The sequence below is a fragment of the Hordeum vulgare genome, chromosome 7H (assembly GCF_904849725.1).
Source record: "Hordeum vulgare subsp. vulgare chromosome 7H, MorexV3_pseudomolecules_assembly, whole genome shotgun sequence".
Taxonomy (NCBI): domain Eukaryota; kingdom Viridiplantae; phylum Streptophyta; class Magnoliopsida; order Poales; family Poaceae; genus Hordeum; species Hordeum vulgare.
This window is the reverse complement of record NC_058524.1, coordinates 127,003,418-127,074,572: the sequence shown is the minus strand read 5'-3', so window position 1 is coordinate 127,074,572 and position 71,155 is coordinate 127,003,418. Positions and strand designations below refer to the sequence as shown.

Genomic DNA, 71,155 nt, shown 5'->3' with positions numbered 1-71,155 from the left:
GCTCCCAGATCTCCTCGACCCTTCCATAAAATCTCTTAGTTGCGTCGTTGTCTCTGTCGGTCATGCATTCCATTGTCACCCCTAAGTTCTGATCATCATTGTCCATATCTTTGGCCTCCGTGTAGAACGTGTATCCATTGATACCGTATGCATCATAGGTGAGGAGGTTGGGTGAGGGGCCATGTGCTAAGGCGTATATGAGCAATCCGTCCTTAGAGCCCTCTTCCAGGGGATTAGCAATAATATGCTCTTTGAACCAATGTAGGAAAGTGGAGTTGTGCTCTCTAGTAACTTCGGCGTTCGTCCTGCATACCACCCGCTCACGATACTTCTTTGCGACAGTTTCTTTGTGCAGTGTCGCGAAAGGATCTACTTGGTGTAGGTGTTGTAACACTACCAAGTTTGCTCTGTCAAAGTCGTTGCATCGATCTGAGTAGGCCACATGCAGTTCCCTGGGACCGTTGGAGTGACCTTCTCCTTCGAGCCTCCCATCGTGCTTGTTAACGGGCAAACCAACACCAGGCATCCGGTCTGCGCCATATAGAAAATTCACGCAGAAAGAGATGCACTCTTGTGTTAGATAGCCCTGGATGATGCTTCCATCCGGACGGGGCATGTTACGAACGAATCCTTTGATGATCCCATTCATCCTCTCAAACGGCATCATGTTGTGCAGGAATGACGGCCCCAGGTCTATTATGTCGTCCACAATATGGACACACAGATGCACCATGACCTCAAAGAACGCGGGCGGGAAGTACATCCCAAGCTCATTTAGTATGACAATGATCTCTTCCTGTAGCCTTCGGAGCTGCTTCACACTGATCGACTTTCGAGAGATGACATCGAAAACATTGTAGAGACCAGTAAGCGTGTCACGGATGTGCTTGTCCATTATCCCTCTAAGGGCAAGAGGTAGTATCTGTGTCATCATCACATGACAGTCATGGGACTTCATCCCGCTGAACCTTTTCTTCTTCGTGTCCAGATATCTGCTTATCTTGCCACAGTAACCGGAACTAACTTTGATTCTAGTAAGGCACTTGAAGAATCGATCGAGCTTATCCAGACTTAAGGTGAAGCAAGAAGGGGGACAATAATCCTCTTCCTTTACTTTTTTACCCTTCTTCTCCCGCGCCTTTGTCTCTGTCTCTGTCTCCTTTGACTTTTTACGGGGCGGCATGTGCAGATCTGCCCTGATCTCCAAATCTTGCACGTATTTTCTTGCCTTCGGCCCATCCTTGGTCTTATCCGACATGTTCATCAGTGACGCAAGCAAGCTCTCAAGTACATTCTTACAGATATGCATTTGATCAAGGCAATGAGTCATGTCAAGTTTGTGCGAGTACTCCAATTCCCAGAAAATAGACCTCGTCTTCCATACCTTCAGCAGTGGCTCCGGCGCCTTTTTCATCGTCTTTCCCGGCGTGGGGCACTGTTCCAATTTTTCAACAGCTCATCGATTTCGGCACCGCTCTGCTTACTTGGAGGTCCTCGATGCTCAGCCTCACCATTGAATAGATCTCCACGGTTTCTCCACGGGTCGTCCTTCTCGAGCCATCTTCGATGCCCCATGTACACGATTTTCCCAGACCCGCCATATTTCCTTGACGTTAGCTGCTGAGACGTCGTATCATCCATGCAGCGCGTGCATCCGCAATATCCATGGCACACCTGTCATGCGACATATCTGTAACTGAGATAGTCGTGCACCGTCGTGATCAACGCGGCTCTCATATAGAAATACTCGCCTTTGCTAGCGTCCCATGTCTTGGCCGGTGTTTTCCATAACGTGTCTAACTCCTCTTGAAGTAGCCCTAGAAACAGATTAATATCATTTCTCGGTTGTTTCGGCCCTTGAATCAGCATGCTCATGTGTATGTACTTCGACTTCATGCACAACCAGAGGGATGGTTGTACATCCATACAAACACGGGCCACGTGCTATGGTTGGTGTTCTGGTTGCCAAACAGATTCGTGCCATTGGTACACGCGCCGAGCACGATGTTCCTTGCATCACATGTGAAATACCGATAGGGCTGGGCGTTCGGTTTATATGGTTAATACGGTTCAGTTTATTCGGTTCTATATAATTTTGGTTTTGAAAAAATAGAAACCGAAATAATCATTCAGAATTTAGAAACAGAACCATATTAACCATAATATATCGGTTCGGTTAACCGAAAAAACAAAATTCATGCACTTTTCATTATAAGTGAAATGACTCGAGAGCATTGATATGGTTTGTATAATATGCAAAAAGATAATCACAAGTTCTTGCAACCTTAATATCATTCTATGGTTTATTCGGCCAAGCAAACTAGTAAACATAATTAAGTAGAAAAAGCACATGGAACATGAAATGTATTATGTGCGGAGAAATATGTGATGCCTTCATACTGTTGCACTTTCGGAAACAAGGTATTACATGGGGTATCCCACATATCGGTCTGTTCGGTCTATTCGGTCTCTCGGCACCAAAACCGAACAAAAACAAAACATAGAACAACCCTAAAATTTCCCACCGAACCAAACATCAAACCACCAAATAAACCGAGAAATCGATTAATATGGTTCGGTTCGGTTTGGTTTTTCGGTTTTCGGTTTTATAGTGCCTACCCCTATATTCGTCGTTGAACGCTCTCCACTAGCTTCCATCCACGACGTGTCTCAGCTTCGGATCATCTCCATCATCGGGCTTCTTCCTCTCCGCGTGCCAGCGCATGAGCTTTGCTTCCTTGGGATCTATGAAATACCGCTGGAGACGGGGAGTGATCGGTAAGTACCGTACAACTTTCTCGGGAGATTTCTTCCCGGCCTTCTTGTATCAAGAAGCATTGCACACAGGACAACTTGTCTTTTCCACGTGCTCCTTCCGATAAATTATGCAATCGTTGATGCATGCATGGTATCTAACGTGCAGCAAATCAAGAGGGCACACGATCTTCTTGGCCTCATCCACACTAGTAGGACATAGATTCCCCGCGAGAAGAACATCCTTTAGGTACATGAGAAGCTCATCGAGACTAGTGTCAGTCCATTTGTTTTTAGCCTTCGTCTTCAGGAGTTCGAGCGTGAAACTAAAGCAGGTCACTTAGGGATTGCAACCATGATACAATGGAGTGTTCGAGTCTACCACCAATTGCTGCAGCTTGGCCTCCTCTCTAGAAGCATCTCTCTCAATACTTGTCTCCTTACGAAGCACTGCTTGAACATGAGGGTCCCGCACGATTGAACTTAGTACCGATGAATTCTGCGGCGTGGAGATAATGTTTTCTCTGCCGCCATGTCCGGCCCCTTCTCCTCCACCATGTCCGGCGCCCACTTCCCCGCCGCCATGTCCGACCCCTTCTCCGCCGCCATGTCCGGCCTCTTCCCCGCCGCCATGCCCGACCTCTTCTCCGTCGCCATTATCGATCATCTCTTCATCTTGCCCCTGTCGTCATTGCCTACCCCATCGGCGTCCTCAACATCATCATCCTCATCTTCAATTATCCACCGAGTATAGCCATCCATGAAACCAGTCATGAGCAGGTGCGCCATCACACGACCATCGTCGTATGGGTCGAGCCAAGCTCGTCCTTTGCATCTTCGACACGAACATAAAACCTCTGTCAGGTTATTTTCTTTCATGTCCTGCACCGCCGACCGCAACCACTTGTCCACCACCGTTCCACTGACCATCATGAATGCCTTAACGGTATTAATAAACAAATTGATTATAAAAATGCATGCATGCATCAAAGTCATACAAAAATTCAGCATGACCTTCCCTAAAAATAGGACATGTAGAGTTTGCCCGGAATTCGCCGAAATGGAAATAAATCGACATTTCAGCAAAACATAGGCAACTCACAAGCACAGTTCGGTGGCAACTCATGCCACACACACAATTTCCATCACATCGCCCGATTATGTCATATCGCACACATACACATATTTCCATTCTTGCAAAAGCATAAATTTTTAATCACCTATCTCGAGATCGAGCACGGTGATGATGATGTCGATAGGTGTTGCCACACACACCTATGGAATGATCAAAAGTGGACAAAGCTCTTCTTGACAAGGCTATAGATCTAGTTAGGGAGGTACATAGGTCACTTCACTAAATGCTAGCTAGATCTACCTAGCTTGCTGGTTTGAGAGGAAACAAGTTCAACTAGTGGAGGGGGAAGGAAAACGAGAAAGGAGATGCATTAATGGAGGTTGGTGTAGTTAGCTAGGAGTAATAAAGAGAGAGAAAGATAGGTAGAAGAAGGAGAGTAATGGGGGAGAAGTAGTGAGGAAGAAGTAAAGTGAGGGAGAGAGGAGGTGGGAGCTAGGAGAAAGTGAGTGATAGAGGAGGGGAGGGGAGAGGGGAGGAAAAAGGTGGTATGGTTGCGGCTTAGCAGTAGCGCGGGTAGAAAACCGCACTGCTACTAATAATGTAGCAGCAGTGCGTCTTTGTCAAACGCGCTACTGCTAAGTGGGGCCCGCCGTGTGGCCAGTTTCAAAATTAGCAGTAGCGACATGAAAAAAAAGATCACTACTACTATCACGTTAGCAGCAGCGCGGTTATTCTAAGCGTGCTACTGCTAAACATAGCGTGGCGGGAACTGTCGGTCAATTTTAATAGCAGCGCGGTTCTACAAAGCCGCGCCTTTGTTTATGACGCGCTGCTGCTAAGTAATAGTAGCGCTCCATCCTATCCCGCGCTGCTGCTAAGATTCTGTGTATAAGGTTTTCCCTAGTAGTGAATAATATTAGTTGAACTCATGGTTAGAGCCACCGGTCATTGGCCGATGGAAAAGGAGTTCCATCATTTGCCCAAAGGAATTGCTCATGCCTTCGTGGTGTTGAGCTACTGCCATACGGAGCAAAAGATCCATCCGCGTTGCAGAAGAAGGGATACAGACGTAGCCTGGATCAAGCGGCTCGTTTGCTTGAGAGAGAAACATTTTTTTAGAAATGGAGAGACAACGGTTCAGATGGATTGGGGGATCGAGTGGTTGTTGCTACATCGTGGTGGTGCATGGTGCGTGCAGCCCAGAGACCAACCTCAATTTCTTTGGAGCAGCCTACACCCTACAGGGCCAACTAAATTGTATGCCTGCAAGTGAGCCTGCTACTTCGTAGTTTTGTAAATCAGGCACCCCTAGGAAGTGAAGGCCACGTGCGGGCACACAGGTTGCACTCCCATCCGCCCGGGCGTGTGTGACAAAGTGTGACGTTGCTAGGTATAGAGCCAAATAGCCTCTAGTGGAGTGTTTGGTTGCATGCATCGTATTTTTCCCATTTGCATACTTGTCCCAGTTGGGCCTCGTTGAGCATATGCAGGCAAAAAACCAACACCTGCATGTTGATTGGTTGCCTGCATGTCCTCTCTCCGCGTCGTAGCGACATCACTACGCACCGCTTTTGGTTGCTTGCATTGTATGTGGTCACACGAGTGCATGTTGTTTGGTTACATACGAGCATAGACTTTTGCTCACCTTGTACCCTAATTAGTGAGCTTACCAATACCACTACACCTTACACACATTCACATTGAGCACACCAACGCCACAACACAACTATGATGATTAACTGGACGAAGATGATGAAGTTCTTCAGCCCTAATGGTCGATAGGTTAGCCTAAGAAGAAACAGGACACACACATTAATTAGTATGGCAATGGTTCACATGCTTGAACTGTTGGTCTGTTAGAATGGCATGGTTTGTGAGCTAACAACAACGTGGCCTCGGTAATCCTCTGTCTCCAGAAGGATCGAGCAGGTGTCCTCATCCCATGAAGCACCGCCGAGGTCTCTGAGCTTGGATGCGGTGATCCACCTAGCTCTCCATTTCCTTAGGTAGTTATACACCTGGGTCGAGGTGACCTCTTGTCCACAGAAGTCGAACACCTGCTTTGCAACAAGGTTCAAGTGCACCTCCTTGAAGCCCTTGTCAGACCTCACCCCACTAGATATGATCTCACTCATCTTGTTAAGCACAAAAGTGGAGAGGAACGACTGCCATTTCATGTTGTTTCCCCTGCCATCCTTCTTCTCCCTTGTTGCTACCTTTTAAGCAGCAACATGACCAACAACATTGGGTTGAGCCAGCACGAATGGAGGAACCATAAGCAGCACCTCAAAAACTTCTGAATCAAGAGGCATCTGTTCCATGGGAGGCTGGGAGTCCTCGACGTAGGACGGTGGAAACTGGCTCTCGGACAGCATGAGGGCATGCCTAATCTCTCGCATTTGTGTGGTCATGTCCTACAAACGTAACCGTCATGATCTACCAAATCCATCAAAGCATACCACACAGCAACACAGCAGAACAGAGCACTAATCTTGGACACATATGGATGATCTTGTTCAACACTTGCACACTACGAGCAAACCATCCATGACCACTAGCTACGAACACTTTCCCACATTGAAACAACCCCCAACATGCTCCAAATCCATCACATCTAGCTACTACAACATCACAGTCAAACAGATCGAACGACCTAACCCTACCACATGGACGGATCTAGCTAGAACTAGTAGAGAGGAGGTGATCATTGAACTTACAGACGCCATCGGAATAGCCGGGGAGGAGGCGACTGGTACATCGGAGAGGAGGAGGAGGACCCACTAATACGTCTCCGTCGTATCTACTTTTCCGAACTCTTTTGCCCTTATTTTGGACTCTAATTTGCATGATTTGAATGGAACTAACCCGGACTGACATTGTTTTCAGCAGAATTGCCATGGTGTTGTTTTTGCGCAGAAATAGAAGTTCTCGGAATGGCCTGGAAATCTACGAGCAATTTTTGTGGAATATATAAAAAATACTGGCGCAAGAATCAACTGGAGGGACGGAGCCAGGAGCCCACAAGCCCACCAGCCCCCCCCCCCCCCCCGGCCGGGGCTAGCAGGCTTGTGAGCCCCTCGGAGCTCCGCCTCCCCCAATTCCAGTTCTATATAAGCTCTTTCGTGTGGAAAAAATCAGAGAGAAGAGTTCATCGCGTTTTACAATACAGAGGCGCCGTCACCTCCTGTTCTTCCTTTGGAGGGCAGATCTGGACTCCGTTCTGGGCTCCGGAGAGGAGAGATCGTCGCCATCGTCATCATCAACCTTCCTTCATCGCCAATTCCATGATGCTCTTCACCGTTCGTGAGTAATCTCATCGTAGGCTTGCTGGATGGTGATGGGTTGGATGAGATCTATCATGTAATCGAGTTAGTTTTTACGGGGATTGATCCATAGTATCCACTATGTTCTGAGATTGATGTTGCTACTACTTTGCCATGCTTAATGCTTGTCACTAGGGCCCGAGTGCCATGATTTCAGATCTGAACCTATTATGTTGTCGCCAATATATGTGTGTTTTAGATCCTATCTTGCAAGTTGTAGTCACCTACTATGTGTTATGACCCGGCAACCCTGGAGTGACAATAGCCGAAACCACTCCCGGAGATGACCATAGTATGAGGAGTTCATGTATTCACCGGGTGTTAATGCGTTGGTCCGGTTCTTTATTAAAAGGAGAACCTTAATATCCCTTAGTTTCCATTAGGACCCCGCTGCCACGGGAGGGATGGACAATAAATGTCATGCAAGTTCTTTTCCCTAAGCACGTATGACTACATACGGAATACATGCCTACATTAGATTGACGAACGGGAGCTAGTTACATATCTCTCCGTGTTATAGCTGTTACATGATGAATCACATCCGGCATAATCATCCATCACCGATCCAATGCCTATGAGTTTTTCCTACTGGTCCTTGCTATGTTACTTTGCCGCTACTGCTATCATTGCTACTGCTGTTACTCTGTTCCTACAGCTGTTATTTGCTGCTACTGGTTACTGTTGCTATTGCTGCTATCATATTACCTTGCTACTGATACTTTGCTGCACACACTAAATCTTTCAGGTGTGGTTGAATTGACAACTCAACTGCTAATACTTGAGAATATTCTTTCGCTTCCCCTTTAGTCGAATCAATAAATTTGGGTTGAATACTCTACCCTCGAAAACTGTTGCGATCCCCTATACTTGTGGGTTATCAAGACCTTTTTCTGGCGCCGTTGCCGGGGAAGCACATCTATATTCTCTGAGTCACTTGGGATTTACGTCTGCTGGTCACTGTGAAGAATCCGATAGATCCAAGAACTAAATCTTGCCCTCCACTACGAGGACAGGTAAGGAGCTGCCATCTAGCTCTGCACTTGATTCACCTTCAGTTATGAGTAAGTTTGCGACATCACCTCCTGCTAGAAATCTTGATATATCGCATGTGCTTGATGATGCTACTTCTGCTGCCCATGATGCTTATGATAATGCTATGCTTGATACCGCTTTGCCTGATGATGTTATGCCTGATACTGCTTTGCCTGAAGATGCTATGCCTGATACTACTTTGCCACTAGGTGCATTACTTGATGCAAAAATCGCTAGAGTTGCTGCTAGATGTGATGATACTTCTGAAACTGCTGATAGTATTGAAGTAGAACCTGCTATTTTGCCTGCTAGAACTAGCTCTCCTATGCCTGAATTGACTGTATGCCTGAACGTTATGTTATGGAGGGAGAGATAGCTGAGGACTTTCTTGCATGTAAGGATAGCTATGATGTTAAGAAACTACTGCTCAAGTGGAAAGAAAAATCTTTGAACTCTAGGATGAAATATGACCCGAAATTTGCTACTTCGCCTATCTTTGTGACCGATAAGGATTATGAATTCTCTGTCGACCCTGAGTTAATCACTCTGGTCGAATCTGATCCTTTTCACGGTTATGAGTCTGAAACGTTTGTAGCCCATCTTACCAAACTGCACGATATAGCCACCCTATTCACTAGTGAGGAAAAGATTCGCCACTACTATATCCTCAAGTTGTTTCCTTTCTCGCTAAAGGATGATGCTAAGACCTGGTTCACTTCTCTTGCTCCTGGTTGTGTGCGTAGCCCCCAGGACATGGTCTACTACTTCTTTGAAAAATATTTCCCTACCCATAAGAAGCAAGTTGCCTTGCAGGAAATATACAACTTTGCTCAAGCTGAAGAAGAGAGTCTCCCACAAGCTTGGGGGAGGCTCGTCCAGCTACTGAATGCTTTGCCTGATCACCCTCTTGAGAAGAATGAAATACTTGATATCTTCTATAATGGACTTACCGATGCTTCTAGAGACCACCTAGATAGTTGTGCTGGTTGTGTTTTTAGGGAACGAACTGTAGAACAAGCTGAGATCCTATTGAATAACATCTTGTGCAATGAGAATGCTTGGACTATTCCTGAACCACCTCTAAGCCAACTCCGAAGAAAAGAGGTATTCTATTCCTCAGTCCTGAAGATATGCAAGAAGCAAAGAAATCTATGCGAGAGAAAGGCATTAAATCTGAAGATGTCAAAAATCTACCACCTATCGAAGAGATCCATGGTCTCGATAACCCGATACAGGTAGTGGAAGTAAATTCTCTACGTAGGTTTGATGAGAGTGATATTCCTTTTGATAAACCTGCTAGCATATGCCTAGATGAATTTGATAACTTTGTTGCCAAACAACAAAGTTTCAATGATTATGTTAGCAGACAATTGGAACAGAATGCTTGTATGCTTAGTCATTTCAGTGCTTGTGTGGACAGAAACGTCAATGATCTTAAGCTTCTGAGTAAACATGCCTCTATGGTTACTACTCAGGTAGAACAAGTACTTAAAGCTCAGAATGACTTGCTCAATGAGTTGAATGACAATTCTGTCAGAGTCGTCACTAGAGGCGGTAGAATGACCCAGGAACCTTTGTATCATGAGGGTCATTCAAAGAGAATTGAACAAGATCCTCAAGGAGTTAGCACTGATGTGCCTAGTCATCCTAGAAAGAAGAAGAAAGATGATAGCAACCTGCATGCTAGCAACCCTAATGCTGATACACCTGAGAGTCCAAACGATGTTTCTGATGCTGAGACACAAACTGGTGATGAACATGAGCCTAATGATGATATCAATAGTGATGTTCATGTTCATGTTAATGCTCAACCTAGCAGTGATAAGGATGTGGAGATTGAACCTGTTGATCTTGATAACCCACAGCCTAAGAATAGAAGATACGATAAGAATGACTTCACTGCTAGGAATCACGGTAAAGAAAGGGAACCATGGGTTCAAAAACCTATGCCCTTTCCTCCCAAACCATCCAAGAAAAAGGATGATGAGGATTTTGAGCGATTTGTTGAAATGATTAGACCTGTCTTTCTGCAAATGCGTTTGACAGATATGCTCAAAATGTCTCCGTATGCTAAGTACATGAAGGATATTGTGACTAATAAGAGGAGGAGACCCGAGGTTGAGATTTCCACCATGCTTGCTAATTATACCTTCAAGGGTGGAACTCCCAAGAAACTACGTGATCCCGGTGTGCCCACTATACCTTGCTCCATTAAAGGCAACTACGTTAGAACTGCTTTGTGCGACCTTGGAGCCGGTATTAGTGTTATGCCTCTCTCTCTTTATCATAGACTTGAACTAGATAAGTTGACACCCACTGAAATCTCTCTGCAAATGGCTGACAAATCAACTACTTTCCCTATCGGCATTTGCGAGGATGTGTCTGTTGTGGTTGCTAACGTTACTATCTTAACGGACTTTGTTATCTTGGATATTCCCGAGGACCATGCCATGGAGGTCATCCTTGGAAGACCCTTTTTAAAAACTGCAGGGGCTGTTACAGATTTTAACAAAGGCAATGTCACTTTCCATGTCAACGGTAATGAGCATACGATGCACTTTCCGAAGAAACAACATCGAGTACATTGCATCAATGCTATAGAAAAAACTTCATCGATTCTTATTGGGAGCTTTGAATGCCCTATACCTCCTGTAAAGATGAAGTATGATTTGTTGGTTGGGGAGATACACATCCCTATTGAGGTTACCTAGTGACCATTCAAATATTCTCCGTTCTCTCTTGCGATTCGAAAAGGTTTGTCGAGGAGACTTGATCAACCTAATTGACGGATTTATTTCGATGACCATGAGATGGATGAATCGAGGAGTCACAAACCTCTGTTCCGAGCTTTCACCTTCGGTTGCTTAGAAGAAAAATGATAGATTTAGTTTAGTTTTCCCTGTTTTCTGTTTTAGCGTCCCGTAGAAAAGTACCCCGAAAATAAAAGTTCTCCGAACGTCCTGAAAATCAAGTATGATTTTTTCTTCAATTTTTGAAAAATACTGAGACGAATAGTTAGTCAGGGGGATGCGCCAGTGGGCCACAAGCCCAGGAGGCCTGGCCACCCCCCCTTGCCGGGGCTGGCAGGCTTGTGGGGCCCACATGCACCCCTCCACTCATTCTAGCTCTCATCCACTTCTCCTACCTCCAGAAAATTCATTTCATAGCTCAAACCCGTGTTCTTGCTCCTCTTGCTGGTATTTTCGATCTCCTTGCTCAAAGCACCATTCTCCAAACTGTTTTGGGGAAATTACTCCTTGGTAAGTGACTCCTCCATTGGTCCAATTAGTTTTTGCTCTAGTGCCTTATACTCCGCGTATTTTTGCTGCATTGGTGACCATGTTCTTGAGCTTTGCATGCCAATTTTAGCTGGTCCCAAGTAGTTTTGGTGCATAATATGGCCTCTAGGCACTTGTGGGAGTAGTTGATATGAGTTTTGTTGAGCCTTGTTCACTTTTCCTTAGAGTCACTAAAAATTTCAGAAAATTCCAGAGATAGAAAAGGGAAAGGTTAGGAGGTTCTTAAGAGGCTCTTCAAGCCGTGACCCCAAGGATGATGGAAGTGAGAAGAAGCCCAAGTATCCGGTCCCTCGAGTTGCAGAAGTTCGAGCCTGCGAGTGGCCAAGCGATGTGTTCTTACGCGCCGCCGGACATTATGAGGACTTTTACTACTTGGTGGAGAACGCAGGCCTTACCGCCTTCGTTGAAGATAAGTGTCTGCAATACCTCCTCCTCACTAATATCTTCGTACAAAACTTTAATTTCTATCCGAGGAAGAATCCTCCTATGGTTGAGTTCAAATTATATGATATCCCCCAGCGCATGTCACTCCAGGATTTTTGTAATGTTTGCAAATTGCCTTTTGTTGGGGATATTCATGAACCTCGTCCACGGGACTTGGAAGCTTTCATCGATACAATTGTTGTAGGAGAGGAGAGAGGAGTGTCTTGTGCTAGAGCTGCTAGCATACATTTTCCCGTGCTTCGGTACTTCTCACTATTTGTGGGAAAATGTTTGATTGGCCGTGGGAAAGCTGGGCCACTTAGTTCCCCAGATCTTGCGGTCTTGCACGAAGCCCTTTATAATGGTAAAACTTATAGCTTGGGCGCTATGGTAGCTCAACGGTTGAACACGAACCGTTTTAAAGGCGTTGTCTATGGAGGTATCTACGCTACTCGTCTTGCTAGACACTTTGAGATACCTATTAGACTGGACGAGGAAGAAGAGATTCTTCTTCCTGGGAAATATCGATAGCATGGTTCGCCATGACTTTCTTGATAGAGATATAAATAGAAGGATGATTTATAACCTGGTATTTAGTCAGGGTACTCGTGAGACTATTACTTTCCTGCTCCTTCTTTGTTCAATTTTCATGCAGGCAGGTACATTACCATGCCCTCGGACATCTACGCATATTCGGGCCTAGCCCAACCACACGTGCCCGTGCCCGAGCCACCAGTCGAGTACCAGACGTCGGTTTATCAGTGGGAGCCAGAGGAGCTCACACAGCAGTGGCATCCTCGGTCCACTCCGGAGTACCCCGGAGCTGCTTATATCCTTCCTTGAGAGTAGACCAACTTAGGCCAAAAGCCTAAGCTTGGGGGAGTACGTGTTCCTCACCGACTTTACATTCTTGCTTATGCTTTCACTTTGTTCGTCGGTGTTCACACTTTGCCACTGTATCATCCATGCTAGTTTATTTCCTTTTCTCATTTTCTTTTCGTGTGTCTGTCTAGTTTGATAAAACCCAAAAAGATTTTCTTTTTCTTCTTTTGCTTGTTGGGAGCTTTCCCGTGTAAATAGTTTTCTTTTTCTTTGGGTCAAGGTAGAAGACCATGGTTACAATGTTTAGTGGCTCTCGCATGCATATCTGCTTATTTGTTAAAGAGCCATATTACTTTGTCTTCTCCTTTGTGTTTTCCTGTAGATTCCAGCTTTAGTCCAATGCACGAGCACTCTTATTATTGTTCACATCGTTCGGTCGTGCAAGTGAAAGGCAATAATGACGATATATGATGAAGTGACTGAGCCTGGAAAAGCTGGTATGAACTCGATCTATTTTGTTTTTGTAAATATGACTAGCTCTTTATGCCTGATTCAGCTTTGTTGTGAGAGAAACATGTTTGCAATGACAACTTAGAGATCATAGTTGTTGATGCCATGCTTAATTAGCTAGGAGCTTATAATGGTTTGTCTTGGATGCCCACATGAATGCTGAGATGACTATGATGTAGTATGATAGGATGGTGCCCTCCTTTGAATGATTCAAGTGGCTTGACTTGGCGCATGTTCACGCATGTAGTTCAAACAAAATCAATATAGCCTCTATGATATTCATGTTCATGGTGATTTATGTCCTACTCATGCTTGCACTCAATGTTGGTTAATCTCAATGCATTTTGATGACTGTTGTCGCTCTCTAGTTGGTCGCTTCCCAATCTTTTGCTAGCCTTCACTTGTACTAAGCGGGAATACTGCTTGTGCATCCACTTCCATAAACCCAAAGTTGTTCCATATGAGTCCACCATACCTACCTATATGCGGTATCTACGTGCCGTTCCAAGTAAATTTGCATGTGCCACTCTCTAAACCTTCAAGAAATGATTTGTTTTGCATGCCCGAACCGCTCATGTGGTGACAGGGGCTATCAGTGTCTTCGATGCTAGGCGTGTTATCCTCGATATGTGTCTATTCACTATCATTCACGAGAAAGGGGCCGGTAATTGGAATGCCCAGTTGCATGCTCAAATCAAAAAGATAATTGCAAACAGAACTCCCCTGGGATTGATGTTGGTATGGACGGCACCCGAGTATTCGGCTAGTCGTGGAGTGTGATTGATTGGTTGTGGGGGAGTCAAAACTTTACTTTTTTGTTTGGGAACCGCCTATAGCATGTGTAGCATGGAAGATGGTGAGAACTCTTAGTCATTGCATTGACAATGAAAGCATGCCACCCAAAATTATTATCTCTGTTTTCAAAGCTAGAGCTCTGGCACCTCTGCAAATCAATGCTTCCCTCTGCGAAGGGCCTGTCTATTTATTTTCCTGTTGAGTCATCCTCCTCTTATAAAAGCACCAATTAGAGAGCACCTCTGTCATTTTTATGCTTTGATTTTAACTGTGTTGAGTATGACTGTGACTGGATCTTCATTGCCATGAATTACAATGTTTAGTCAGCCTTGGTCTTTGAAGGTGCTCTGCATTTATGTTTTGCGGTCTCAGAAAGAGCTAGTGAGATACCATCTATTCGTGCTGCTTCATGATTGTTTTGATTGAAGTATTGAAGTTTGAGACTTATTATTATTTGCTCGCTAGTTGATTATGCCATTGATATGAGTTTACAGTGAGACCTAGATGTCATTTGCTTATGTGCTTAGCTTGTGATCTTGCTGAAATTCTGGATATGAGTTAGACATAGTTGCAACAACAAGATCAAACAGAGTTCGTCAAAGTTTTTCTTTTGTCTCTTTCAGTTTGTCAACTGAATTTCTTAAGGACAAGCAAGGCTTTAAGCTTGGGGGAGTTGATACGTCTCCATCGTATCTACTTTTCCGAACTCTTTTGCCCTTGTTTTGGACTCTAATTTGCATGATTTGAATGGAACTACCTGGACTGACGCTGTTTTCAGCAGAATTGCCATGGTGTTGTTTTTGCGCAGAAATAAAAGTTCTCGGAATGACCTAGAAATCTACGAGGAATTTTTGTGGAATATATAAAAAATACTGGCGCAAGAATCAACTGGAGGGACGGAGCCAGGAGCCCACAAGCCCACCAGGCCCCCCCCTGGCCGGGGCTGGCAGGCTTGTGAGCCCCTCGGAGCTCCGCCGTCCCCAATTCCAGCTCTATATAACCTCTTTCGTCCGGAAAAAAATCAGAGAGAAGAGTTCATCGTGTTTTACGATACGGAGGCGCCGCCACCTCTTGTTCTTCCTTTGGAGGGCAGATCTGGACTCCGTTCTGGGCTCCGGAGAGGGGAGATCGTCGCCATCGTCATCATCAACCTTCCTTCATCGCCAATTCCATGATGCTCTTCACCGTTCATGAGTAATCTCATCGTAGGCTTGCTGGACGGTGATGGGTTGGATGAGATCTATCATGTAATCGAGTTAGTTTTGATGGGGATTGATCCCTAGTATCCACTATGTTCTCACATTGATGTTGCTACTACTTTGCCATGCTTAACGCTTGTCACTAGGGCCTGAGTGCCATGGTTTAAGATCTGAACCTATTATGTTGTCGCCAATATATGTGTGTTTTAGATCCTATCTTGCAAGTTGTAGTCACATACTATGTGTTATGACCCGGCAACCCCGGAGTGACAATAGCCCGAACCACTCCCGGAGATGACCACAGTATGATGAGTTCATGTATTCAGCAAGTGTTAATGTGTTGGTCCGGTTCTTTATTAAAAGGAGAACCTTAATATCCCTTAGTTTCCATTAGGACCCCGCTGCCACGGGAGGGATGGAAAATAGATGTCATGCAAGTTCTTTTCCCTAAGCACGTATGACTACATACGGAATACATGCCTACATTAGATTGACGAACGGGAGCTAGTTACATATCTCTCCGTGTTATAGCTGTTACATGATGAATCACATCCGGCATAATCATCCATCACCGATCCAATGCCTACGAGTTTTTCCTACTCGTCCTTGCTACGTTACTTTGTGGCTACTGCTGTGACAGCCCGAGACCGACGTTCCAGAAGATTCCCCTTCTATTTCGTTTTCGTCGTGTGTCTATTTTCTTTTGTCGCATCATCATCGCATCATGCGCATCATCTGCATTGCATCGGCATCTCAGGTGAATTCTGTGTGTTGATTTGTGTTTCCGGTTTTCTTCGTCTCAATAGAGTTCCGCAAGCGTGCCGGATTGTGAGGACCCGTTCGACTACGTCGGTTCGTCTGCTTCACGGAGGCATTTTTATTCCAAACGGGATCTGAGGCAAGATGACCATTTCCCCAGATACCATTACTATCATTGCCATGCTAGTTTTACCGCTTCTATCGTCTATGTCTCGTTGCCTACCACATGTTAAATATCAGCCTCTCAACAATGCCATGAAAACCTTCAACCTGTTCAACCTAGCAAACCACTGATTGGCTACGTTACTGCTTGCTTAACCCTGTGTTAGCGTTGCTAGTTGCAGGTGCAGTTGCTTCCATGTGAAAACATGGGTTCCTTGTTATATCACCATATTAAATGCTATTTAATTTTAATGCACCTATATACTTGGTAAAAGGTGGAAGGCTCGACCTTTCTAGCCTGGTGTTTTGTTCCACCTTTGCCCCCTTAGTTTTCGGCTACCGGTGTTATGTTCCATAAATGAGCGCTCCTAACACGATCGGGGTTGTTATGGGGACCCCCTTGATAATTCGTTTTAAATTAAGAGTGGGGTGGCAAGGCCCAACTTTGGTACTACGTTTGCCTAACAACCTAATAATAATGCATAGGGACCCGCCGGCACCCGAGGAAATTTAATCAACCCCCGGGCCAGTGCTCCTGATGAGTGTTGGTCCAAACTGGCAGACTACGGGGCCACCGTGGGGCAACCCGAGGTTTGGTTCTCCTAGTGTGACCCATCCGTCGTGTCCTGAGAACGAGATACGCGGCTCCTATCGGGTTCATCGACAGGTTGGGCGGCCTTGCTGGTTTAGTTTTACCTTTGATGAAATATCTTGTGCATCGGGATTCCGGTGATGCTTTGGGTAATCTCAGAGTTGAGGTATTCCACTAGGGAATTCGACGAGATCGCGAGCTTCATGATTGAGGATTTCTATGCGGCTCGTGGTAATTTGTGATGGACTAGTTGGAGCACCCCTGCAGGGTTAAATCTTTTCGGAAAGTCGTGCCCGCGGTTATGTGGCAACGTGGAAGCTTTGTTTAACACTGGTTCTAGATAACTTGAAGTAACTTAATTAAAATATGCCAACTGTGTGCGTAACCGTGACTGTCTCTTTCGTGAGTTCCTTTTCCAATCGAGGACACGGTGGGTTTATGTCTGACGTAGATAGGTGTTCAGGATCTTTCATTTGATCATGAGTAGTTCACGTCCGTTATGCGTAGATCTTCCCCCTCTTATTTCTGGTACTCGTAAGTTAGCCACCAAATATATGCTTAGCCGCTGCTGCAACCTCACCACTTAACCATACCTCACCCATTAAGCTTTGCTAGTCTTGATACCTTTGGAAATGAGATTGTTGAGTCCCCCGTGGCTCACAGATTACTACAACACCAGTTGCAGGTTCAGGTAAAGGTTACTTGACGCGAGCGCATTGATTGTTCATTGGAGTTGCTTCTTCTTCTTCTTCTTCATCGATCTAGGATGGGTTCCAGGCCGGCATCCTGGGATAGCAAGGATGGACGTCGTTCTTCTTTTCTCGTTTGTTTTCGCCCGTAGTCGGACCCTGCTCTTACTCTTGATGATTATGTAATGTACTGATGTGACTCTCATGTAGCTTGTGGTGAGTGTAAGACAATTCTATATATATATATATATATCTTCTTTTCAGTAAATGTATTTGTAACGATATCCATTCTTGCGACACGACGAGATGCGCTTCTATCCCTGACGAGGCCCTCGTGCCAAATTGAGGATAGGGTCGCATCTTTGGCGTGACAAGTTGGTATTAGAGCAGTACCGACCTAGGAGCCCCCTTGATTGATCAATCTTGGCCGAGTCGAGTCTAGTGAAAAACTACTTTGAGTCTAGTTACATATCGGAGAGTAGGATTCTTTTTTCTCCTCTTCTATGCTCTGGTGAGGAATCTTGACGTAATAATTTACTCTACTCCTCTTCTCACTCAAATTTTTTTTAGGATCACGCGGATATTTTTGGAATCTATATGATGCCGATGTGACGGAGTTCTGTCTTGGTGCCTCCTATATGCTTTGAGTTTCAGGGGAGTTGAGCTCCAGGGGATTCTTGAGCACATCGTTATCATTCAGATTTCTTAGTATCTCAGAACGAAGGATGTTCGTAATTGCTTCAATACTAGTAGTGGCGAGATAACCCCGAGGTCCCCAGTACTGGTGCAGATTGTTCGGGAGTACTGCCATACTTTGTACCGTTGTGATCACGAGGGTCTGTTGTAGATGAAGGTCCGAGATTCTGGTCGTGTGTTGACGGATGTGATACAGGTGACGGGTTAGTATAGGAGTTGTGTGATATTACTCCTTTTATCCGTGTACTAGATTGCATGACCAGATATTTCGGGAATTCATAGGTGGGAATTCAAGTAGTTGCTTATAGGACAATCTTCCAACAAATACATGATGTTAGGTTGGGGTTCGACATCTAGTGGATTCGTTTGTTGACGGTCGACTTACAGCGGTACACGTTGTGTCTTAAAGAGTCCTTGTAGCTTGCTACGACTCGGGGACGCTTCGTATGTCGGGTGCACTGCCTTGCACTTGATGGCTACTGTAAAATCGAGCCCGTGCGATCCTGTCCACGAAAATATCGGATGAAATCTTTCTCATGAGTTTGTTCTGGCTTGTTTCATAAGCCTCACCCCTTGTTTTGTTGGAATATGGTGATTCAAGTTGCTTCGATGTCAAGTGGTGATTTCAGATCTTCTCTAATTTGTGTTCTCATATTTTTATGTGAATGTGAATTCTTTGCTCAATCAGGTCGTCATGTTAATTCTTTTCAACCGGTGTGTTTCTCTCCAAGTGGATTCAATCCTCTCCAATTTTTGCAAGATCTTTCTCTCATTTTATTCCGGAGTTCATCTCATCTAGCCCAAGTTGTCCTTGTTTTTCCCCACCCTCCCGCCCTTTTTCTCAGTGATTCAATTTTCATCCAAGAGTTTTCTTTTCATTGTGCTTCCGATGTCTGTTCTTTTTCTCTCTTATCCGGTGGTTCATTGTGAAGATTCTCAGCAGATTCGTGTCATATTTGTTCATTCTTGTCATCCTTACCGGTGAATTTAATTCAGCTATCCGTGTTCATCATATCCTAATTATCCTTGTAATTCCTTTTCATGTTGGAGATTCTTTCAGGCTATCTTGGTTATTCATTCCTCTCTTTTCATCCACAGTGTTGAAGATATCTCGGAAGTTTCGTGTTTTCAATTCTTTTAATTATTTCGAGGTTCTCAACCTCATCTAGTTCTCTTCATAACGATGCAATATCTCTCTTCCAAGTAATCTTTCCAACGATGGTTCTTTGAGTGGGCCCATAACCCACAGGTTTTTTTCCCAGGATCTTTTAGCTCTTGTAATATTTTCCGGAGATCTTTAATTCTTTTCAACTATGACGTAAGTATGAATTTCATCAGTTATATCCCTTCTCCAAGATCTATTCGAATTAATTCTCATGTTGGCTCAACCTTTCATTCTCCATTATTCCGGAGTGTCTCAGTAATTCTTGGTGTTGTTCTCGTCATCATTCTCAGCTTGCAATTCGAAAGAGTGTTTCTCTCAAATCTTGCTCCATTCTTGTGAAGACTGTCATCTCAGCTTCGTGTATCCTCTCATTTGTTGTCAATCAGGAGTAATCTATTTCTTGTTATCAGGTGCATTTCTGAGTTGTTTTTATTTCTCGTTCCTCCGAAGGCCATCATTTTAGAAGAATCTTCGTTCTCAGCTTTCAGTTTTCATCCTCAATTCGTCTCAATTGTTGTCTCTTCGTTCGTCTCTCGATTATCCTGTGCCTTGTTCAAGTTTTCTCTCAGGTGGCTCATGATCTCTTCATTCTCATGTATCTCCATTGATTCGTGGTGTTCCCATTCAATTGTGAATTCTTACCGATGCTTCCTTCAATTATGCTTCAAGTGGTGCTTTTCTCTCTGTCTCTTCTAGACTCATTTCTAGAAGAATAAGTTGTATGCTAAATCCGTTGCTTGTCATCAATTAAACTTGATGAAGGGTTAGCATAACATAATTCTTATTCTTGTCCTTCCTTCTTCCAAGAGATTTCAATTCTTCTTCCGGAGTGGCTCATGATATCAATTCCTTTTTCTCAAGTGTTCTTATCTTTTTTTCTGGAATGCCATGTTTTCTCAAGTTTCTCTTCGTGAAGCTTCATCAAAGTCTTGCAAGGCTTCAATCTTATTCTTTCATCCTTCTTATCTTTGCACCATCCTTCTCATACGGAGGCTCATCATGGTGATTCTTCAAGGGTGTGATTTTTTCTCAAAGTGTTGTTCAAGATTCTTGTTGGAGAACCTGAAGTATCCTTTCTCTTGCATTTATATGTGCAATTGTTCTTCCTTTATCCTTTGAGGTGGTATTATAACATTCTTGTTAGTGTAGGAGTCTCGAAGAGATTGCCTCTCAAGACGAGATAATTAAATCCACCAATTCTATGATCATGAGATATTTCAACCCATGATTTCTTCATTGAGCTATCTTGGTTTGGATTTCACCTAAAGCCTTTCCTATGGATTGTTGCTATTATGGTGCTTGTCTTTAATCTAAGTTCTCAATGTATCCTCTTGGTGTAAGAAATTGTTCATATCTTGTTTCTCCCAATCAATCCTTGTTTCTGTTAGTGGATGGTTGTCACTTCATTAGTTTGAAAAGGTTTCCATAAGCCCACTACTATCTTGTTCTTTTCGTTGTCGTTTTTCCAACAACTCCGTTCAATTCTTCTTGCAAGAATGCTTGTCAAGCTCATTGGGGTTAGTAGTTGTCATTCTTTTCTTCATTCTCTTCTTCCGTATGAGCTAGTTCATATTCTCTTGTTCTGGAGGCTTTGTGATGTTGCTCTTTTGGGTCTATTATGTTGTTCTACCAAGATCATGGTGTTCCCTTGTTCTATTTAGTTATTTGTAATGAATATTGTCTATTTCTCCCATCTTATCGAATTTTTCGTCCCATTTTCCTACCGAAGTGCTGCCGAAATTTTCCGTGAATTCTTGCTTCTTTCTCATATCAGTCCTCATCTCCTTGCAACCTTCAAGGATTGTTGGTTTCACTCGTTTGTCAAGAAGCGACTAAGTTTTACCTCTCGTTCCTTCTCATCCTCTCCCTCTCTCATTCTTGGATCTCGGGGCGAGATCCTCTTGTAGTATAGGAGAGTTGTGACAGCCCGAGACCGACGTTCCAGAAGATTCCCCTTCTATTCTATTTTCGTCGTGTGTCTATTTTCTTTTGTCGCATCATCATCACATCATGCGCATCATCTGCATTGCATCGGCATCTCCGTTGCCGCCCGTTTTCAAAACTTTCATCCGTTGTTAGTTGCAGGTTCTCGTCGTTGTCCGTTCTGAGCCCGTCCACACACGCATGCGCCCGCGGCATCGTTCAAACCCTATTTTAAAAGTGTGCATAAAACTTTCTCTGATCGGGGTGAAACTTGGCATGCGGTCATAAGTAGTTATAGCTAGGCCAACTGTCGAATTTCGTCGCGATCGGAGTCCGTCTGGTACCCGAACGGTCGACCGTAGCGGCACCGTATTCGGTCTACGTCAGACGTTTGTCGGTGTTTTAAAAATCATTGCCGCGCCGCCCATTCTCCCTCTCGTCTCCGGATATCCCCACTACACGTCTTCGTAACCGTTCCCACGTTCGGAATCGTCCGAATCCGACCGCACGGTTGGATCCGGAACGCAATTCCGGGTAACCTAGCCCCTCATTTGTTATAAATAGACCCCGTGTATATTTTAAACACCACCCCAGCCCCTGCATCGATTTCTGTGCCAAACCCTAGCCGCCACCTGGTCTCTCTCTCCTCCCTCCAGCCGCAGCCGCCGTGGGCCCGCCCAGGCCCATCTGGAGCCCGCCGGGCCCGAACCTCAGCCGCCGCCGCCCCGAGCTCCGTGCTCCCGTCGCCGAGCTCCACTGCGCGCGCCTCCCGCGCCCCTAGCGCCGCGCCCTAGCATGTCGCCGGCCCGTGCGCCCTCGCCGCCGCCTCTCCCTGCCCGCAGCGCTCGCCAACTCCGGCCCCCGTGCTATTCCCTGCCTCGCCGTGCTCCAGCTCCCGCGCCGCCCTACCGTGCAGATCCCGCCGCCACCTCAACCCCGCGCCAGCCCCGCCGCTAGCTCTGCCGCCTCGCGGCCGATCCGCCGCCTCCCATCACCTGCAGTGGCCCCGCCGCCGGTTGCAGCCGGCCAGCCTCCCCATCCAGGCGGGATCGTGGAAGGCTCGAGCCCCGCGTTGACCGCCCGAGCTGCGACGCCGAGCGAGAGCGCTCGCCAGCGCCCGCGTGGGCCGGCCTCCCGTGCAGGCCGCCTCGGCCCACTACCAGGCGCCCCCGCATGGGCCTTCTCCTCCCCTGCTCGGCCCACTACTCCAACCGGCCCGAGTGGCTTCCCCCGAGGTGAGCTAATCCTCGCCCCCAGTGCGCCTTAGGTATCTTGCGCCCTCATATTAGGCCTGGTAGTATTTTAATTTTTAGGATTTTCGGTTTTATAATTTCAGGAATATGCTAGATTTAAAAAACCCCGTAACTTTAACACCGTAAATCGGATCGAGACGTGTAATATATGGTTTTGAGGTAGTTTTGCGCATAGATCACGATTTCACAACTTGCATATTTGTTTGACGTGGTTTGCCATGCTAAATGCCTAGAATAACGTGTTGTTTCTATAGGTTTCGTCCCATAATTATTTTTCGTGCGTGTCCGGATTGCCCGAATATCGTAGATTAAATGTTCATGTTTTAGGAGCACATTTTCCATGTACTTTAGAGTAGTCATTCGTATTTTTGCGTGTAGGGATTTGCCGCTGGTTTATTTTCCCGTGAATAGGTTTTTATCTCGCATTTTCGTGTGGCATTATTTTGTTGTGCAACCCCACATATTTTAAATATTTTTGGGGTAGAAAAATCCATGGGATTTTTCTGTGTATTTAGCTTTAGCTTTTGAGCAAGTTAGTTTGCGCGATATTTTGCCGTGATGCCTTTTTGTTTAATTCGTAGGATTTATTCCGTGCTTCGTTTGAAGGAGTTGTCAACTAGAGAGTTGATCTTGGATGTTTTGTCTAGCCCCTGATATTTTTGATTGCAATAGATATGCATGTTTAGGTGTGGTTTGCTTGCTCTCAAGTTGCTAGAAATAGTGCTGATTTGGAGGAGCTGAAATATTTCTAAGTCTGGCATCTGTTATATTTTGTTCCTGTCTTGTCTTGCTTGTTTCTTTTGATCTGTAGCTCTTTTGAGGTTGCTGCAATGGAGTTAGTTGTAGCCCTTGTGTTTCTCTAGCATGCTGTGAATTTTCATGCCATTTGGAGTCCTGTAGCTATAGGTTTTGCTGCTGTCAATATGGCTTCAGATCGAAAACTGCACTTTCATGAAGTGTTATTTTCACTAAGTCTGAAATAGTGTGTGAGATGCCATTTTGTGACTTCTTTCCCTAGTGATCCATGATGCCATGCTAGTTGTCGTTAGTTGTTTGTAGTAGTGCTTCTTGCCCTCTTTCGTGTCATGCCTTGGTTGATTATATTTGAGTTGTGTAGCTCGTAGTTGTGGGGTGTACAAAATGCTATGTGGCTGATTTTGGCAGATTGTAGTGATTTCTTGTTTTGCTCGTAGTTGTTGAACCGTAGCTCCGATTTGATCGTGTCCTACATGAAACATTCTTAGAATCTCGTGTAGTTTCATTTTCTCTTGCTGGTTGTATTTTTTGAAGTGCTCGTAGCCGTCATTGCACACATATTGCATTCATGCCATCATATCTTGCGGTGCTTGTAACTTTTGAACCGTAGCTCCGTTGGAGATGTTCTTTACGTGTAGATTTCTTGAAATGACGTGTAGAATCAAGTGAACCTATTTGTTTTGCTGTTTAACAACTAATTAAATGTGTTAGTTCAGATCTGGACAGAATTGTAAATTAACATGTGAGGTCGTCTCGGAGGTGCTATATGTCATTTCCGACCTCATTTAAAATGCCTACGCGCTCATTTGTGTTGTGCATCGTGTGGTGAATTCTGTGTGTTGATTTGTGTTTCCGGTTTGCTTCGTCTCAATAGAGTTCCGCAAGCGTGCCAGATTGTGAGGACCCGTTCGACTACGTCGGTTCGTCTGCTTCACGGAGGCATTCTTCTTCCAAGCGGGATCTCAGGCAAGATGACCATTTCCCCAGATACCATTACTATCATTGCCATGCTAGTTTTACTGTTTCTATCGTCTATGTCTCGTTGCCTACCATATGTTAAATATCAGCCTCTCAACAATGCCATGAAAACCTTCAACCTGTTCAACCTAGCGAACCACTGATTGGCTACGTTACTGCTTGCTTAACCTTGTGTTAGCGTTGCTAGTTGCAGGTGCAGTTGCTTCCATGTGAAAACATGGGTTCCTTGTTATATCACCATATTAAATGTTATTTAATTTTAATGCACCTATATACTTGGTAAAAGGTGGAAGGCTCGGCCTTTCTAGCCTGGTGTTTTGTTCCACCTTTGCCCCCTTAGTTTTCGGCTACCGGTGTTATGTTCCATAAATGAGCGCTCCTAACACGATCGGGGTTGTTATGGGGACCCCCTTGATAATTCGTTTTAGATGAAGACTGGTCTGGCAAGGCCCAACTTTGGTACTACATTTGCCTAACAACCTAATAATAATGCATAGGGACCCGCCGGCACCCGAGGAAATTTAATCAACCCCCGGGCCAGTGCTCCTCATGGGTGTTGGTCCAAACTGGCAGACTATGGGGCCACCGCAGGGCAACCCGAGGTTTGGTTCTCCTAGTGTGACCCATCCGTCGTGTCTTGAGAACGAGATACGCGGCTCCTATCGGGTTCGTCGACACGTCGGGCGGCCTTGCTGGATTAGTTTTACCTTTGACGAAATATCTTGTGCATCGGGATTCCGGTGATGCTTTGGGTAATCTCAGGGTTGAGGTATTCCACTAGGGAATTCGACGAGATCGCGAGCTTCGTGATTGAGGATTTCTATGCGGCTCGTGGTAATTTGTGATGGACTAGTTGGAGCACCCCTGCAGGGTTAAATCTTTTTGGAAAGCCGTGCCCGTGGTTATGTGGCAACATGGAAGCTTTGTTTAACACTGGTTCTAGATAACTTGAAGTAACTTAATTAAAATATGCCAACTATGTGTGTAACCGTGACTGTCTCTTTCGTGAGTTCCTTCTCCGATTGAGGACACGGTGGGGTTATGTCTGACGTATGTAGGTGTTCAGGATCTTTCATTTGATCATGAGTAGTTCACGTCCGTTATGCGTAGATCTTCCCCCTCTTATTTCTGGTACTCGTAAGTTAGCCACCAAATATATGCTTAGCCGCTGCTGCAACCTCACCACTTAACCATACCTCACCCATTAAGCTTTGCTAGTCTTGATACCTTTGGAAATGAGATTGCTGAGTCCCCTGTGGCTCACAGATTACTACAACACTAGTTGCAGTTTCAGGTAAAGGTTACTTGACGCGAGCGCGTTGATTGTTCATTGGAGTTGCTTCTTCTTCTTCTTCTTCATCGATCTAGGATGGGTTCCAGGTCGGCAGCCTGGGATAGCAAGGATGGACGTCGTTCTTCTTTTCTCGTTTGTTTTCGTCCGTAGTCGGACCCTGCTCTTACTCTTGATGATTATGTAATGTACTGATGTGACTCTGATGTAGCTTGTGGCGAGTCTAAGCCAATTCTATATATATCTCTCTTCTTTTCAGTACATGTACTTGTAACTATATCCATTCTTGTGACACGACGATATGCGCTTCTATCTCTCACGAGGCCCTCGTGCCAAATTGAGGATAGGGTCGCATCTTGGGCATGACAACTGCTGTCACTGCTACTGTTGTTACTCTGTTGCAACTGTTGTTACTATGCTGCTATTGGTTACTGTTTCTACTACTGCTATCATATTACCTTGCTACTGATACTTTGCTGCAGACACAAAATCTTTCAGGTGTGGTTGAATTGACAACTCAACTGCTAATACTTGAGAATATTCTTTCGCTTCCGCTTGAGTCGGATCAATAAATTTGGGTTGAATACTCTACCCTCGAAAACTGTTGCGATCCCCTATACTTGTGGGTTATCACCCACCACCGCAGTCAACTGGTCGCCGAAGTTGTTGCACCGCTTACCTCGTCGTTGAACTGGATCCACCCGGAGGAAAGATCAAGGGGGGCGGGGAATGGTGGTGGGAGTTTTGCCGCCGCGGTCACCCTCGATATATAGGGCGACCGAATCGGCAGGCAGTGACTCGATTTCGTCCCACCACGTCTTTGGAGATGCGCCATCGCTCCCGCCATCTCTCTCCCCTGTGCGCCGCGGTGCGGCGTTCCCCTCCCCTGCATCGCTCGAGCCTGGCTTGCAAAAAAAACAGCCGATTCGACCGTTCCCAGTGGGCCTGGCTAAGAGGTGCTTTGAGGTTCGTGCTATGCGGGTCAAAAGGTGAATGCAGGCTATCAAACAAGCCATTTTCATCCGCGCGGGCCTGACTAGGCCTAATGCATGCAACCAAACGCATCCTATATGTCTATATATCCGGTGCGTCGCTACGTGCGTGCAGGCTACAACCTTCATAGGGTGTGTTGGGTAGCTGTTCCCATCCTAGCATAGTTGTTCCCATTTGAGACATGCTTAGTACATGCAACTGCAGTTGTTTGGTAGCACTGTATGTATTGACGCATGCTGAGCTGAGACTCTGTTTGGTAGGCTGCATCAAATAAGACATGTTGTGCCAAGACTGTGTTTGGTAGCATGTATTTGAGCTAGGCTGCACGATCATTTTTTTTGGCGCGAAGACAATATTGAAACATCATTTCGACATTTCACTAAACAATTCTAGGAATAAAATATTACCATGCCAACATAATCTGAACAATGATTATATTAATAAAAAAATCAACAATTAACATAACACATAATAACCATAATTTCTAGCGGTGCACGAGTAGATTCATATTATATAATAACCATAAATTGTAGCGGTGCACGAGTAGATTGATCTTACATAATAACCATAAACTATAGTAGTGCTTGAGTAAATTCATATTGCATAAGACATAACAATCATAATTTGTGGCAATGCATAAGTAGTCTCATTCAAAATACAAAAGGGATAGTTCCATTAGTAGGCATTACAAAAGGGATAGTTTTAAGAAGCATCAACTAACATCAACTCAAAGAATATCAAGATTTTCTTTCAAGATACGCTTGAACGAAGCTTGACGGACTTCATCATCCATCTTCACAAAGTTAAGGTCTTTGGCCTTATGTTCTGTGAGATAATCTAAAACAAGCAAGGGCTCATTTTGATCAAACACGGTAAGGTCCATGACGACCTTGCACAAGTTAGGGTGTGTTTTCAGCATGGCAAGTGTTGTTGACAGCACTTGCAATCTCACGCATAGCATCAGTCATGTTGCTACACTAGAGTAAGTCCTCCTCAGTCAAACTAGAGGCCCTCTTTCTTTTCTTATTTGAAGTGGGTGAAGGGTCGTGAGTGGCACTAGCATTAGGAAGTCTAAAATTAGCCCTAGGAAGATGTTGCAATACCTCATGAATTGTTCCTTCCCCTCCATGACATTGGGTTTATCCTTGTCTTCCACAAGGATATGCGTTCCCAGTGGCACACTGGTTGCCATTGCATAATTCCCGGTGGCATGCTTATTAGCAAAGCAGAGTTCCATATAATTGTAGCACTCAAGCGGGGAATTGAGAAATTCAGCATCAGTTGGATGATCCTGCAACACCACTTGAACGAAAGTACTTAACATATATTATTTCAACTATAAAACATCATCATTTTCAGCAAAACTAACTCATTTCAACACCATTTTAGCAATAAGATAACTCATTTCAGCAAGCAAAAATGGTTTCTACATGTACATGTATACCTGAGTGTGGCCCAAATAGTGTTGTTCTTCTAGCAATACCATCTTCTTGTCACAGAGAGCCCCACTTAAACCATTCGAATAAACAATCCTTGTCCACCTATTCCGCCATTTGCGAATATGATTGTGCACTTGAGTAATAGAGACGTCATAACCAACGAATGAAGATATGCACTTTGAAACTTTCATTTTTGCAGCCTCTTTGAAACCTTTGTCAGTCTTGGCACCTCTAGCCGCCACCTCTGAAAGCCCTTTCAACATCATCGCCGACATAGGCGCAGTCCAATTCATGACCTTGAGGGCCTTCTTCGGAAGAGCACCAACATTTGGGATCTCCTGCACTTCATCATCCATCTACAAAAAAGACCAGAAGTTAAAAACACATTACAACACATAACAAGCATATTTCGGATGATGAAACACACATTTCAGCACAATATAGGCACATTTCAGCGGCTCAAAAGCATATTTCAGCTGATAAAACACTAATTTCAGCACATAACAAGCATATTTTAGTAGCTCAAAAGCATATTTCACGTGATAAAACACAAATTTGAGCACATAACAAGCATATTTCAGCAGCTCAAAAGCATGTTTCAACACATAAATAAAATACTACAACAATTGTTTTAGAACACCAAGTCACACATGAATTGTTTTACAACACGACCACATATGATACATCGAACGTTTGCTAGCCCTCTATTCACCCACATCTGATTTGCAAATTCATCTCTCTTTTGAGCCCAAGAATTATTGTCATGTACAATATCATTGTGATCTTCATCATTGGGTTCCAGATCCCATGTGTTCCTCGGGTGGAAAATATTCATCCTCACCATATTGCAGTACCCAATTGTGAAGAATTGCACAAGCTAGCACTACTTTTACTTGGGTCTTGTAACCATGGAATGGCTTATTGTAGACAAACTTCCAACGGTTTTTGTAGGCGGCAAAAGCTCTTTCAACCGTTGTCCTCAAAGAAGAGTGTCTTAAGTTGAACAACTCTTTAGCATTTTGAGGATGGTTACCATGCCCATACTCTTTCAAATGGTACCTCGTGCCACGGTATGGTGGAAGAAAACCCGGCCTCATAGCATACCCCACATCAACAAGGAAGAATTTTCCTATGAAATAGTAACTATTAGCTATGGGTAGAAATATTAATATATTTGGGTAGCATGCTCTAATTTATTACCTGTGGGAACTTTCAACCCATCTTCCCTCTCCAATGCATTTGCAAGTACTCCCTCCGTCTCAAAATAAGTGTCTCAACTTTGTACTAGCTCTAGTACAAAATTGTACTAAGCTTGAGACAGTTATTTTGGGACGGAGGGAGTATAAGGGCATCATGAGCTGTCCCCTCCCAACCAGCAAGTACATATGTAAGCTTTAGATCAAAGTCTACCATGGCCATGACACTTTGGGTAGTCCCCTCCTTTCTACCCCTAAAGGTAGCTGAGATGTTTTTGGGGACTCTAGCAAGCACATGAGTCCCATCAATTGCTCCAACACAATCCTAATTAATAAAGACAAATAGGTGTTATTCAAAAGTCCCATCGGTTGTTTGTCTTTGTTTGAAAAACACATTACCTTGAAATATGTATTGAAGCGGGTGCTTTCCTCGATAGAAGTATGGATGCTATCCAACAACAATTCTCTCTCTCTAAATATAGCACACAAACGGAAAAAGGAGTTTTTCTCATTCTTAATTGATTTGAATAGTTTATGCCACTAGAGTGATACATATATCTCAAATTTGACTCTCTAGCTATGGCACGATCGACCATGCTGCCCACGGTTATCCGCGGTGTTTTTTGTCTAGCCTTTCTAAACATAATCATCATGTAAGCATAAAACCCATCCACTAGACCGTCTCCTCTCATAATAAGCTGCCTTCGTTTTCTTGCAAATTCATCCATCTATTACAATACAAACAAATCCAATCTTAGCAGAAAATATGCAAAAAAATAAAACTTAACACAACAGATTTATTCCAGCATCACAAGCCATGAACAAAATAAATATGAGGGAGGAGGTGAAGGAAGGAGGGAGGAGCTGAAGGTCCCTGTTGATGCAGCCATGTCCGACGCAGAGGGGGAAGGTGAAGGAAGGGGGGAAGATGGCAGAGGGGGAAGGTGAAGGAAGAGGGGAAGAGGGCGGAAGGGGAGGAGGCAGAGGGGCAATCGGAGACGACGGGGACGACGGGCTCGGTCTGGCGGAGGGGATGGGACGGTGGGCTAGGCTTGGCGGCGAGGACGCGACGACGGATGATTTGCTGGTCTGGCAGGGGATGCGAGGGGGGAGGTGAAGGAACGGGGGGGGGGGAGGAGGCTACCGCTCGGCCGGACGGCGGGCCGCTCCTCGCAGCGGGGATACGACGGCGGGCTGCTCCTGGTGACGGGGATGCGAGAGTGAGGCGGTGGGCTAGGTCACGAGCGCGGGGGTGTGAGGGGAGGTCGAGCGAGGAAAGTGGGCCGGGGAGGGATTTTTGCACGGTCGAACATAGCGTAGCTCAGCCCAACCCGCATGTATGGGCGAGCTCCCTTCACCTTCGTTCTATGGCTTTTTTCATCTGTTGGGCTATGTTTAGAAGAGCCTATCCACCTTACAAAACATCTAAAAATGGGTTGAAAAGGAAACTTTTTAGTCTCATACACCTGCATGCAGGCCCGGGCTCACATTGGTGCCACATGTGCAGCCCGCACAGGGCCCACGATTTTGGGGGCCCCAATATATATATACTATATCATATAGTTGTATTAAAAAAAACTGTGCGTCATGGCTCGTCTCCGCGCCGTGGGCGCCTCGAGCGAGCTGTCCGCTGGGCGCCTGGGCCAGTGGGACGTTGCCTCGAGCGACCTGGGCCTGTGGCCTGTAGGTCAGGTGCGCAAGTCAAGTGCGCAGGTCTTCCGCCGCAGGAAACGTGATCGCCAGGCCTGGTGCTCGCATGATCACATATTCCCATCGATCTATAGAATCCCATCAATCTGTAGACGTGATCGGCTGGTCGCACTGAAGGATACGTGCCGTCCACCTCGTATGCCGACACGCCATCGGGAAAGCTTCTGATCAGCGAGAGCAGCTCATCTCTACCATTGACGCCGTGCATGCGCATGTACGAGTAGCACTCTCCATCTATATTTCGGTAAGAAAAGAATATCTCGTCGGCTCGTCGCCTTAGTCGTTCGCATCATCACTGATCACTTCATCTGTTCATCAGATCGATCAAGCGATCTGATTCAGACCGCCGCCGAGACTTGTCGTCTCGTGGGATCGATCCAAGTTCATCCGTGCAGGACCCAAAACTAGGTGAGTTAGACAGTTCGTCTAAGTGCCAAACATTGATGCATGATCTCCAATTGATATATGCTACTCTATAACTTCAATTTCATTGTATTCATCTTTTTAATCTTGTGTTTCAATAATATAGATTTGAGTCATCATGGGGAAACATCAATCTAGTGCCTATAAGCGCAAGAGAAAAGCGGAAGAACAAAATTTAATTAATAAATCTTATAAAGGTGGCATGGTCAAATTTGTTAGAAAAGAAGCACCGCAAGTGTCATCTGGTAATAAGTCTGTTGATCCTTCTACCCTTGCAATTGTTCCTCACAATGATGCTAGAGGTGGTCACACAGAGACAGATAATATGGAGGTAAAGGAAGATCATATTGATGTTAACTTGAATAGTTCACCTCGTGAGGATGTTGATGATTCTTCTAAGTCTGGTATATTTGATCAAAGAAACTGGGATTCTCTTGATTCTAAACAGATTGATATCTTAGCACAAAAGGGTCCAAAAAGAGACAATTCAATTAAGAAAGGTCCTACAGATAGATATCGTAAAAGGTTTACCGCAGTATTCTATACTAGATTTCTATCAAATGGAGAGTGTTGTGATAGAGACTGGCTTGTCTATTCTAAACAACTTGATAGAGTCTTTTGCTTTCCTTGTAAGTTATTTAGAAAAAGTCATCAGAAAGGTCAATTGGCAAATGAGGCCTGTAATGACTGGTCACATATGACCAATAGACTAAAATACCATGAGACAAGTGGGGATCATGTTTTGAGTATGACTAATTGGTATGAGTTGCGCAGTAGATTGGAAAAACATCAAACTATTGATAAAGCAGCTCAACGACAACTTGAGAAAGAGAAGGACCATTGGAGAAAGGTATTATTCAGAATTGTTTGCATTGTAAAATTTCTTGTCAAGCATAATCTAGCATTCCGTGGTACTAATGGCAAGTTGTATGAAGATAGCAATGGTAATTTCTTGGGTTTGGTAGAGATGTTGGCTGAATTTGACCCCATTATTCAGGAGCATGTTTGCCGTATTACAAATGAAGAAACTCATGCTCATTATCTTGATCATAAGATTCAGAATGAATTGCTACACTTGCTTGCTTCTTGTATTAGGTCTGAATTATCAAGAAAATAAAGAGCGCAAAGTATTTCTCTGTCATACTTGATTGTACCCCTGATGCAAGTCACCAAGAGCAAATGTCTTTAATTATAAGATATCTGGATTCATCTTCAAGTCAAGTTTGCATAGAAGAGTCCTTTCTAGGATTTCTTGATGTAAATGATACAACTGGCCAAGGACTTTTTGAGGTGCTACATAATGAGCTAAAACTTCTTAATCTTGATATAAATGATGTGCGAGGACAAGGTTATGATAATGGATCAAATATGAAAGGAACACATCAAGGGGTACAAAGAAAACTTTTGGATGTAAATCCTAGAGCTTTTTATCCTGCTTGTGGTTGCCATAGCCTTAATTTAACACTTTGTGATATGGCCAATACTTGTGGTAGAGCAAAAGACTTTTTTGGGATCATCCAACGCATTTATACAACTTTTGCAAATTCTACTAAGAAATGACATATTTTGAAAGAAAACATATTAGGATTGACTCTCAAGTCTGTGTCAGCTACGCGTTGGGAGAGTCGTGTCGAAGGTGTTAAACCAATTAGATTTCAATGTTCAGACATTCGGGAGGCTCTACTTCAGGTAACCAATATGTTCATATTGATAATGATGTAATTCATTCAGGCTTTGACTAGATCCAGCCATAACATTTATGAACTTTCTTTTAATTTCAGGTATCTGAAAACTGATAGTGATCCAAAGGCAAGAAGCGAGGCTCTAGGTTTGGCAAACAATGAACTTGGAGAGTATGAATATATCGTGACAATAGTCATTTGGTATGATGTATTGTCTGCTATTAATTTAGTAAGCAAGAACTTGCAAACAAAGGATATGTTTATTGATGTTGCAATTGAGAAAGTGAAAGGGCTTATTTCTTTCTTTGAGGGGTACAGAGAAACTGGTTTCTTAGAAGCATTGGAGATAGCCAAAGAAATTGCACTTGAGATGAATATTGATGCAACATTTCGTAAAAGAAGAGAAATTAAAAGAAAGAAACAATTTGATGAGAACCCAGACGACACAAATATTGCCACACAGTGTGCAGAGGAATCATTTAGAGTCAACTATTTCATACGTATTGTTGATCAAGCAATTTCCTCACTCATAAGAAGATTTAAGCAATATGAAGGTTATCAAAAAATATTTTGTTTCTTATTTACCTCTGAAACATTGCGTTCATTGGATAAGGATAGTTTAAAATCTTCCTGTGTTAATCTTGAGGCTTCCCATATGAAGGATAAACAATCTGATATTGATGCCAATGAAATATTTGTTGAGTTGAAGTTTCTTCAAAATTTCATGCCAAAAGAAAATATCAGGCCTGTTGAAATTCTAATTTTTTTTAAAGCGGCATGATTGTTTTTCCAATGCAAGTATTGCATATAGAGTTCTGTTGACCATTCCTGTGACCGTTGCATCGGCAGAAAGAAGTTTTTTCTAAATTATAATTGTTCATTAGTTCATATTTTTGTAAGATAGATCTTTATTTTTTTGTTTCCTACAGGGTTCCGGATTTTGCCACCCACCCATAGGATGACGAAACAGAACAAGGGTAGTCCAATCGTCCAATTCATGCAGCATATCCGTCGCTTGCTTCTCAGCCCCACAGTAACAGTCACGCTCACACTCAGCGGAACCTAACAAACCCTGTCGTAAAACTACCCGGAAGGCCGAAATAATCGCCCCCCACCGTCGGCAGACGCAAGCCACCACACTGACAGCTCGGCCACGCGCGGCGCAGGACCCGCACCTCAGCCACACGCGTCGGTCGACCCGCACCCGAGGCGCGTCGTCCATGTATCTAAACGGTAATACTACCAGGAGCCAGGAGGGGAGCGTGGTAGCAGGAGGAGGAGGAGGAGGAGGAGGAGGATACCGCGGCAGCAGGGACAGACGGACCCAAACCCGATCCCCAAACTGGGCATTTCGCTCACGAGCTCTCCGCCTCTCTCCCACACCAATTTCGAAACAGCGAGAGCCAAAAAGGGGCGGACGCGAACGAAACCCTCGTCGCCTCGCCTCTCAGATTAGGCCCCAGGCTCGACCCAGAGGGAGGAGCAGGAGCTTCGGCCTCTCGAGGCGCTCGCCGCCCCGCCCAATTCGCTGCGGCTCAAGGCCGAGGTGTCCTGGGGATGGCTGCCGTCGCGGCCCAGCTCAGGGAGCTCGGGGACAAGCTCGGCTCCGAGCTGCCGGCCGAGGCCGGCGCGCTCGCCAATCTCCTTGAGGTGACTACTCCCGGCTCCCGAGTCTCGTACGGTCATGCTCTTTGGCTGCCAGCTTCGCCTCCGCCGCGGAGGGGGTGGATCTGTGGTCCTGGTGCCAATTCCTCAGGTTTTAGGGTTTAGAGCGGGAGGGCGCGAGCCTGTGAGGCGGACGCCCTCGGGCTTCGCCTGTGAATCAGGGGTTCAGCTGCTGGATTCCGACGGTTTATGTCGACGCGGAGGGTCCGAAAGGAGCAACCTTTTTCAGTTAGGGCTGGGTAAAGAGGAGGGGACATTCTTACCTTTTTGGCGAGATTTCCAAGGGAGGCTGCGCCACTGCTTTAATTGGTGATATGCGTGGCGCGTTTTTGCTTGTTTCAGCTGGAATTTATTTTCATTTCACCTGAACCCCTCGGTGTAACTGAAGCTCGGGGATGCTGAAGTGAGGTTATGTTGCTGAATTGTCCGGTCGCAATTCGTTCAGTTCCTACTGCTTCCCGGTTTGTCGGGTTTCGGTGGTCCAAACAGGCTTCTCTGTGCCTGATCGGCGCACTAAACGGTTACTTATGTTAATACTACTGGACAAATGAAATGTGCTACTAAAGCTCAAATTTTCGGTCCTGTAATTTATTTTTATTTGGTACTGTAGTTCACACGAACCATTCGATGCCTATGGGGGCATCGAAGTCCTCAGATATGTTTATATATGCTAGTTTCATCCACACCTGTAACCCTAAATGCTGTGCTTGAAATGTTAGCTTATGTATCATAAACATTTGCTTGCGGTATTTTGAGAACAAATTTAATGTCTCCGCCGTCGAATCCCTACTTTCATAACTTTCCAAATTAAACAACGACACATTTTTCAATCCTGACATCTGTCCTTGTTGCCTAATTGGAGTAACATCGAATGTGATGAAAAATATTTCCGTACCATCATATGTATTTGTGTTGCCTTTTTTGTTCCCTAGTTTACAGCTGACCAGTGTCCTGGTCAGGAAAACTCGCCACTGAATTTTGTCTCTAGTTGCAAATTTCTGCGCTCTACATGTACCGGTGTTGGTATCTTTATGTCAGGGTTTAGGATGTTGATAGTAGACGTATAAATACAGACAGTTTTTTGTAATTCCTAATCTGTTACTTTTTCTGCCGAAATCTATGGTAGTACTAAATAACATCTGTGTAATTGGCGTAGGAATTTCCAAAGGTTTGAGTTTTTTGTTCTAAACAACACAATGTGCTAGTCCATGGCTCAAAGCTCAAGCTCAAAAACAGGCCTTTTATCTTTTCAGAAGAAACATGTAACTTGGCATCAATGATGGAAAAAGATCAATTGTTCCGAAGTTAATTGTCTGTCTTGTTGCTTTCTATCCTAGCACAGGATCACAGGGAGCACTATTGTTCTGAAATTAATTGTCTGCCTTGTTAATTTCTTTCCTAGCACAGGGTCACAAGGAGCAGACTGACAGTATTGCAGTACTGTCTGGATATAATGACCTGTTTGCTTAAAATCCTTCCTTTTTTGCTTATGTATCTTTTGGGTGTGCTATTAATGCTAATTGTATTGCAGCAAGCTGCTGAATGCTTACATGGAATAGAACAGTCACCAGGGTCCTCGGTGATGGAAGCTATCCAACCATGTCTAACAGCAGTTGCCAGAAAAGAATTGCTGAAACATCAGGATCAAGATGTTAAAGTTCTCTTGGCAACCTGCTTCTGTGAGATTACTAGAATAACTGCACCTGAAGCTCCATATAATGATGATCTTTTAAGGGTAACCCTGTGCTCACAAAAAGTGCTGAATCAAATTACTTCGACTGAGCTTGCAATGTTTGTTCAGTATTTGAGTACTCTTTTTTCTTTCTTGCAGACCATATTTCGTCTGATTGTTGGTACATTTGGTGGACTCGCTGATGTTAATAGCCATTACTTTAGCAGGAGAGTTGCTATTCTGGAAACAGTTGCAAGATACCGGGCATGTGTTGTGATGTTAGACCTTGAATGCAATGATCTCATCACAGACATGTTCCGAACTTTTTTAGAAATCGTCAGGTAATTCTGCTATGCCATCTAAGCCAGGTCTGGCAAATACCTTGTGTCATGTAATGCCACCGTAGATGGACCAGTTTCCAGTCTTCTCATGAGCATGTAAGAAGTAACCACTACTACAGTTTCTGGTTCACTGTTTCACACTGTTAGGTTCACATGGAACAACACTACAATGAATTTACTGTCCTTTCCTGATCATGAATTTTGCTATTTTGGAAATTAATTGTTTTAATTTTTGTTAAGGTTATTTGTGATGGTTTATAAGGGTACATTCGTTTGTAGGGTGAGAGACACTTAACACATTTTTCAAGGGGTGATCTGTGTGAAGGGCCTCTATGTACTTCTAAATCAGAAGGACCAAGATTAATGATATTTTGAGGATAGAAATTGTATGGACTTATTTGAAAGTTTACATCGCATGAATACACTAGTTTGTGGGCTGAAATAGATAGCAGAATTTTCATTGTGTGATTTGTGTGGAGGTCCACTTTGTAATATTAACGATGATGAACCAACACTAATGATAATTCAAGGACAATAAATTGTATAAATGACTTGTCAGAAATTTTGATTGTATGGGGTCTTGCCTTGAATTGCATAGCAGCATGAATGTTTGCAAGTCATGACACAGCTGTTCAGACCTCAGTGTTTTAAATAGCGCTAGTAAGAGTGGTCGCTCACCTTATGCTCTCAGGCATGTTAACAGCCTTGATATAGCCACTCATATGTTGGATGGTTCCCATGATACGAGGAGCAGATGGGGCAATGGGCTCCCTTGACATCTTCAGAAATTCAGTGGGCCCATATGCAGCTCCGTTGGCCTTAACTTAGAAAGCTGCATTCATTTCATTCTATGCAAGGTGCTACATACCTGGGACATGTTCTTTTATTACCCTAAAACAGAATATTTATTTCCTGGTTGACTATTATTACTGCCATTTGACGTAATCAATATTAGTTTTTGATGGAAGTGTACATATTACAACGTAATTATATTAATTTGGGTGGTACTGTATACATGCTACAATTTAATTATACTATGGGTGGTATTATACTTGCTACATATATATTGGGCGATCAGAACAAGTTAAGTGTGCTATGGTCCTTTTTGTTTACCCATTGTATTTTGACTGTTCAAACTTGTTTGCTGCAGTGAAAATCATGAAACAAATGTTGTGAAATCAATGCAGACAATTATGGCCCTTATTATAGATGAGAGCGAGGTTATACATCAAAGCCTTCTACATGTACTGTTATCAGCTTTAGGCCGTAAAACAACTGTGAGTGCATTTAAGTGCCGTGGCATTTGGCTATTTAGTAAATTATTATTTGCGCCCTTCTTTAAACTATTAGTTCTGCAACTCTTGTTTCCTAGGGTATTTCTTTATCTGCACGTAAGCTGGCTCGGGGTGTTATAGTGCAATCTGCAGGAAAACTCGAACCATACATAAAGAAGTTTCTCACATCATCCTTGGCTGGGGCCAACAGTTCTGCAAATGGTCACATTGATCACCATGAGGTCATATTTGATGTGTATCAGTGTGCTCCAAGGGTTCTTAAAGTGGCGGTGCCTTTTATAACTGGGGAACTACTGGTATGATATACTTTTGGATTATCAATTTGACCCTGAACTACCTATATGCAGAGTGACTCTGCAGTATAAAATACTCCCTCCGATCTAAATTAGTTGTCGCTCAAACGGATGTATCTAGCACTGAAATACGTGTAGATACATCCATTTCAGCGGCAACAATATGGATCGGAGGGAGTAATAACTTTGGAAGAGAAAGTATATTTTTATATAAAATCAAATAGAAACGGAAGTTTCATGCATCTTGTGACTATTTTTCTTAATTTGTTCTGTCTTACTAATTCATGTTTGTTTTTCTCTTTTCTGTAGGCGGATGAAGTAGAAATGCGGTCTAAATCAGTTGAGTTGCTTGGGGAACTTTTTTCTTTACCTGGAGTCCCTGTATTGGAATCTTTTAAGTCTCTTTTCATTGAGTTCATGAAGAGATTGACTGACAGAGTGGTAGAAATCCGTCTTTCTGTGATCGAGCATTTAAAGAAATGTCTAATCTCAAACCATTCCCGTCCCGAAGCTCCTGAGATTATCAGTAAGTAGCTATGTCCTCCTAATAAAAGTTCATATCATTTGAGGAGTATCTCATTGTTCTTTTGTTGATGGTTCGCTCCTTGGCAGAGGCACTTTGTGACAGACTGTTGGATTACGAAGAAAATGTACGAAAACAAGTTGTGGCTGCTGTTTGTGATGTAGCTTGCCATGAATTTGGTGCTGTGCCAATTGAAACTATCAAACTAGTAGCCGAGCGTGTCCGTGATAAATCGGTTAGCTTTTCTTTGCTCTTCTCATCATCTTTCATTTTTTTCCACATGTTTTACTCTGTATAATTTACTGAAATGTATGGTGTATTTAAAAAAAATCCAGCTTCCAGTGAAGTGCTACACCATGGAGCGTTTGGCTGATATCTACAAGCTGTATTGCCTGAAGGGTTCTGATAGTTCGACTAATTCTGATAATTTTGAGTGGATACCTGGAAAAATATTGAGATGTATTTACGACAAAGATTTTAGGTAATCTCACTAAACTAAATATTCTTGAGGCTTGTTGTTAATGTTTCATGGATATGCAACAGAAAGATATATTTTATTCAACTTATGATTAGATGTAGCAGTTCTACTGGTTTTATACTCCCTCACTGACTTAGCGTGTATGTTTTGCATGTCTGGGATGTCTCGCTGATCCTTTCTTGATAAACTCTAGATATTACTTGTGCAATATTTTCTGGCTCTTGTAGTTTTTTGCTTCTCTTGAGATCTGGTTGATGGTATTGGGTATTTTGTTCTTTGCGGCTGACGTGGGATAAGCGTTGGATACAAATGCTTATGGGAGTATTTTGAGAACATACAGAATCATGGGGAAATTTCTGTTAATGTATGTGTTTGCATCCTGGCTAGCGTCAACATCTAGCATCTAGAGGATTGGAATTCTTAGGCCAACTTTAACCTGCCCGCTCCTCCCCACTCCCTCCCCCTCCCAACCCTAGCCGCCCCACTCCCTCCCCCTCCCTTCCTCGCCGCCGCGTGAGGCAGCCGCCGGGCAAGCCCGGGGCGCCAAGGATCGTGGTGGCGGGGCCTTGGCTGCCCTGCCTCTGCGTGGAGAACTCCGGATCTGGAGCTGCGGCTTCATGGACGAGGCACGACACTGGCGGTGGATCTGGCGTCCGGGCCGTGCGGGCGGCGGGATCCAATGGTCGTTGGCGGCCGGCGGCGGCTTCTGCGGTGGTCGGTACGCGCGATCTGGCGCATCCCCTCCTCCCATGTTCGGCGTGCGGACTAGCCTGGTCGGGCCGCGCTTCCTTGGGTCGCCGGTTCTGTACAGGAGGTGCTGCTGGTGACGGGGATCTAGTTCGGGCGAAATCCCTGACCGACCATGGTCGGCCGCGTCGACGGCGACGCCTGAGGGCGCCGTTCCCCTCCTTGGAGGCGTCGGTATAGACTGATCCCCTCACTTCTCCTCCCCTTAGGTCTCCTGGGTGAAAGCCCTAACTTTGTTGGGCGGCGACGGTGCTCATGGCGTCGTTCCCTTCTTGAAGGCGCCGCTTTGGGAACCTTGGGGCTGGGTGGCGCTTGTGGGTGGTGGGCGACGGCGGTGGTGCGGCCCTATCCTAGCATGGATCTACGTCCGCTGCTTGGAGATGGACTCGCGTAGGTGGAGGTCGTCGTTTGGCGTCATGGTGGCGTCGATGGCGGAGGCACCTGACAAGGCTGGCACCTCAATCTGCTCTGAAGATGAACCGGTGGAAGATGGTGGCGGCGACACATGTGAGTGCGTCAGACCGGTTTGTGCCCTTGACCCAGTATGTGGCTCGGTCGGGGCCTCCGACTTTAGATGTTAGGCTTAGGTGAGAGGTCTGGGTATTTGGCTCAGCTTGCACCCCTTCATCATATGGATAGGAGTAGCGGCAAATGTTGCCAAGATGGCGGATTCAGGCATATTGGTGTACTACTTTGTAAGGTCCTCGGGAATAATCAATAAAATGGTCGCATGCATCTCCCAGATGCAGAGACCGGGGGTCATCCTCCTTTTCTAAAAATAAAATAAAATGAAAACGAGTTCCTTCCTTTGTTCATGCAAACATATTGTATTAGGCTATTGTACGATATTGCACTCTGTGATCGGTGATGTTCTAGTGTGAGCCTAAAATAATGTGACCTTATTGTTAAAACCTGATGTTAGACTGGTTGCTTCATTATATAAAATGGGGCAGGGGGGAAACCCCTTCCTTTAAAAAAAAACTGTCACCTTATTGTTTTGTTTATTTGGTGCAGGCCTGAGTCAATTGAATCAGTCCTATGTGGCTCATTATTTCCAGCAAAGTTTCTGACAAAGGAAAGAGTGAAACATTGGGTAATTGCTGCCACACATTTTGATAAAGTCGAGATGAAAGCTCTTGAACAGATTCTACTGCAAAAGCAAAGGTTTGACCATCTGTCCATCAATCATTTTTCTGATAATTGCTCTCCCTTCTCTTTTCTTTCCTTTTTTGAAATGTTCTGATTTGTTGCATTTTGATCAACTTCAGACTGCAACAAGAAATGCTGAAGTACATGTCCCTTCGACAGACAAGCCAGGTTTGTGATTCTTGAGATTGGAAAGCACCAGAGAGCTACTATTTGGTAAATACTTTGCCTTATTTATTCTTCTTGTATTACAGGAAGATGCAGCTGATCTGCAAAAAAGAATCTTGGGATGTTTTCGGAGCATGTCCCGTTTGTTCAGTGACGCGGTAAAGGCTGAGGAGTACTTGAACATGCTTCATCAGCTGAAAGATGAAAACATCTGGAAAATGTTCGCAAGTTTGCTTGATTGCGCAACAACATTCGATAAAGCTTGGTCTATTCGGGTACCTACTGTATACCTAGTCATTTCCGTTCTAGGTTGACCAGTAATTATATTCACTACCAAGTAGACAAAATTGCTTATTGGAACTAGGTCTTATTGATTTGTTTACTGAAAATACTATAAAACAATTTGAACATTTACTTGTAATCTGCAGGTTGATTTGCTCAACTCACTTGGTGAAAAACATGAACTGTATGATTTTGTCAGCACACTATCAATGCGATGTTCGTATCTACTTGTGAATAAGGAATATGTCAAAGAGATCTTGTCTGCAGCTTCTGAGCAAAAAACTACTGGGAATACAAAACTCATCTCATCATGCATGGATCTTCTGACGGTATACTTTGCTGAAGAACTACTTTTGTTATTTATGCAACATTTTGATCGTCTTCTTTCTGCGATCATGGAACTAAAAAAACTTTGTGAATAGTTGCTTGCATGGACTTACTATTATATTGCTACTCAAGCACGGACAATTGTTGATTTTAGAGAAGAGTAAACGATTTTTCCTTTAAGCAGATTTTCTCTAGTCGTAAACATATTTTCCTTTAAGCAGATTTTCTCTAGTCGTAAAGTTGTGAGGCCAATTTGGTAGTTGCAATCTGATGGATTTCTCTCTTTTAGTTAAAGGTATCTGCAGGACGGCTATGCAATTGCTGGGTACCTGCTAGCTTAAAAGTAGGATGAAGGACTAGGCATGTAATGTTACATCCAAAATAGGGGTTATTTAGAATTGTCTTTTATCTTCTGTTGTTCCAAACATGTTGTGGCACCCTATAAAATGCCAAGGAGTGCAACATGCTTCATGATGCAAAGGATCTTGGGCAGATGGATATATCATGAAATTTGCACTGATGGATTCAACGGGCACAGAACCTTCCGTTGCAAAATTTATATATTTATATATTTTCTCTCGGTTTGTGTATTATGTATGATCCGTACTAGATCTAACCAACTGCCCATCCTACCTCATCTCTTCATATATCTGCAACCCTTTGTGCATGTGTTTTGTGCCCTGAGACTCTTAAAGACGGTCCTCACCCCATATGCCATTTGCTAATTGCAGGCAATATCTAGTTTCTTCCCTTCACTTTTATCTGGATTCGAAGAAGATATCATTGAACTTCTGAAGGAGGATAATGAAGTTCTTAAAGAGGGCATTGCTCATGTTTTATCGAAAGCTGGCGGTAACATTCGTGAACAACTGGCCTCATCAAGGTGTAGCTGCTTGAAAGTTTTCCATTTTGTGCACTACTTTACACTTCTTTGGAACAGTTATGGAGCTACTTACCACGATTATGGAACTAAGTTATTGTACCTTCCATTTTCAGCTCTGTTGCTCTTCTGTTAGAGCGGCTATGTTTAGAGGGCACAAGGAAGCAGGCTAAATACTCTGTTCATGCTTTAGCTGCTATAACTAAAGATGATGGTCTGATGGCACTATCTGTTCTTTACAAGGTCTGAATTCGCCCCTGGTATTCCTTCTTTAGTAAATATTTGAGATTTCTGATATATTGTGCCTAGCATTTGTAACTATGCAGAGGCTTGTGGATTTGTTGGAGGAGAAGAAAGTTCATTTACCTTCTATCTTGCAATCTTTGGGGTGTATAGCTCAGATAGCGATGCCAATTTTTGAAACAAGGGGGGAAGAGATAATAAGTTTCATAACCAAAAAGATTCTTGACTGCAGTGATGTAAGGCTTGCTATCTTTAAATTTCTTTGTCTTTCCTTTTTTACAAAATTTTATTGCAACTCTTAAGTGCGTCACCAGGATACGGCTAAAGTTTCTGCTGACAAATCTGAATGGGGTGATAGTTCGCATAGTTGTTTGTTAAAGGTGAGATTATGGTTTTCATGGTCTGCTTTACTCCAATCGTCGATGATTTTTTTTTGTACTTATTATTCTCTTCTGCTATTTTTCTCTGTAGATTTATGGCATTAAAACTTTGGTAAAGAGCTGTCTACCTTGCAAAGATGCTCAAGTGCATCCTGAAATAGAAAAATTAATGGACATCCTTAAGAGCATTCTTACATATGGTGATATTTCCCCAAACATGATATCAAGGTACCATGAATAACATGTCCTTTTATTTTAGTGCAGACATTCTGTGCTACATTTGGATTATTTCTTAACTCCATTACTTGCAGTGCTAGTGATAAGGCCCATCTGAGGCTGGCTGCAGCGAAAGCTGTTCTCCGCTTATCAAGGCAATGGGACCATAAAGTGCCTGTTGATGTGTTTTATTTGACACTAAGGATTTCACAGGTATTTTTTGGGAATATATAGCTTAGCTGATTTCTTTATCATTACTTTCATTTGGTTTGCTTGTCTGCGACATCCTCTTGGGAGATTTAGCGATTTATAGCTTTGTTCATTTGTAGGATGATTTTCCTCAAATGAGGAAGTTGTTTCTCAGTAAAGTACATCAATACATCAAGGAGAGGGCTTTGGATGCAAAATATGCCTGTGCCTTCTTGATAGGCATAGACGATTATCGTACACCACAGTACGAAGAGGTTCATACTCTAAACAGAGTGATCAGTTGAGTTCACCATTCATCGATTCTATCATTCTAATGTGTATATCTTTTCGTTTCACAGTTCAAGCACAACCTGATCGAAGTGTCACAGATATGCCAACAAGTTAAGATGCGTCAACTATCTGTCCAAGCAGATGTGAATTTGCTGACTGCTTACCCAGAATATATTATTCCATATTTGGTTCATGTCCTCGCTCGTGATCCTTCATGCCCTAACATTGAGGAATATGAGGATATCAAAGCATTTGGTCCAATTTACTGGTATTTTATAATAACTTTTACAGTATTGTTGTACTATTTGTTATCATGAGTTTCCATAATACTCCCTCCGATCCTCTTTTGTTTGCGTATAACTTTTTTCTGTTTTTCTCCATTTAGTCTGCACGCTTCATGTTTAGTGCGTCTGTTTACAAAGATGCCCCGCTTTGGGCGTATTAATTAGGGTTATTTTGGCAGCCCCAGCCACCTCTCAACAAATCAATCATGCCATGCAAGGGGCCCATACTGCGTGTGCAGCAGAAAGAGAAGGAGACCGTAGCCCATCCTTTCATGCATGCACATGGGCAAAATAGTCAACTAGAAAACAAATACGGAGCCCTTCCTTGGTATGCGAGCTGCACTTTACACGCAGAGAAAAAAGGACCGGAGGGAGTACATAGTTTCATTGCTTGATGCATTTGGTCAATTTACTGATACATGATATTCATTAAGTTCCTAAGATATCCTTTTCTTGCGCTTCCTATAGTTCAGTTCTAAACTTCTAATATCATTCGGCTGCTTGATCATTGCACATCTTGACTGTTTTGTGCACACAAAATGTAATGTTTCACTCAACAAATTTAACATTCTAACTTGTATCATTCGACTGCTTGGAAAAATTTATACTCAACTGGAAAATATCCTTAAGAGTTGTGAAAGATCTGGTGGAAATGCGTGGTAATAAAAAGTGTTGTGGTCTGATTCTAGCAGTGTACCTATGGCTATTATGTAATGCCTCCTGACAGGCTCCTGTTTTTCTCTATGGCTATTCTGGAGTGCAAAAGAAGTGAAAGAATGATCTCTATCCCCCCCCCCCCCCCCCCCCCCCCCCCCCGCTTTCTTGTTAAAATTGCTCTTGCATGTGCATATGGCTATTATGTAATGCCTCCTGGCAGGCTCCTGTTTTTCTGTATGGCTATTCTGGAGTGCAAAAGAAATGAAAGAATGAATCTCTACTTTCCCCCCTTTCTTGTTAAAATTACTCTTGCATGTGCATATAAGCATATTTATAGAAGAGCTCTTTCCAGGCCATTGCATCTACTTCTTTCAACCCTCCTGGGAGAAGAAGGTTTGCAGTATAGTGTACCTGGTATGAAAAAGGAGAGTTTCGTGACAACATTATCTATATTGAGAAGCATCAAATGTTCGAAAGATGTGGTCGATGCAAATAAGACCAAGGTAAGCAAGTGTTTGTAACATTTGTTGTCATGTACTGTAATCTGTTTGCTTGCTATGGGCGTTGACTTAAAATCATGATATGTTGTTTACAGACTCTACATGCTATATGTGATCTTGGTATTCTTATTGCAAAGAGGTTATGTCCGGACCAGATAAATGTATCCGAAAGTCAGATGGTTCCATTGCCTGCACAACTTTATGCGACAGTTCAGGATGACAAAAATGAAAACCCTGTGGTAGGTGTTCTAACAAATCATTAAGCATAATGTTTGTTAAGAATTGTCAATGGTTACCAAGACATCAGCTTGTCGCGTCGATGGTTACCAAGATTTCTTGCCTTCTCTCTATAGGCTTCCGATTGTAATTATTGATATGTTACTTTGTAGGAGAATGATGAACAGAAGTGGTTGGGATGTGAGACTGTACTGTCCCATTTCGAGGCTCTTATGACAACAAATATTGCTGAGGTACGCAACACACGTCTATGTCATATTATGATTCCACTTCAGTTATCTGCTGGACCTTGACTCCTCTTTGGTTTTATGTCCTTCAGGTTGAATCTCCCGAAGATAAGATGCTCATAGATGAGACCGATGAATTTGGTAATGAGATCCCTCTAGGGAAAATTGTCCAAATTCTTAAATCCCGAGGAGCAAAAAAGACGGGGGGGAAACAGGAGGCAGCATCTGTTCCAGTAAATACTGGAAAAGATGATGATGTCTTGGGTTTGTTAAGAGAAATAAACCTGGATAACCAGGACAATCTGGGGGAGTCGGAAAAGAGCAAACCAAAGAAGCCACAGATGGATATGAAAGAGGGCAACGAGAAGCCAGTAGATTTTTCGACACCAAAGCGCAAAAGATCAGTTTCTAAGAGTAGACCACACTCAGGAAAAGGCAGTAAAGACAGTGATGAGCTTTTAGTGCATTCTGTCAGCAAAGGAAAAACCAACGACTCTTTAGAAAACAAGTTGAAGGAGAAAAGAAGAGCTGACTCAAATGATAAGGACTTGGTAGCCTCACCTACCAGTACCAAAACCCCTGTATCGAAAGGGAAAAAGGATGCTAAGTCCCATACTGAAGTCTCGCGTAGCAGTGCAAAGGTAATTTCTTTCTGTTCTATGATATGTAATACTCCCTCCGTCCTAAAATAAGTGTCTTAAGCTTAATACAACTTTATACTAGAGCTAATACAAAGTTGAGACAGTTATTTTGGGACAGAGGGAGTATGTATTTGTGGGACCTATTGGTAAAGTTCTGGTTCTAAATTGCCAATTCATATTGAACTTTCCCCAGAAGTCTGCCGATGAGGACAGTACTATGAGAACTGCTGAACTGGCTAGACACAATGGGTCCTTCAAAAGACAGAAGCCAAGACTGGTTTCTGGTTTAGCAAAGGTAATTTCCAAGGTTTATGCAGGCATTGTTGAACAAAGTCACTAGAAGGAAGTATGCATATACAGCGGTAGTCAAGTTTGTGCAAGTGCAAGTATGAGCATCCTTCTATTCTAGTGTATGCACTAAGAATTAATTAATTGATGCAGTGTTCAACGCCTGACTCGAGCAGTAAGGACTTGGTAGGACGTAGAATAAAAGTTTGGTGGCCTTTGGATAAGGAGTAAGTTTCCTCTTTTATATAATTCTGAACATTTGTTATAATCTGATCTTTGAAGGTGGCCTCCAGTTTTAAATTGTTTCTTGTTATCAGATTTTATCCAGGTGTTGTGAAATCTTATGATTCAGCAAAGAAGCTTCATACAGTAAGTTTCCCTCAGACGGCTCATTTTTTATTTTAGATGAAATAACGGTGCATTAATTAGTATCTCTATCAGTATGGTGTATCTGTTTGCTCCATTTTTTCTGTTATGAGTACCATCATGGAAAGCAAGAATGGTTTGCATTTTATCATGCAGGCTATTCTATGAAATTAGCTGAGAGTATTTATGGTGTATCTCTATCAGTATGGTGTATCTGTTTGATCCATTTTTTCTGTTACGAGTACCATCATGGAAAACAAGAATGGTTTGCATTTTATCATGCAGGCTATCCTATGAAATTAGTTGAGAGTATTTATAATGTGATGATTCTTCCCTCGCTGCTTAGCGTTGTTTATGAACTATTATCACTTCCAAGGGTTAATGTGTTGGGCATGTTGATAGATACTGTTCAGCATACACAAGGCCATATCAGCAACCTTTTAGTTCTTCTGCATAGCGCCTATTCAATATCACAGCATGCAATAGTTGTATACTCCCTCCGTCCTGAATTACTTGTCGCGGAAATAGATAGAAATGGATGTATCTAAAACTAAAAATACTCTAGATACATCCATTTGTTCGACAAGTAATTCGAGACGGAGGGAGTAGTTGATTGTGCTTGTAAGAGATTGTGACTGTGCTGGGTATATACTAAATATGATTATGCTTCTCTGTGTAGGTCTTATATGATGATGGAGATATTGAGCAGCTTAACATGGCTAAAGAAAAGTGGAAAATGATTGAAAGTAATGGTTCACCAATGAAGGTAGAGGATTGTCAATTCTTTCTTTCCTAAAATTGTCTCTTTAGCCCTAAAGATAATGTTCAACTCATTATAGTTTAACTGATTGTCTACAGCAGCAAAAGAAGGATCATGTAGGTTCAAATCAAGAACGGTAAGCCAGAATTTCTTCTTCAGGAATTAAGAAATGACTTTGTCTGCCTATATTTGCTTGTTAGCCCTAACAAAGTATTGCTTGTCAATGTGAAATGTTTGATGTAAAGGTTTCTAGTCAAGATTAAATGTTATGAACTTATTGCACATCTCATCCAATTTGATGCTTTGCACAATGAAGTAATTTACTTTGCTTACCACCTGATCCAATGTAACGCCTTACAGAGCACAGGAGACGAAATCTACCAGCAGCATGGAAGTTCCAGCTAACCAACATAAGCCAATAAAGACGTAAGTCCATATCTAACTCTCGGACTTAGGATTGTGCTGCAATTTTCTCCCCTGATCCAGTGTAACACCTTACAGATCACAGGAGACGAAATCTACCAGCAGCACGAAACTTCCAGCTAACCAACATAAGTCAATAAAGACGTAAGTTCACATCTAAGTCTCAGACTTAAGGATCGTGCTGCAGTTTTCTCATCGATCCATCTTCTTTAGGCCCTCACCTCTAAAGAGGAAAGGAAAACCAAAAACGCCGCCGAAAAACAAACGTAGAAAGGCATCAGGAGGTAGACGGTCCATTGGAGCTACCAGCGAAGCTGGTGTTATTGAGTCAGATTCAGCCAGTTCTCTCGCTCATTCAGATTCCGACAAAGATGTAAAATCAGGTATGCTTGTTTTATGTGCTTGTTTGCATTTGTCGAAAATATGCACGTCGTTTCATCATCGTAGTTGAGCTTAGCTTGTGACTGTTTCATTACCGAAGATGGCGACAAGGATAAAGAGGTAGAGGTTGGCTCAGCTGAGAAAGAAAAGGCAGAAAAAACAGAGAACGAGTCTGCAGAAGATATGGAGTTGGAAGAGAAAAACCCTGATGGCGACAGTTTGAGCGGCAAGAAGGAATCTGATGACGAAACTCTTGTAAGCGTGACCCTCTTCAACCCTGGACTGGACCCCTGATATATTTTCACTTTTCTGATTCTCTTCTGTTTGTTTTCTGTTGAATCTGCAGAGTGTCTGGAAAAAGCGTGCATCGCAAGCGACATAGGCTTTACTTACTCTCAGTTGACATATGTCGTCCTAGGATGCAGATATCAGAGGCAGTCGTCTGTGGAATGTGGATATCTCATTAATTTGACCCTTGCAGCTGACAGTTGTGATGTAGAAAAATGTTCTTTGCAATAGCAACAGGTTAGTTAGAAGAGCCAGCTGGATAGGAAGGATTTGCTTTGTAATGTTATTTAGGTGCTAGAACTTGCTGCCGACTTCACCATGCCATTGTTTGATGGGCGTATGAATTCTTGAGGGTCAGATGTGTAACATATCTTGTCTACCATTCTTTTGCAGGATATATTGACCGTGTCTTTAAAACTCATGTAGAAATGTTGTACAACAATAAATCAGTGTCTTGGGATTGTTTTGCCACTAGTGTGGTGGTCCTCTTTTTGCCCCCCTATTCGAAGAAACAGATTTTGAATATGCGGTGAGAGGCACCGATTTTTTTGGATTCAGACTCCTTATTGTGCTAAGAGATCATGTTGAAGGGTTTGGATTTGGACTCCATATTGTGCTGAGAGATCATGTTGAAGCTCATATCTGTTTGATTAACATGTGGGTAGTATGAATTTCGAGAAAGCTTGATTCAGTTTACAACACATTGCCTTTTATATAAGTAAATACTGCACCTGTAGTCACTATAAGTTTCTATAACTACTACAGATGGTGAGATCTGAGTGTCATCTTCTCACATGGTCCGTAGAGAAGAAATGTTGCTTTACCATGACATAACGGAACCATCTCTGTATTAGTAAGAAAAATACCTTTGTAAACCAAGGACCGTCAAAATAAATGGTACGATAATTTGATTGTTGACAAAACGAAAAGACCATGTTTATATTATTCTTATTTATATAACTTATCTTATTCTTATTTATATAACTGTTACTTTACCGGTCTGGAAAAGCGACAGTCACATCTTAGGGTCGTATGCTTGGAATTTGCTTTTCGAGACCGAGCTCACGACAAACTTCAAATGTATTGTGACATTTTAAAAAATTCTGAAAAAAATACATAGATAGATGAAGGAATAATACACAAGTGTGTACATTTTTAGAGCTAAATAGGTTGAAATGAGGGCTATACAAAAAAACAAACATATTTGAGGCTTTTAATATATGGTACAGTATTATTTATCTTTTCAGACTATGCATTTTTCTTTTTTGTACAGGTCGTGTTTCAAAGTATTCCGGTCTGAAATTTTACACACATGAATTACACCCTTGTTTAGTTGTACAATTTTTTTGAGATTTTTTGAAACATTTTTTTTTGAATTTTGTTATTTAAAAAAAAAATTGACCTTCATGGAGGCCGAATGCCAAAACGCCATTCTCGCGAGCTCCCTATCTCTCTTTGTCTTTCCACTTCCCTCGTCCAAGAACAAATACTTCACCAAATTCTTTGGAGTCCCAGCCCGGTTTTCCCCAACAATTACGTTACGACCACTGAACATCGGTTGACGAGCATGTTTTACGCACCGCTAATCTAGCGGCTTGTCGAGCATTTGACAAACTAACACCATCCATTCAAAATATGCAAGGATTTCCTTTCTCTCTTCCCATTCTAACTTCTGCTAGAACCCTTACCCATATCTTACATTTTCTTTGGAATTACAGGAAGCGGGAAGGTGGGGTAAGCGGGTTCAAAGCATTATCAGGAAACCCACTACACACTGCATGCAAATGGGCACAGGCGTAAAACTGGAGGGAGACCAAGTGAACTGCCGTGTTCATGGCAACACACGCCGGAAAGTCAGGTTGATCCTCGTCGAAGCAGCCCTCGCACGCTTGGGCACCGCATGCTGCCAGTCTCGCTGGGTGTAGCCCCTCATCACGAGCAACGATCCATGCTTCAGGAGGAATGAATGCTGCTGAGGTGCGCCAACCTTGAGCCGCTTCCGGGCCGTTTCCCCAGATTCAGCAGCAGCTGGTAGATGATGATCAGCATGACTCAGTTTTAGTCCGGGCTACGAAGCTTATAGCTCTCATCTAGTAGCAAATGTGGCGAGTACCTTGCGATTTGGTATTGGTAGGCTTCTTCCTCAGAAAGAACTCACGCTCGCATCCAAATGTGACCGACGCGATCTCCGGGGTAGGCCCGTAGAGCGGCTCGTCGTCGGCGTGCCATGACACGTAATCTGAACCTCCCTTGTATCTGTTCAGCAGCAGGCTGTTGAAGTGGCTCCCAGGGAGGGCTTCATGGACCTAATCAGCGTGGATGAGTCAGCAGACTGCTATGAAGGCTGAATGCTGATAATACTTTCCAGATGTTACCTTTTAAATTAGAATTCCAACTGACTTCTGCTAATGACAGGGTAGCAAACTAGCAATTCAAGCAGTCACTTTGGCACAGCTCTTACCTCTTTCAAGATATCCTTCAGCACTGGGAAGTCATCCCAAGAATGTGCATGAGGCTGATGGCCGCTGTACCTCAAATCTGTTAGCCCTCCATCTGCCACATAGCAGGTATCTCTGGGCTGTACAATGGTAAAAAAGATCAGATACTTGGATTAGAAGCTTCACAAGGGTTATATGACCAATCTGCTTCTTGTCAGTTGTCACTAGAGCGAATATCGTTATCCAACCAATGGGTCTAGACGATTAGTAGCGTTAGGAGGAACAGCGAATATCGTTATTGAACCAATGGGTCTCGACGACTAGTAGCGTTAGGAGGAACACATCAGAAACTTTGTTAAGGTGGCACCAAGACAAGAGACCATCATCATGGTACCGTCAATAGTTAAACTGACATTGTAACATCACAGCTATGTTGCACTCCAGCAAGCAAATTAGATGCGCATCCAGCAATTATCTTCAGCTACCAAAACTTCGATATGGCGGAAAAGTTTGACAAAATGGATTACTAGCATGAGGCCAGCTCCCAATTAATTTTTACCGGGCTTTAGCCCCTTCCCATTAAAAACTTAACGGAAATACATCATTCTTCAGAGAGAGGTTCAGGAAGCAAGAAAAAGGGAAGGGAGGAGCGAGTTCAACGCGCTGATAGGAAGCCCATCACAATGTGCTCGAAACACATGCTATGGGACGAAAACTTATCAACACCAAAATGACCCTATCTAAACAGAAGGAAAGCTCAAGTTATATATCCCGACTGTTCTTCCGTATCCCAATTGTTGTAGTCTGATTTTTTGCTTCAGTGTCAATCAAGCCTGCAAGAATTACCATATGTCTACAGCCAGGGATACAGTGATGCTCATTCTCTAAATAATTTGGAAGCACCAAACCGCAAGGCGCAATCAAACGACATACTGATTGACACTGTGATGTACTTGTTACTGTACTTGTTGCCCCAAACAACGCACATCCACCACCCAAAGCATGGACAAGTGCAGAGTGCAGACCCGTACCGATGATCCAACCTACCATTTCAAAATAACAGCACTGCGAGATTGCAAACCAATGGTAAAAGGCAAGGGAACTAAGCTGCGACTGAAGGAGGCGCAAGAAATGGGGTAATGAGGATTGAGGGGGGGCATGAGAGGGCGGCGACCTGGACGACGGAGCGGCCGAAGACGCGGATGGTGGGGCGCGTCCACGGGATGCGATTGTCGAGGTGTTCGAACATCTCCCACGCCGTCTCCCGCGCCATGAACCGCGGGATGTGCACCACCTCGCTCCCGCCGCCCAGGTCCGTCACCTCTCGCCGCGGCTCCGGCTTCCTCCCTTCTCCTTCTTCCCTCTTCCCCTCGCCCGCGCCGGGGCCGGGGCCGGGGTTCGGGCTGAGCTGGCCGAGCCGGAGACGCGAAGCCATGGTGATGCGGCGGGAAACGAAGCGGCGGTGGACGGAGGGTCAGAGAGTGGAGACGGTGGCAGGAAGAGGCGGCTAGCATAAAGAATGTGTAGCGGCCCCAAGGTGGCGGATTCCCCAGATAGTACGTAAATGTTCTACGGACACGGAATGGACCAGTAATCCAATTGTTTCAAGAAATAAAAATAACACGCTGCTACTGGCCGTTTTTTTTCTTATATGCGGGAGGAGTTACACTGAAACATTTGGAGTACATAATAATCAAGATATAGCCCTAAAAATTAATAATAACAATCAAGATATAACAAATTATGTTGAATAGCTGAAAAGTTCACAACTTGCAAGAAGTTAACAAACTATATCAATCTCAATAAATTTGGAATGAAGGGACTCATAAAAAAGCTAGAGTAATTAGCACGACACGTCGATCAAGTTACACTACGAGGCAGCTATACCACTTATAGTTATAGCACGACGAATCTATAGAACAAACGAGTTAAGCAAATGATTCTAGACTGTCTACGAAGACTAGCAGCAGCAGCAGCAGCTTGCACACGCACAACGCATGCAACGCAACGACCGTCTCATGCAAAGACCAGCACGGCGGCACCCACTCCCACTCCCAGAGCGGCGCCGACGGCGTGATAGCCACCCAAGGGCGCCGCGCGCGCGGCGCCGCTGGTCTTCCCGTCGCCCGCGTTCCCGCGCGGCGGCATGCGCGCCGATCCTCCTGACCCGGACCCCGGCGTGGAGTTGAAGGGCCCGCCGGGAGGCATGGCGGGGGCCTCCGTCGGTGGGGCGCCGCCGCCGCCGTTGTCCCTCTCCGCCATCACGCGCAAGGTGAACCTCTGTCCGGCGTCGCAGTGGCCCGGCGCGCCGCTGATGAAGTAGAGGAAGCCGCTCCGCTCGAGCCGGAACCTGGCCTCGCCGCCCTCCAGCCGGAGCACCGGCCTGTCCGTGCCGCAGCGCTTGTAGTCGTCCCGCGTCACCACCAGCACCGAGTCGTTGCCGTCGTACCTGAAATCTGCACGCACCTGCGTTAGCCCCATCACATATTCACATGCCAAATGTAAGCACGCACGGCCGCGGCATGGTGGATGCTTACGGAGGAAATCGCCGACGTGGAAGCGGTTCTTGGTGGCCCAGTGGTTGTAGGTCTCCTCGCCGGGCGCCGGCTGCCTCCAGCCCCTCTCCACGCCGCCGACGGTGAACACCCGCGGCGACGACGACGCGGACACGGCGCCGGCGAGGAGCACGCAGGCAACGGCGGCCGAGAGCAGGACGCCGGCCATGGCTTGCTTGCTCTGTCGAGCCGAGCGACGACGCCGGCTGCCGCCTCTTCTTTTCTAGTAGTACCGTGTCTACTGTGCAGCGAGCGAGCGATTCGCTGTGATTGAGTTGGCGTCTCTCGTGAGCTCTGTGCGGCCGAGGAGGAGCTTATATAGGGTCGTGGAGAGGAGCAGCGACGGAAATGGCGCCGGGCGGTTTCGCCAAGAGACGTGGCCGGCACGTGGGCCGTCGATGGTGGCGGAGGTGAGAATTTGGACGGTGTGGGATTGGCCAAGAGCGTTCGTGCGTGCGTGACTTGGTCAGAGTGGTCTGGGTGCGCGGCGGTTCGGTCTTGTCGAGGTGTTGGAGGTGGGGAGGAGTGACGTGGGAGGGAGGAGCGTTGAGGGGTTTGACTGTTGCAGGAATGGCGTTGGACCATGGAGCCCGGTCGGTGCGACCGTGCAAGGGCCGTCAGTTGAGTTGGGCTTCACAATTTTGCCGCGGGAAACTTTGAAGTTGCTCTGAGAAGATTCAGAGAGAAACTACTAATGGCATAACTCAATTCTTCCATGAATTACCACATTTCCGCTTTCAGTTTGGGTGAAATGGCCAAGAACATCCACAACCGGACCCGAACCCTCCCCAAACATCCGGACACAAAACACCACCCAACCGACCTTCTCATATGTGTCCCAAATGTATGGATTGACTGATACTTTTCGTATTCGGCTCAAATATGGGTCGGATATGGAAGGCCCGGGTATGCTTGCCACGTCGGACTGTCGGATAGGGCCCATGCATGGACGCATAGAGACCGCCGGTTCGATGGGCACTTACTTCACTCCATGCCGCCCGAGGGAGGAAACTGGGTATTCAGATCGAACGGCGGCAATAGAACCCTAGCCCGCCCCATTTCTTTCCCTTTCTCCTCTCTGTCATCGACACTTTCAATTTCGCTCGCTGCTTGGATGCCGAGGCACCGAATCACCACCTACGCCATGCTCACTCCGACGTGCCGGGTGAAGCTATTGTAGCACATCGTTTCATCCCGAGGCTTCCTCTGGACTCGCCTGAGCCGTCGTAGGAGGAGGACGACGAGGAGGAGCCGGAGCCGGAGCTCATGGAGGAGGAGGCGGCGGAGCGGGATGGGGAGGATGAGGGCTTCGCCATGTGATGACCCACAAGTATAGGGGACCGCAACACTCTACTAGCGAAGTATTCTATCCAAATTTATTGATTCGACACAAGGGGAGCGAAATAATATTTATGAACCTTAGCAGTTAGGTTATCAATTCAACCACACGTGAAAAGTTATTTCTTTGCATCAAGTATTATTAGCACAAAAGTATGATGGTTTGGATAGCAACAATGACAGTAACAGTAGTAGCAGCAGTTAGACAATAACAACAACAGTAGTAACTTAGCAAACACAATTTGAAAAAAGCGTAGACATGGAGTAGCGATGGATATTTGGATGAAATTCATCATGTAACAATCACAACCTAGAGCGACACAAAACTAGCTCCAATTCATCAGTTATATGTAGGCATGTACTACATATATAGTCACACATGCTTATAATAATAACTTGCATGAAATATTTGTCCTACCCTCCTGTGGCAACGGGGTCCTAATGGAAATCTAAGAGCAATTAAGGCCTTCTTTTAATAAATAACACAATCAAAACATTAACACAAAATGAATACATGAACTCCTCGTATTACAGTCATCACGAGAGTGAATCCCAATTCTTGTCACCTTGGGGTCTACAGATCATTATACACAATAGGTGCATACAACTTGCAACATAGTATCTAAAACTCATTATATTCATGAAAACATAATAGGTACATATCTGAAATCATGGCACTCGGTCCCGAGTGACAAGCATTAAGCATAGCAAAGTCATAGCAATGTCAGTCTCATAACATAGTGGATATTAGGGAACAAGCCCTAACAAACTGACTCGATAACATGATCAACCTCATCCATTTCCCTCTACCTCCACTATGCCTACAGTGGAATTACTCACTCCCGATGGTGAGCATGATGAGGTTATCAATGGAGAAGGGTTGGTGATGACGGTAGCGTCGATCTACCCTCTCCGGAGCCCCAAACAGACTCCAGATCACGCCTCCCGATGAAAAATAGGAGGTGGCGGCGGCTCTGTATCGTAAAACGCAATAATTCTTCCTCTCTGATTTCTCTCTCTCGGGAAGGTGGTACTTATGGACCTGGAGGTAGGGCAAAATGAGCACCGAGGGTCCCACAAGCTCACACGGCGCACCCTAGGGTGCGCGAGCTAAGCTTGTGGCCCTATGGTGGCCGCCTCTAGTAGATCTTTTTGCCAGTATTTTTTATATATTCTGAAATAATTCTCCGCAAATTTTCGTACAATTCCAAGAACTTCTATTTCTCCACAAAAACAACACCATGGTAGTTCTGCTGAACACAACGTCCGTCCGAGTTAGTTTTGTTCAAATTATGCAAATTAGAGTCCAAAACAACAGCAAGTGTTTGGAAAAGTCGATACGTTTGAGACGTATCAACTCCCCCAAGCTTAGTCATTGCTTGTCCTCAAGCAATTCAGTCGATAAACTGAACGCGATAAAGAAAAACTTTTACAAACTCTTTTGTTTCTGTTGCCGTATATAAACTTAACTAGTAATCATGTTTTCAACAAAGATCATGAACTAACCATGTGAATGATAACACTTCAAAATTATATTTCTTCATGGCCATGTCATAATTAACTAGTGGTAATAATAAAATATATCGAATGCCAACACTTTGTCAAATGATATAATATGATAGTGTGGTATCTAGCTAGCCCTTTCTGAAACCGTAAAACATAAATGCAGAGCACCTATGGAGTCCAAGCATCGACTAAACATTGTAATTCATGGTAGAAGATATCGAGTAATACTCACATCCAAAATTAACTAGACTTAATACATGTTCCACTAAGAATAACAATATCCCTCTCCAAATTGGTGCTTGAATGAGAAGGCGATGACTCAACAATAAAAGTAAATAACATGAAAATAAATAGAATGACCCTTCGCAAAAGAAACTAGATATTTGTAGTGGTGCTAAGGCTCAAAGCTCAAAATAGAGATGAAAACATTTTGGGTGGGGTGCCTTTCCTGTCAATGTTACGACAAAGGTTTTCAATATCTTCCATGCTAAACACGTTAATGGCGGTTCCCAAACATACACTATTTTTTTACTCCATCTCCACCATTCAAACACATTCCATGGATAGCCGAATCCCCGGGTGCCCTCTGAGGGAACCCGAGAATAAGGGGTCCTCGGGCCGCCGGCCTATCTCTAGGGCCAGACTCATGGGCCGCTCTATGACTATCACTGAAGGGTCGGACTACAAGACGACGCCGTGTTGAGGATGGAAACTTCCGAAGCCTTGGTGTGTGCTCCAAGTCAAGATGATAGTATCGACATGTTTATTTCATGATGTAACCGACCATATGTAACCCTAGGTACCCCCGATGTGTATATAAACCAGAGGGTTTTAGTTTATAGAGGACATCGACAAAACGATCATCTAGAGTTTATTTCAACTGATCTCGTGGTAGATCGACTCTATAACCATCATACACTCATCAATATAATCAAACAGGATGTAGGGTTTTACCTCTTCGAGAGGGCCCGAACCTGGGTAAATACCATCCCCTTGTTTCCTCTTACCCATTGATCCAAGATCCACACCTCGGGACTGATACATCAATTTTGCATCATGTTTTGCTACTCTTATTTATAGTGTTTTTATGCATTATACTACTTTATTGAGTAATTCTAATGCCTTTCTCTCATAATATGCAAGGTTTACACCAAGAGGGAGAATGCCGGTAGATGGAATTCTAGACGTGAAAAAGCTATGCTAGAGATACCTATCTTGCACATCTCCAAATGGGCTGAAACTCAATGGAGATTTTTTATGGAATAAATAAAGAATACTAGAGCGAAGAAGTACCGGAGGGGGATAACAAGCGCTCACTAGACACCAGGGCATGCCAGCCCCCCTAGCGTGCCCTGGTGGGTAGTGGGCCACCTGGCCCACTTATGGCGACCATCTTCTGGTATATATTCATGTTTGACCTAGCAAAATAAGGATATGACTTTCGGGACGGAGCGCCGCCGTCTTGAGGCGGAACTTGGGCAGGAGCACTTTTGCCCTCCGGTGGAGCATTTCGCGAGGGGAACTTCCCTCCCGGAGGGGGAAATCAAAGTCATTATCATCACCAACTACCCTCTCATCTTGGGGAGGCCAATCTTCATCAACATATTCAAGATCACCATCTCCTCTCCAAACCCTAGTTCATCTCTTGTGCCCAATCTTGTACCGAAACCTCAGATTGGTACCTCGGGGTGACTTGTAGTGTTGATTACATCTTGTAGTTAATGCTTTGTGGTTTACTTGGTGGAAGATCATATGTTTAGTGCCAATATGCTATTCAGTACCTCACTGATCATAAGCATGTTCATCGCTTGTGAGGAGTTACTTTTTTTCTTGAGGCCACGGGAGAAGTCATGTTGCAAGTAGTCATGCGAAGTTGATATTCGTTCGATATTTTGATGATATGAATGTTGTGATTCCCTTAGTGGTGTTATGTGAATGTCGACTATATAGAACTTCACCATCTTTGGGCCTAAGGTAATGCATTGTGGAGTAGTTATTAGATGATGGGTTGCGAGAGTGACAGAAACTTAAACCCTAGTTTATGCACTATTCCATAAGGGGCTGATTTGGATCCCTATGTTTAATGCTATGGTTAGAATTTATTCTTAATACTTTTCTCGTAGCTGTGGATGCTTGCGGGAGGGTTAATCATAAGTGGGAGGCTTGTTCAAGTAAGAAAATCACCCAAGCATCGGTCCACCCACATACCAAATTATCAAAGTACTGAACGCGAATTAACCTGACATGACGAAAGTGACTAGATGCACTTATTGGGCTACCTAGATGCACTTATTGTTACTATTGCTACTCGATACTTTTTGCAATTATCTTGCTATCAAACAACTTGTTACCGATATATCAGCGCTTGCAGAAATTACCTTGCTGAAAACCGCTTGTCATTTCCTTGTGCTCCTTGTTTGGTTCGATACTCTTACTTATTGAAAGGACTACGATTAATCCCCTATACTTGTGGGTCATCAAGAATCTTTTTTGGTACCATTGCCAGGGAGTGAAGCGCCTTTGGTAAGGAATTTTTTTATTGCATGCTGGAATTTATTGTCACTTGTCACTATGGAAAGTAATCCTTTGAGTGGTTTGTTCGGGGTATCTTCACCTCGACCAGAAACACCAAGAGTTTTCCCTCAAGCGACTGAAACTACTAAAAATATTTATTATGAAATTGCTTCGGGTATGATAGAGAAACTGCTAGCTAATCCTTATGCAGGAGATGGAACAAAACATCCCGATATGCACCTAATCTATGTGGATGAAGTTTGTGGATTATTTAAGCTTGCAGGTTTATCCCGAGATGAAGTCAAGAAGACGGTTTTCCATTTATGTTTGGGGGTAAAAGCATTGACATGGTATAGGCTATGTGATGATAAAGGATCTTAGAACTGGAATCTATTGCAATTGGAGTTTCACCAAAAAAATTATCCTATGCATCTTGTTCATCGTGATCGGAATTTTATCTATGATTTTTGGCCCCGTGAAGGAGAAAGTATCGCGCTAGATTGGGGGAGGCTTAAGTCAATTTTATATTCATGCCCCAATCATGAGATCCTGAGAGAAATTATTATTCATAATTTTTATGCTCAACTTTCTCGTAATGATCAAGCCATACTCGACACTTTTTGTTCTGGTTCTTTTATGAAGAAGACTATTGAATTCAGATGGGATATTTTGGAAAGAATTAAACACAACTTTGAAGATTGGGAACTCGACGAAGGTAAAGAGTCAAGTATAAAACTTGAGTTTGATTGTGTTAAATCTTTTATGAATACCGATGCTTTCAATGATTTTAGCACTAAATATGGACTTGACTCTAAGATAGTAGCCTCATTTTGTGAAACCTTTGCTACTCATGTTGATCTACCTTAACAGAAATGGTTTAAATATCATCCACCTACTAAAGAAAAACTTGAAGAACCAATTAAAATTGAGGATGCAACTATCATTTACAATGTTGACCCTCTTGTGACTACTGCTTATATTGAGAAACTACCTTTCCCTGTTAGGATAAAGGAACATGCTAAGGATTCTACCGTGGTTAACAAAAGTTATGTTAGAACAAGCAAACCCTCTGATAAAATCAAGGTAGAACCTAGTGTTGGTGAACGTAGCATGGGAAACAAATTTTTTCCTACGCACACGAAAAACCTATCATGGTGATGATCATCTATGAGAGGGGAGATCGGATCCACATACCCTTGATGTAGTCGAACGTCTTCGCGATCCAAATCGCAGCTGTCCCTCGATCCGTCCCGATCTAGTGCCGAACGGACGACACCTCCGTGTTAAGCACACATACAACTCGATGATGATCTCCGCCTTCTTGATCCAGCAAGAGGGGGCGAAGAGGTAGATGAGTTATTTGGTAGCGCGACGACGTGAAGGTGGTTGTGGTGGAGCTAATCCAACAGGGCTTCGCCTAAGCACCGTTGAACTAGAGGAGAGGAACTACGATCTAGAGAGAGGGCAACACGTGGCTGAAATTGTTGTGTCTCAAAACCCTCAAAAGCTCTAGTATATACACGAGGAGAGGAGGGAGGCCGCCGGCCCTAGGGCTGCCCCTTTGGGTCGACCGAAGTGGGAGGAGAGAGGAGTCCTCCTCCAATCCGACTCCTAGTAGGATTCCCCTTCCACATGGAAACCTTTTCCACCTTTTGTATTTTTCCCTTATTTTCCACTCCAACTGCATGGGCCCTTAGAGGTGGCTTTGGCCAGCCCACCAGGGGCTGATTTGCCTCCTGTCTTGGCCCATGAAGCCCTAGGATCGTCATACCCCTCCCGGTTGTCCCTCGGCACCCTCCCGGCACTCCCGGTACACTACCGATGAGCCCGAAACCTTCCCGGTGACCAAAACAGGACTTCCTATATATCAATCTTTACCTCCGGACCATTCCGGAGCTCCTCGTGACATCCTCGATTGTTGGAAATATGCCCTAGAGGCAATAATAAAATGTTTATTATTATATTTCCTTATTCATGATAATTGTCTATTGTTCATGCTATAATTGTATTAACCGGAAACATTAATACATGTGTGAATATATAGATCACAATGTGTGCCTAGTGAGCCTCTAGTTGGCTAGCTCGTTGATCAATCGATGATCATGGTTTCCTGATCATGGACATTGGATGTCATTGATAACGGGGTCACATCATTAGGAGAATGACGTGATGGACAAGACACAATCCTAAGCATAGCACTAGATAGTATTGTTCGTCTGCTAAAGCTTTTCTAATATCAAGTATCATTTCCTTAGACCATGAGATTGTGCCACTCCCGGATATCGTAGGAGTGCTTTGGGTGTATCAAACGTCACATCGTAACTTGGTGAATATAAAGGTGCACTACAGGTATCTCCAAAAGTGCCTGTTGGGTTGGTACGAATCGAAACTGGGATTTTTCACTCCGTGTGACGGAGAGGTATCTCTGGGCCCACTCGGTAATGCATCATCATACTGATCTCAATGTGACTAAGGAGTTAGCCATGGGATGATGTGTTATGGAACGAGTAAGGAGACTTGCCAGTAACGAGATTGAACAAGGTATAGGGATACCGATGATCGAATCTCGGGGAAGTATCATACCAGTTGTCGTGGGTATAAGTCTGACAGTAGATGTGTAGGGTACGAAAGGATGGGCAGAGCCTTAGCTACGGCGAGGTTGTATGAGTTCATGCCCCTCTACGGTGGAGGTAATAGCCCTATGTCTCAGTGCTCTGGGAGCTTGTTGTCGAGTGGAATATGGATTACAGTGAATTGCTAACCCCTGCACCAGTGGGGAAGGGTGGCTTATATAGAGTGTGCTGCCCTTCACAATGGTTCGGTGCACAGGGGTGGAGTAGTGGCGAATAAATGCCTACGTTACATGTAATGTACGTATTAAATGCTAATAAAGGCACATGTAAACGTATGACCGTTTCCCTCCAGGGGGGTTACGATGCGCAGAGTGGAATCCAGTCGGTTAGTTTGATACACTCCGAATGCTCATCTCCGACTGGGTGCTGGAGGATTCGTCACCGACCGGATGATGGGAAGTCCTTAATTCAGTAGGAACTGACTAAGGGCCTTATCCCTTATGAAGGGTAGTCCTTGGGTAGGACTTATAGGGCAGGCCTATGACCCTACCCTAGGACTATAACCCCATCGTTAGTCCCCGAATGGATTGAGGTTGGAACGACGAAGCGATGCTTGGAGTACGGATCCGACTGGTATGGATGCGACTTTGGCGTTGTTTTCCTTGATCCATTTTATCTTCTTTGACCAATGATCCGAGTGGATGTATTTGTGAAACGAACCGTCAGGGACCGAGTGCTTCCGTGGTATCTTTTGACGTGACCTGTCAACTGACGGCGGTGGATTTTCCGGGATTCTCAAATTTTGGTTGCCGCGCCCTCAGCGGGGATGACGACATCGCAATCGAGTAGTACTTGACGCCTCGATTCCCGCGCCTTCATCTTCTCCACTAATATCACAACAACCGGTCGGGGGATAAGATTTCGGGCCACTTGCTAGTGACCCAGTCGGAACCCTATTTAAACTTCTGCGGCGAGGGTTTTTCGTTACACTCGCCGGATAACTTGCATTTGCTCCGCTTCTCTCGCCATCTCCTGTGCATCCCAAGCTCCTTCCTTCTCCTTCTCCCTCGCGAATCTGCAGCCTCCGCCATGACAAAGGGGCAGACTAGCAAGCTAGAGGCGCGGAAGAAGAAGGGGAAGGCGGCGGCTCCTGCTCAGCGGCGGCAGCGAGCGCTACCGGCGGGTTGGATCCAGGGGGATTTCCTTCCCTCCACGGTGACGGAGGAGAACTTGCTGGAGTTGGTGGAGCATGGAATGATTGCTCACAAGTCGTGGAGGCTGCCGGCGGAGGGCGAGACCGAGCCGGCGCCCCGGGATGGGGAGCGCGTCTTGCTGCTCAGCCACGTGCACCGAGGTTTCTCTCTGCCTCCTCATCCCTTCTTCAAAGGTATAATGAACCACTTCGGGGGGCAGCTCCACCATTTTCCTCCAAATGCCATAGCTCATCTCTTTGCCTTCGTCGTGTTGTGCGAGTGTTTCATCGGTTGTCCTCCCCATTGGGGGCTTTTCAAACATATCTTCTCTGCTAGATCCCAAACCATCAAGCGACTAAACCAGTCTGATGATAAAACTCACCTCCTCCAGCTCTGCGGAGGTTTAGGCTTCCAAAAGAAGAGTAAAAGTAGCTATCCTGCTCTTCAGTTGAACGAATCTGTTAGGAACTGGCAGTCGACATGGTTCTACTGCCAGGACGTTGCATGCCCGAATGCCACCACTGGACTGCCTCCTTTTAGCTTAGACCGACCGGCTCCGCCTAAGCAACTCGCGCTCACGAAGGCGGAGAAGATTCATATCCAGCCTCTGGTAGATGCGCTTGTAGACGTCGTCCGAAGGGGAGTCATCGGCATAGATTTGCTGGAGGTTTTTCTGGGTCGGCGTATCCAGCCTCCGCAAGCTCGACACCACGCCATGTGGCACTACGCGGGGCCTGAGGATTCCACTCGGACTAACGTCGAGTGCGTGACCGGGGAGATGGTGGCGTCGTGGGTCCTCAACATCACAGGCGCCTGCGAAAACCCCAGAGGGGCCCGACGAGTGAAGGCCTTCCGCGCGGACAACCCTCCTCCGAATGAGGTGAGTACAACTTGTCGAGTGCACACAATTGTCTTAGATTTATCGCTTTCTTGAATCACTGTCCGACGTCTGATGTTGTCGACTGTATCTTGTGCAGGCGTGGACCAACTGGTTTTCTCCTGTCTCGAACGGGAATCTGGCCGAGGAAGAGGAAGGTAGCCAGGAGGGCAGCATGGAGAGCGTCGAGTATGTCTCCGACAGCGGGGAGACGGAGGAGGAGTCTGAAGAAGAAGAGGAGGAAGACGAGGAGCAGAACTCGCCACTCCCACCGCGAGAGCTTCGAACTAAACACCGTCATGAACCCGCGGCTCCTTCGGCCCCTCCAGCATCCTCGAGTGCCCCGACAGCCGCTCCTGTGGTTCCGAGCGCCTCGCCAGCCGTTCCCGTGGTTCCGAGTGCTCCGAGCACCAAGAGGACCAGGGACGCTGCCGCTGAGCCTGCGGGTCAGCCCTCTAAGGTGGCCAAACCGAGTGGATCTAAGACTCGGAAGGCTTTGCCGCGGATGAGGGTCACAGTTCCCGTCACTTCAACGTAAGTGCATTGTTCTTCTATCTTCTTTCAGTATTTGATTGAACTCCTGCTTATTGGTCGAATGAATTTTACTCGACAAAGTTGCCACCTCTGCCACCTCTCCGGCACACCAGGGGGACGATCCCATGGACATGGACAATGTTGTCACATCCCAGCCAGGTGCGTCGTGGCGATTCCGAGAGTTTACATTATTGTATCACGAATTCTGTCTTTAGTCTTGCCTTTTTCCTGTGGTCTCACGCCGTTCGGTCAGGTTTCCCTCAGGGGTGATTTATGTGGAGGAGGACGACCAGAGGAGGTATGAGCAACCTGCGGTGCCTGTCCTTGAGGCTGTTCCGCCGGTTACTACTCTCGCCATGGACGCGCTGCCGACTGAGACGATGCCGTCGACTGAAACGACGCTGATCGCTGCTGAACCGACTGGAGCAGGCCTTGGGATGCCCAAGGAGTCTCTTACGATGCCAGGTCCGTCGACTGTCCAGTACAACGTCCAGCGCCTCCCGGAAGATCAGGTGGGAGCTGCCAAGGGGGCCATGGTGCAGGCGGAGCTGATGGCGGGAGAGGCCAAGAGAGTGTACGACTCCATCGCGTCCGTGTACAAGCGAAGCTTGGAACCGCGGGACGATATTCGAGTAAGTGGGCTAGTAAGTATTTACTTTCCTCTTGTAACCCAGTGGGTGTTTGAGCAACGCAGTCGGATAGAGTATGATTATTTTGCAGTGGGTTCACTCTTAGTGAACCCAGTGGGTGTAGTCCCCGAGACTTGTGGCGAGTGCTTGCACCGGCAGTTGTCTTTATACACATTTTCTTTAACTTGATCAGATCAAAAACTAATCTGTTCGAATGTTACCGGTGGGGGCACTCCGAGTGCACCTACTGAATGAGTCCCCGAGAGTAATTTTACTCAGGTCGGGTAGTAATAACCTCATAGGGTTGTTTGTTGTCATGTATCTCAATAGGGCTGACCTGTTTGAGCTTTCATGCCAGTGGGGTCACTCTTAGTGAACCCACTGGGTGTAGTCCCCGAGACCGCTGTCGACTGCTTGCGTCGGCAGGGGTCTAAAGAACTTAGAATTTTTATTGTTGTCCTTGTTGAGTTTGTCTGATGGTATCTTGGCGCTGACTTGCAGAAAACTTGCGAGATGGGAGCAGCGTACGAGACTCTGAGGGCTGAAAAGGTTCAGTTTGCTGGGGAACTGGATGCCGCAATGGTTGCCTTGGCTGGTATGAAGGATGTTCTGGCTGAACGAGAAAAGTCCTTGGAGCAGGCCCGTGAGGCAAACAAGGCATTGGCGGCTGAAGTGGAGAAAATGGGGAAACAAAGGACCGAGCTGATGGGACAGATGCAAGTGTTGAACAGGCGGTGTATAGCACAGGAAAATTACGTGAGTGACTGGGCCCGGAAGATGATAGCGCTTCTCGGTGGTAAGTTCTGTTTTTCCGAGTGTTGTGGACTGTGCATTGCACTCCGTGCTTACTGTTTGCTTGTCCTGTCTTTGCAGATTTTTGCATGCACGTTGAGGCTGAAGCAGCTGACGTTGAGCGTTCGATTATTCCGAACGTTCCACTCGGCGATGACGCCAATCGAGATATGCTCCGAGCGCACATTCGCCTGGGAAAAGTGGGACCTTTCATCGGTCGACTGAGAGAGGTCGTCGGCCGAATCGACAAGGAGCTTTGGCCTGAAGACGAGACTCGGCACGAGATGGAAGGCTTGATGACTCGGCTGGAGGAGGTCCCGAACCGAGTGTAGGCGTGGAAGAAGTCTGTGGCTCGCTGTGGTGCGGACGTCGCTCTGTCGCTTGTACGAGTGCACTGCAAGGAGGCTCGCGAAGAGAAGCTGAAGGCGTTGCAAGTCGCCAACACCAAAAAGCTTCGATTCGAAGATTTTATGGAGACCTTCCTTGAGAGTGCCACTCGCATCGCAGACGGGATCGACCTCGACACATTCGTGGAGCCTGCCAGTCCCAGTGCCAGTCCTGACGATGTTTAAGAAAACTTTTACCTCGGTATGCCGAGTGTTGGTTATAAGAAACTTTGGCCATTGCTGTTGGCCGTCACATTTGTGGTTTGGTGTGGCTAAGCTTGATCTACACCGAGCCACCTATCCTTAGGCGAACATTGAATTTGAATCGAATCTTTGTCTCTTCTTTTGCCAAAGAGTTGTTGACACGATTTTGGCTCGTGGTTTTTGTTTGGCGTTTCTTGGTGAAGCCAATGGCAAACATGCGGAGCATGTAATTGTCAGTTGTCTTGACATCTGCATGAGCCTCACTGAGGGTCTGCTGAGTCTCCGAGTGGATCTGCAGGATACACTCGAAGGCAATTGAGTACTTAGGCGATTCGTGATCGCGGCTAAGTCTTTGAGTGCGACTGTAAGGTCGTACTCGGAGCGAGTTGGTACTCATGTAATTGTCAGTTGTCTTGACATCTACATGAGCCTCAATGAGGTTCTGCTACTCATGTAATTGTCAGTTGTCTTGACATCTACATGAGCCTCACCGAGGGTCTGCTGAGTCTCTGAGTGGATCTGCAGGATACACTCGAAGGCAATTGAGTACTTAGGCGATTCGTGATCGCGGCTAAGTCTTCGAGTGCGACTGTAAGGTCGTACTCAGAGCGAGTTGTTACTCATGTAATTGTCAGTTGTCTTGACATCTACATGAGCCTCGATGAGGTTCTGCTACTCATGTATTTGTCAGTTGTCTTGACATCTACATGAGCCTCACCGAGGGTCTGCTCCTCATGTAATTGTTAGTGGTCTTGACACCTACATGAGCCTCAATGAGGGTCTGCTAAGCCTCCGAGTGGATCCGTGAGATACACTCGAAGGAAGCTTTCCATTTTAAGCGACTCTTGATCGCATGCAAGTCTCCGAGTGCGACGTTAAGTGCACACTCGGAGAAAGTTTGTACTTAGGCGATTGTTGATCGCAGCTAAGTCCCCGAGTGCAACGTTTAGTGCACACTCGGAGAAAGTTAATACTTAGGCGATTCTGGATCACAGCTAAGTCTCCGAGTGTGACGTTTAGTGCACACTCGGAGAATGTTTGTACTTAGGCGATTCTTGATCGCAGCTAAGTCCCCGAGTGCGACGTTTAATGTACACTCGGAGAAAGTTTGTACTTAGGCGATTCTTGATCGCAGCTAAGTCCCCGAGTGCGACGTTTAGTGCACACTCGGAGAAAGTTTGTACTTGGGCGATTCTTGATCGCAGCTAAATCCCCGAGTGCAACGTTTAGTGCACACTCGGAGAAAGTTAATACTTAGGCGATTCTGGATCGCAGCTAAGTCCCCGAGTGTGACGTTTAGTGCACACTCGGAGAATGTTTGTACTTAGGCGATTCTTGATCGCAGCTAAGTCCCCGAGTGCGACGTTTAATGTACACTCGGAGAAAGTTTGTACTTAGGCGATTCTTGATCACAGCTAAGTCCCCGAGTGCGACGTTTAGTGCACACTCGGAGAATGTTTGTACTTAGGCGATTCTTGATCGCAGCTAAGTCCCCGAGTGCGACGTTTAGTGCACACTCGGAGAATGTTTGTACTTAGGCGATTCTTGATCGCAGCTAAGTCCCCGAGTGCGACGTTTAGTGCACACTCGGAGAAAGTTTGTACTTAGGCGATTCTTGATCGCAGCTAAATCCCCGAGTGCGACGTTTAGTGCACACTCGGAGAATGTTTGTACTTAGCGGATTCGTGATTGCAACTAAGTTTTTTTTTGAACCGGAGTCTGCGACCGCGGAAGAATTTAGAATCTGCAAAATCTCAATCTGCTTTGTATTACTTCAACGATACTTGTTCTTTACATTGCTTCAGTCGACGGTCACGTGTAGAAGCGCTTCAGGAGATCTCCGTTCCATGCTCGCGGCTCGTCCGTTTCCCTGTTGATGTTGTAGAGTCGGTATGCTCCGTTGTTCAGCACCTTGGAGATGATGAAGGGTCCTTCCCAGGCGGGAGCCAACTTATGAGGTCTCTGTTGATCCACTCGGAGCACCAGGTCGCCTGCTTGGAATGTACGACTCCTGACGTGTCGCGCGTGAAAGCGCCGCAGATCTTGTTGATAAATGGTTGAGCGAGTTAGTGCCATCTCACGCTCCTCCTCTAGAAGATCCACTCCGTCTTGCCTTGCTTGTTCTGCTTTAGCTTCGGAGAAGAGTTCAACTCGTGGAGCATTGTGAAGCAAGTCACTCGGAAGGACTCCCTCTGCTCCGTAAACGAGGAAGAACGGGGATCGCCCTGTAGATCTATTTGGGGTTGCGCGGAGACCCCAAAGCATCGAAGGTAGCTCGGTGACCCATGCGCCAGCGGCATGTCCCACCTCTCGCAGGAGTCGAGGCTTCAAACCTTGCAGGATAAGTCCATTCACCCGCTCTGCTTGCCCATTTGTTTGGGGATGCGCCACAGATGCGAAATCCACTCGGATACCTTGGCCTGTACAGAAACCTTTGAATTTGTCCGAGTCAAAGTTTGTTCCATTGTCAGTGATTATGCTGTGAGGTACCCCGAATCTGGAGATGATGTCCCTGACAAACTTGATGGCCGTTAGGGCGTCGAGCTTCTTGATGGGCTTGGCTTCGATCCACTTTGTGAACTTGTCGACTGCCACCAACAGATGTGTGAATCCCCCTTGGCCTGTCCTGAATGGACCGACTGTATCTAATCCCCATACCGCAAACGGCCAAACAAGAGGGATTGTCTTCAACGTAGATGTTGGTTTGTGGGACTTGTTAGAGTAGAACTGACAGCCTTCACATCGATCGACCATATCTTTCGCCATTTCATTCGCCTGCAGCCAAAAGAAGCCAGCTCTGAATGCTTTGGCGACGATTGCTCTTGAGGAGGCGTGATGACCGAAGGTTCCCGAGTGAATTTCTTCCAGGATCAACTGTCCCTCCTCAGGGGAGATGCATCGTTGAAGGACGCCTGAAATGCTTTCCTTGTACAACTGGTCATCAATGACAGTGAACGACTTTGACCTGCGGACGATCTGTCTGGCTTGGACTTCGTCTTCCGATAATTCTTGCCTCAGGATGTATGCAATGAATGGCACAGTCCACTCGGGGATGACAGCAAGAATCTCCATGATCAAATCAACCACAGCAGGGACTTCGACTTCAGTCGGATCTGTGGAGCTCTTTGGTTGTACTGGTTCCTCTGTGAAGGGATCTTCTTTAACTGAGGGTAGGTGGAGGTGCTCGAGGCAGACGTCACTCGGGACTGGTCTCCGAGCGGATCCGAGTTTTGCCAACTCATCAGCTGGTTGGTTTTTCAGTCGCGGAACGTGGTGGAGTTCCAGACCTTCAAACTTTTTCTCGAGCTTCCTCACTGCATTGCAGTACGTGGTCATGGTGGGGTTCCTGACGTCCCACTCCTTCATCACTTGATTGACTACCAAATCCGAATCGCCATAGACCATCAAGCGACGGACGCCGAGTGAGATGGCCATGCGTAGTCCATAAAGGAGAGCTTCATACTCTGCCTCGTTGTTGGAGGAATCAAAGTGTATCTGCAACACATACTTGAGTTTGTCGCCCTTTGGCGATATGATCATAACGCCAGCGCCGGAGCCATTCAACATCTTGGACCCATCGAAGAACATTGTCCAATGAGCCGAGTAGATGTGGGTCGGTTGCTGTTGTTCTACCCATTCTGCTATGAAGTCAGCCAGAGCTTGAGACTTTATAGCTTTCTTGGCCTCGAACTTGATGTCGCAGTACAACATCTCCATTGCCCATTTCGCCACTCGGCCCGATGCGTCCTGATTGTGGAGGATTTCCGACAACGGAGCATCAGAAACGACAGACACCGAGTGGTCTTGGAAATAATGAGCTACCTTCTTCGCAGTCATATAAATCCCGTAGATAAGTTTTTGATAGTGGGGATACCTCTGCTTGGAAGGAGTCAGGACTTCGGAGACATAATACACTGGCCGCTGAACCTTGTAAGCTTTGCCTTCTTCTTCCCGTTCGACTGTGAGAACAGTGCTGACGACTTGATTTGTAGCCGCGATGTATAGAAGAAGGGGCTCTTTACTGAGCGGAGCAGTAAGAACCGGCTGGGTGGAAAGTAGGACTTTGAGGTCGTCGAATGTGACTTGAGCTTCGTCTGTCCACTCGAAAGTATCTGATTTCTTCATGAGTCGGTACAGAGGAAGTGCTTTCTCGCCGAGTTGACTGATAAACCTGCTCAAAGCCGCTAGGCAACCTGTGAGCCTTTGAACATCGTGTATTCTGACCGGTCGCTCCATTCGGACGATGGTCCCGATCTTTTCGGGGTTGACAAAGGTAATTGCATACCAGATTGATTGATCCCCGACATCGTGGTTCATCCGATGAGATCATCGTGGAACATGTGGGTACCAACATGGATATCCCGACCCCGCTGTTGGTTATTGACCGGAGAGGTGTCTCGGTCATGTGTGCATGGTTCCCGAACCTATAGGGTCTACACACTTAAGGTTCGATGACGCTATGGTTGTTATGGGAATAGTATATGTGGTT

The 71,155-nt window shown here is 45.0% G+C and overlaps 3 protein-coding genes and 1 pseudogene across 3 annotated transcripts; 2 read left to right on the top strand and 2 right to left on the bottom strand.

Annotated features, from left to right (window-relative positions):
* The first annotated feature begins 31,459 nt into the window (after positions 1-31,459).
* LOC123408470 lies at positions 31,460-33,805 on the top strand (annotated as a pseudogene).
* A 447-nt stretch (positions 33,806-34,252) lies between these two features.
* LOC123409326 (sister chromatid cohesion protein PDS5 homolog A) lies at positions 34,253-49,589 on the top strand. The gene is made up of 34 exons (XM_045102261.1): positions 34,253-34,589; positions 36,136-36,339; positions 36,436-36,617; positions 37,768-37,894; positions 37,990-38,208; positions 38,515-38,731; positions 38,818-38,963; positions 39,064-39,209; positions 40,968-41,117; positions 41,222-41,270; positions 41,354-41,542; positions 41,696-41,878; positions 42,608-42,759; positions 42,873-42,999; positions 43,083-43,235; positions 43,314-43,379; positions 43,471-43,607; positions 43,691-43,808; positions 43,925-44,059; positions 44,144-44,343; positions 45,369-45,519; positions 45,612-45,755; positions 45,906-45,986; positions 46,073-46,621; positions 46,815-46,916; positions 47,063-47,136; positions 47,227-47,278; positions 47,955-48,041; positions 48,134-48,171; positions 48,396-48,461; positions 48,537-48,602; positions 48,672-48,841; positions 48,940-49,094; positions 49,186-49,589. The coding sequence occupies exons 1-34, from the start codon at positions 34,497-34,499 to the stop codon at positions 49,219-49,221; spliced, it is 4,764 nt and encodes a 1,587-aa protein (XP_044958196.1). The 5' UTR covers positions 34,253-34,496; the 3' UTR covers positions 49,222-49,589.
* Positions 49,590-50,754: 1,165 nt separating this feature from the next.
* On the bottom strand, positions 50,755-53,087 carry LOC123409693 (DNA oxidative demethylase ALKBH2). The gene is made up of 4 exons (XM_045102556.1): positions 52,740-53,087; positions 51,589-51,705; positions 51,241-51,433; positions 50,755-51,155 (listed from the first exon to the last, which is right to left on the bottom strand). The coding sequence occupies exons 1-4, from the start codon at positions 52,998-53,000 to the stop codon at positions 50,959-50,961; spliced, it is 768 nt and encodes a 255-aa protein (XP_044958491.1). The 5' UTR covers positions 53,001-53,087; the 3' UTR covers positions 50,755-50,958.
* Positions 53,088-53,356: 269 nt separating this feature from the next.
* On the bottom strand, positions 53,357-54,289 carry LOC123409694 (early nodulin-like protein 1). Its single transcript, XM_045102558.1, has 2 exons — positions 54,103-54,289; positions 53,357-54,021 (listed from the first exon to the last, which is right to left on the bottom strand). Exons 1-2 carry the CDS (start codon positions 54,287-54,289, stop codon positions 53,582-53,584), a joined length of 627 nt encoding a protein of 208 aa, XP_044958493.1. The 3' UTR covers positions 53,357-53,581.
* Between the last annotated feature and the right edge of the window lie 16,866 nt (positions 54,290-71,155).

Bases quoted from the DNA above. Each gene is read 5' to 3' on its own strand.
- LOC123409693 (XM_045102556.1), bottom strand. From the start codon at position 53,000: ATGGCTTCGCGTCTCCGGCTCGGCCAGCTCAGCCCGAACCCCGGCCCC. The intron at 51,706-52,739 runs GTCGCCGCCCTC...ACCATTGTACAG, and splicing joins TCGGCCGCTCCGTCGTCCAG to CCCAGAGATACCTGCTATGT. The intron at 51,434-51,588 runs GTAAGAGCTGTG...CACGCTGATTAG, and splicing joins TGAAGGATATCTTGAAAGAG to GTCCATGAAGCCCTCCCTGG.
- LOC123409694 (XM_045102558.1), bottom strand. From the start codon at position 54,289: ATGGCCGGCGTCCTGCTCTCGGCCGCCGTTGCCTGCGTGCTCCTCGCC. The intron at 54,022-54,102 runs GTAAGCATCCAC...AGGTGCGTGCAG, and splicing joins CCACGTCGGCGATTTCCTCC to ATTTCAGGTACGACGGCAAC.
- LOC123409326 (XM_045102261.1), top strand. From the start codon at position 34,497: ATGGCTGCCGTCGCGGCCCAGCTCAGGGAGCTCGGGGACAAGCTCGGC. The intron at 41,271-41,353 runs GTTTGTGATTCT...CTTGTATTACAG, and splicing joins CCCTTCGACAGACAAGCCAG to GAAGATGCAGCTGATCTGCA. The intron at 48,172-48,395 runs GTAAGCCAGAAT...AACGCCTTACAG, and splicing joins GTAGGTTCAAATCAAGAACG to AGCACAGGAGACGAAATCTA.